Source organism: Rutidosis leptorrhynchoides, chromosome 9, assembly GCF_046630445.1.
Source record: "Rutidosis leptorrhynchoides isolate AG116_Rl617_1_P2 chromosome 9, CSIRO_AGI_Rlap_v1, whole genome shotgun sequence".
NCBI lineage: Eukaryota > Viridiplantae > Streptophyta > Magnoliopsida > Asterales > Asteraceae > Rutidosis > Rutidosis leptorrhynchoides.
This window is the reverse complement of record NC_092341.1, coordinates 343,494,727-343,566,815: the sequence shown is the minus strand read 5'-3', so window position 1 is coordinate 343,566,815 and position 72,089 is coordinate 343,494,727. Positions and strand designations below refer to the sequence as shown.

General features: G+C 33.4%; 2 protein-coding genes across 4 annotated transcripts; one reads left to right on the top strand and one right to left on the bottom strand.

The window, feature by feature from the left end:
* Positions 1–46,143: 46,143 nt before the first annotated feature.
* LOC139867421 (histone-lysine N-methyltransferase ATX4-like) lies at positions 46,144–54,684 on the top strand. The gene is made up of 22 exons (XM_071855785.1): positions 46,144–47,376; positions 47,482–47,537; positions 47,644–47,857; positions 47,961–48,086; positions 48,171–48,308; positions 48,393–48,484; positions 49,087–49,179; positions 50,209–50,344; positions 50,456–50,561; positions 50,655–50,754; positions 50,872–50,996; positions 51,189–51,334; positions 51,613–51,717; positions 51,860–51,924; positions 52,472–52,682; positions 53,007–53,093; positions 53,196–53,252; positions 53,396–53,485; positions 53,554–53,640; positions 53,724–53,798; positions 54,109–54,209; positions 54,295–54,684. The coding sequence occupies exons 1-22, from the start codon at positions 46,384–46,386 to the stop codon at positions 54,383–54,385; spliced, it is 3,294 nt and encodes a 1,097-aa protein (XP_071711886.1). The 5' UTR covers positions 46,144–46,383; the 3' UTR covers positions 54,386–54,684.
* Positions 54,685–55,346: 662 nt separating this feature from the next.
* Positions 55,347–60,092, bottom strand: LOC139866071 (splicing factor SF3a60 homolog). Of its 3 annotated transcripts, none has more exons than XR_011765225.1 (13): positions 59,842–60,092; positions 59,461–59,574; positions 58,921–59,025; positions 58,601–58,764; positions 58,063–58,159; positions 57,572–57,736; positions 57,334–57,405; positions 56,784–56,942; positions 56,607–56,678; positions 56,392–56,517; positions 56,062–56,208; positions 55,737–55,970; positions 55,347–55,649 (listed from the first exon to the last, which is right to left on the bottom strand). XR_011765225.1 is itself a non-coding variant. In XM_071854200.1 (13 exons), exons 1-12 carry the CDS (start codon positions 60,013–60,015, stop codon positions 55,824–55,826), a joined length of 1,542 nt encoding a protein of 513 aa, XP_071710301.1. In that variant the 5' UTR covers positions 60,016–60,092; the 3' UTR covers positions 55,347–55,649; positions 55,801–55,823. The 3 variants fall into 3 exon arrangements, 2 of the variants coding, with proteins under 2 accessions (XP_071710301.1, XP_071710300.1); XM_071854200.1 differs by having other exon boundaries at positions 55,801–55,970; XM_071854199.1 differs by having other exon boundaries at positions 55,347–55,970.
* Positions 60,093–72,089: the final 11,997 nt, after the last annotated feature.

The following is a 72,089-nucleotide window of genomic DNA, read 5'->3' as shown; positions in this document are numbered from 1 at the left end:
TTTCAAACGCGTAATGGTTTTGCGATAACGTTTTTCGTTGTTTATTTTGAGTGAAAATGAGAAGATCGGACAAAACCGCACCTTTCAAACGTGTTATAGTTTTGCAACAACGTTTTTCGTTGTTTATTTTGAGTGAAAACGAGAAGATCGGACAAAAATGGACCTTTTAAAAGCGTTATAGTTTTGCAACAACGTTTTTCTTTGTTTATTTTAGGTGAAAACGAGAAGATCGGACAAAACCGCCCCTTTCAAACGCGTTATAGTTTTGCAACAACGTTTTTTTTTTGTTTGTTTTGAGTGAAAACGAGAAGATCAGATAAAAAGGGACCTTTTAAACGCGTTATAGTTTTGCAACAACGTTTTTCGTTGTTTATTTTGAGTGAAAACGAAAATATCGAAAAAACCGCACCTTTCAAACGCGTTATAGTTTTGCAACAACGTTTTTCGTTCTTTATTTGAGTGAAAGCGAGAAGATCGGACAAAAAGGGACCTTTTAAACGCGTTATAGTTTTGCAACAATGTTTTTTCGTTGTTTATTTTGAGTGAAAATGAGAAGATCGGACAAAAAGGGACCTTTTAAACGCGTTATAGTTTTGTAACAACGTTTTTCGTTGTTTATTTTGAGTGAAAATGAGAAGATCGAACAAAAAGAGACCTTTCAAACGCGTTATAGTTTTGCAACAACGTTTTTCGTTATTTATTTTGAATGAAAACGAGTAGATCGGACAAAAAGGGACCTTTTAAAGGCGTTATAGTTTTGCAACAACGTTTTTCGTTGTTTATTTTGTGTGAAACGAGAAGATCGGACAAAAAGGAACCTTTTAAACGCGTTATAGTTTTGAAACAACGTTTTTCGTTGTTTATTTTGAGTAAAAACGAGAAGATCGGACAAAAAGGGACCTTTTAAACGCGTTATAGTTTTGCAAAAATGTTTTTCGTTGTTTATTTTGAGTGAATACGAGAAGATCGGACAAAAAGGGACCTTTTAAATGCGTTATAATTTTGCAACAACGTTTTTCGTTGTTTATTTTGAGTGAAAACGAGAAGATCGGACAAAAAGGGACCTTTTAAATGCGTTATAGTTTTGCAACAACGTTTTTCGTTGTTTATTTTGAGTGAAAACGAAAAGATCGGACAAAAAGGGACCTTTTAAACGCGTTATAGTTTTGCAACAACGTTTTTGGTTATTTATTTTAAGTTTAAACGAGAAGATCGGACAAAAAGGGAATGTGTACTTGGGTCAAGGGAAGTCAAAGCAGCACTATTAGCAAAATTACAAGTATCTTCAGTCATTCCATTCTTAGTGCAGTAATTATTGAACGCATACGACGCTGTTTTCCAAATATCAGTCGGATCATAGCAGGGCCCACCTTGTTGAATAGGTGTACAATCAGCACCACCAATTCCAGCCGGTAGTCGTGGTGGTGGTAGAGAAGGTGGCAGCGGCGGTGAATACGGGGGTAAATCACATAATTCATGCTTTCTAATTAGTAATTTTTCGTATCAAATAAGAATGTAATAATTGAAATATGTAATCGAATTTGTGTTTTATTGTCTTCAATTGACCAGGTGGAGGCGGATATCAAGGCGGTGGAGATCGAGGGCGCAGTGGCGGAGGTGGGATGGAAATATGCTGATTATAGTATATAACTTATAATTATAATGCCTGAATCATGTTTTGATCGTATTCAAAAAAGAATGGTTACTAAAAGCAATATTTTTCACAAGTCATAGTTGGTATTCTTGAACTCTGTCAGTTATCTAGTTTCAAAACCTAAAGTGTGTATCTTAGATCGGTGTTGAATTGTGTTTGTGTTAGTGATTTAATAAAAGGGTGTTGGTTAATTTATTTGGTTTCTTGATTAGAAATTAGGGTTTATATTTTATTAGGGATGAATTAGGGAGAAGTCAAGTAGATAAGGAAGGGGTAATGGGAACAAAGAGGAAAAAAGACTAAAATATCCTCACATGTTTTGCACATGCTTGACTTAACGACTGAAATAGACAGGAAGTGGACGGGAGGACGAGGGATATAGTGTTTTGATACATTAGGGACGAGGAATGCACAAAAGAAAGAAAAAGGACATTGAGTCAAATTTGATGTAAAGTTCAGGGACGAAGATTGGAATTTTGTCTTCTTTTTATTACAATATAGTCTTACATTTTCAACAATATTATGCTATTGACATGTGTTAAATTATTTTTTTCAATTGAATTTGAATTAACACTTTAATTAAAATTGGTAAGACACAAACAATTAGCTTTAAATAATAATTTGATCATTAACAAAATCATTATAAAGTAATTTTACCCTCCATAAAAATGGCTCATGATCCACCACTAAATAAAATCGATCAGAGTAACACGGATCAACATAAATCTGATCTGAATATGAATGAAAAAAAAATAAAAAACAGCGAGTGTAACATTCCTTTATTTAATATGGTTTGAAACCGGCACATGGCCGGTTTTGCTTACACTTAAGCCCAAGTACATGGCATTGTGCACACGTCACATATGTGTCACGTAAGTCGGGCATATCAACACTAAAAGACTTGGGCTCAATTCCTAATCTTGGTCTATCCATCATTGAATGCCACGTCATCATGGTCAGACCCATGAGAGTATAAACCCTTGTACTTGTCTATAAATAGCACCATGTTAGACACACACTGGTTCATTAATTCACACACTGATAGTCTTTTATTAGGATTAGTATTTTCTATGTCTAAGTACTCTCTCTCTCTAACTCGACTCAGTATTCACTCACTTGAGTTCATTCTGAGTTGAACCCACATAAATTGATTGTGAGCCACCATTTGGTGATCATCAGCTCTAACAAGTTTATTCGCGGTATTCGGACCAGAGAGGGAACAATCAACCTCCAAATATTTCTCCATTTTTCGCGCTTAAGTTCTAACCGGACACCGCAAGTCCTAACCGGTAACTAAATTGAGCTTGATCGGTACTATAAAAAGTTAATTACAAATGATTGGCGTAACAATATCGAGGTGTGCTTTCAACTATAACTTAAGTTCTAAGTCCAAATATATATAATATGTACATGTTTTGTGGGAAAAAAATATTATGTTACTTATTAAAAAGAACATAGTTATTAAAAAGGGTATTAAAACACTACAATAAGTTAAGCTATATATGATAATGAATATGACGCTTGAATATAGATCGTGTGATGTCATATTCGCATCTATATTTATAAATAAGAATATCAATTAACATCAATATCTACGACCATTTAGTTTCAATCCATCTAGCTATATCCATACTCGTTAAATTAAACGAATTAGTAGATATCCATTCATATCCATATTAGTTTATATTAATTATAAATGGTATCTTACCTAGTACTTGATGCGTATGGAAATATACACCAATTACCCTCAACTTTATACACCAACTAACGAGCAACTTAAGACCTGGTCATTATATCACTTTTCATGTAAGTATTTGTTTCAAGTTCGTCCCAAGAGAGCGGCCTAAGACGAATAATTAAAACTAATAATTGTCCTATGGTTTGTTAGATTGGGGGGGGGGGGGGTTTCATTGATTTGATTAACAACTAAAACTCGCATAAGTAAACAAAGTCTAAATTAACAATTATAACTAGTAACAAGTAGCAAGTAACGAAATAGAAAAGTTTAAATCAATTAATTAAGTAGTTTTCACTTATCTAATGCACTCTATGCTTGAATTGTCCCGTTTTACCCAAATTGCTATCGCATTAGTTGTTGAACTATTAGATGTTTAGCATTACTACCGAACCTTAATCAAATCACACTTTAAAAACTCACATAAGCATTGTATTATAAGATCAAGTTAATTATGAGTGGTCATTGAGATTATGCTTGGGTTGAAATCACTTAGAACCCTTCAACTATCAAAATCACTTAAGATAATCGAACACCACTATGTTGACTAAAGGCCAATTAAAAACCAACATATACTAAGAACACAATCACTTGAAATTTCCAATTTAGTTGTCTAGATCACTTTAAATGTTGAAGCACAAATTGTGTCACAAATCAAATCACTTAGAAAAGCTACACAATCTATGTAATTAAAGTAAAGCCTAAAACAAATGCACAACAATGGATCTATAGCTAACACAATAACACTTGCTTATGTATTTCATTCAAACAACATTTATTCAATGAATTGGGACAAAATCCTTACACTTGAGATTCATAGATAAGCAAACACAATCAAATTAGCCAAGCATGGCTAAGATTATACTAATCAAAAGCATTTAATCATAAATAAACTTCATGTTTAGCTATTACAAGTATTCAATTCAAACTAGAGAAATAAAGGTGGAGATTACAACCTAAATGAGAAAACTAAGTAGATATAATGATAAGATTGCTTGAGCTTTGCTTGATCCTCCAAATTAACCTTAATCTCCACTTGGATGATGAAATTGGGGTATTTGGAATGAAAATCGTGACAAAAACTGCAGCTCTCCTTCTTGAAACCATATCTTATGCCTTTTATACTTTACAAAATCTGCACCCACAAATAGCGAGGTGCGCCGCACCATGTAATGGTACGCCGCACCTTATAATGTGGGACCAGGTGCGCCGCACCCTGAGGCTGGTGTGCTGCACCTTTAAACTAAAATTATGTTCTTCAACTTCTGAATTTGAAATCTGGCTTTTTAGTGTTAAGGTGCGCCGCTTTTTGGATTTGGTGCGCCGCACCACTCTATTGCACTTCAAGAATTTTCATTTTTTCACTTGGAATTGCCCATTTTGCAACCCCTTTTCACTTTGGACCATGCCCTGCACTTTGGTTCACTAAAAAGGCTAGATTTTGGTAAATTTTACACCAATATGAGTTTTTTGCGTTGAACCGAAACTTTTGCACAAATATATAACTTTCGGGCTTAATGATCCTCAAAACCCAATGAAATGAGGTTGTTGGTCCCTTGATAAACAACATGAGCATTGTAGAGGGGGAGTGAATACAATTCTTTTTAATTAACTTAACAGTTAAACACGATTCAGTATTCAAGCAAGTAAATTTAGTAGAGTCACAGGTAATTTTCAATGGTTTATTCTTTATTGATTGAATCACAAAGAATTACAACTATCCTTGGCGGAATGATAGTTGATTGATACAGATTTACCTAGATTATAGCTATGAGGATAAACTTAAAGTTATTACACGTTTTGGACTCTAAATAATAAAACCCACACCACTAGTTGTTACAATAGTGGATACATCTATTTATACTAGTCCTATTATCCATGTAATTGTTCTATTGTTTACTGGTACATAGGATGTTTGTACTTGTGGGAACAATTGCATCAGAGAGCGTGCTCTCCTCTTTCCTCTTTGGTAGCTATTTGCAGGAACACCTCAATTCGGTTTGACACTACTATTTGTTTAAACAAATAGAATGTTGTGTTCCCTAGGCATTGACAAAGTATAACACATGTCTGCACATGCATTAAACTTCTGCATTCCCACCTGGTCTTGTAAGGTCACTTATCAGCCGCCGACGCGTGTCCTTTTCTATTCAACTTTGTCTTTGACTTCTGTTAAATAGTACAATTGATGTAGACCACTCAGGAAACTACTATGCTTGTAATGGAGCATAGCTGTCTTGTATAGTAAGCTGCATTCCAGCTATGCTGGTTCTTCATTGCTGAGTCACTTGATATTCTTGAATTGTTGAGTACACATCCTATGCTAACTGAAGAATACTGTCTACCTTGTGCTGGTAGACTAGGCAGCATACTTAACCACTCGACACAGCAATAATTGCTGTCTATACATAAACGAACTTGTGCTGACTGCACATTACATTTTAGTGTAAATAAATTCTGTTTTATCATAATTAAATCCTTAATTATTTTGGGGACTCAACAATCTCCCCCTATTTGATGATGACAAAACCTATGACATAAAGTGAAAATACTAAAGCCAGCACTAAGGGACTTAACGAAAATAGGCAGTAAATTTGTCCCTTTGAAGTTTGTTTTGGGATCTTTTACTGAGTTATCTATATCTTATAACTTGATATGATTGATAATGCTAAAAACGAACATATATTTCATCGCATTATCCCTCAAGAAAGACAAGCTTTTAGTTCCAGTTGTCCTATTTACAAGGAATATTTGTTTAAAAATTAAAAGGTAAAGACAAAAGACAGATTCGACGAATTGAAGACGCAAACGACCAAAAAGCTCAAAAGTACAAAGTACAATCAAAGTGGTTCAAATTATTGATGAGAAACGTCTCAAAATTACAAGATTACAAGACGCAAAACGCAAAGTACAAGATATTAAATTATACGAAAGGACGTTCGAAAATCCGGAACCGAGACATGAACCAGCTTTCAACGTACGACGCAACGGATCGGAAATTATAAATTAATTATGTATATAAATATAATATAATATATAATTAATTATATAAATTATATATTTATATTATATTTATAATAAAAACCGTCGGCAGCTTTGGATCCTGGTTTGGTGAGCTAAAATTGTGGGCTCCGCACTCGCGGAGCTCTGAAGAGTAAAATCCACCGCACTCGCGGAGCATAGAATTATATAAAAGCCCATGCAATTCGACGGTTTTGAGAGACCTTTTATATTTTATATATATTTTTCTTTCCCCATTTTTATTTATCAAGTATCACTCCAAATCGTAATCTCAATTTGTAATTTTAATTTTAAGTTAGTGATAATAATAAGGATCGATTAGTCGAATGTTTTAAGGTTTTGTAAGTCGAAACTCTGTCCGTGTACCACTACGCTAATAACACCCACTGTAAGTTATGTTTATGTTATTTTCATTAATGTCTCGTAGCTAAGTTATTATTATGCTTATTTAATGACGAAGTAATCGTGATGGTTGACTAAAAATATTAAAATTGGGTAATTGGGCTTTGTACCATAATTGGGGTTTGGACAAAAGAACGACACTTGTGGAAATTAGACTATGGGCTATTAATGGGCTTTATATTTGTTTAACTAAATGATAGTTTGTTAATTTTAATATAAAGATTTACAATTGGACGTCCCTATTTATAACCATATACACTCGATCGGACACGATGGGCGGGATATTTATATGTACGAATAATCGTTCATTTAACCGGACACGGGAATGGATTAATAGTCTATGGAATTATTAAAACATGGGTGAAATTATGTACAAGGACACTTGGAATAATTGATAACAAAGTATTAAAACCTTGGATTACACGCAGTCGATATCCTGGTGTAATTATTAAACAAAGTATTAAGACCTTGTTACAGTTTAAGTCCCCAATTAGTTAGAATATTTAACTTCGGGTATAAGGATAATTTGATGAGGACACTCGCACTTTATATTTATGACTGATGGACTGTTATGGACAAAAACCAGACGGACATATTGAATAATCCAGGACAAAGAACAATTAACCCATGGGAATAAACTAAAATCAACACGTCAAACATCATGATTACGGAAGTTTAAATAAGCATAATTCTTTTATTTCATATATAATTCCTTTATTTTCATATTTAATTGCACTTTTAATTATCGTACTATTTAATTATCGCAAGTTTATTTTATCGCAATTTTATTTATCGCAATTTCATTATCTTTATTTATTTTACGTTTTAAATTAAGTTATATTTATATATTTTACATTCGGTTTTAACTGCGACTAAAGTTTTAAAATCGACAAACCGGTCATTAAACGGTAAAAACCCACTTTTATAATAATAATATTACTTATATATATATTTGTATTTTTATAAATTAAAACTAATATAGCGTTAAGCTTTGTTTAAAAGATTTTCCTTTAAAACAAACCGGACTTACTAAAAACTACACTACTGTACGATTAGGTATACTGCCTATAAGTGTTGTAGCAAGGTTTAGGTATATCCATTCTATAAATAAATAAATATCTTGTGTAAACTTGTATCGTATTTAATAGTTTTTCCTAGTAAAATATAAGCTATTTCATATACGCCTCGCATAACATCAAGTATTTTTGGCGCCGCTGCCGGGGAGGTTAAACGCCGAAAGCGCAACGCTAAAAAAAAAAGATTTTTATAAAAGTTTTTATTAAGTTCTTTTTATAAAAATATAAGTTTTAAAAATAATAAAAATATAAAAATACAAAAAGAAAAAAAAAATATATTTATATTTTAAAGAGTTTATAATATTTATAAAGTAAATAAGTATTTTTATTTTAGTTTTAAAATTAAATTTTTATTTAAGTTATATTTATATTTTTTATATTTTATAAAACAGAAAAAAAAAAATTCTGAACCTGAACCCTCCGCTACTCGCAGAGCTTTTGAACTGGGACTAACCGCACTCGCGGAGGTCCTCTGACAGGTCAAACATCGTACAGCAATTAATACGATTAGGGTTTAAATTAATTATTAATTTTATTATTAACCCTAATTAAGTTTTATTATTTAATTAGTTATTAGTTTAAGTTTATTTTGTATTTTTAATTTATTTAGTTTTATAAATTATAAAATTAATACTTTTATAAAATAAATAATATAAAAATAATATTTTTTTTAAAAAAATTGTACTTTTTACAACTTTAAGTATATTTTTTATATTTTGTACTCCTTTTAATTGTTTTAGTGTAATTTTTGTATTTTTCGTTCATATTTAGTTTTAAGACATAGTTTTTGCCATAGTTATTTTTACTTCTAGATTTTTAGGCTTTGCCGTAAAATCCCTTAAGTGCTTTTTCTTTAGACTAAGATCTAGGTGCTTTAGAATTTTGCGACGCTGTTTTTTATATTTTTGTACCTTATTGAGATATTGCCATTTGGGATATAGTATTTCTTTTAAGCTTTAATATTTTTAGACGCAACTTTTAATTTTTAGTTTTTAGTGCCTTTTTAAGTTTAGACGCGCTACTTTCTTATTTTCATTTTTCGACGCCTATTATTTTTCGCCTTTTTATTTTTCGACGTTTTTCGACGCGCTCTTTTTCTTTCTTATTTCTCGACATTCTAGTTTTAGGACTTAGATTTTTTTTCCATTTCTTCCCTAAAATTTCTTTAAATTACGAAAAATTATTTTAAGTGGTTAAATTGATAGACATTAAAATTTTCTAGTTCGCAGTAATAGTTGGATTTGTATATGGACCGGGTTATTGGAGCCAAACAGTACTCAATTATATTGAGACCAAACGAATCCTGCCCCTCTGCTGCATCTTGTGGCTATTCGAAACGTGGGCAAAATCAGAAAAGTCTATAATTTGATAACTTATATAATTTTCCTTATTTTTATAACTAATAGGATATTCAGTAAATGCACCGAGCAAAACGTTCACCACCTTTTGTACGTTCACCACCTGTAACTCGATCAAGACATCTAGCAAATATTGTCGCCGTTGATTTTTCTTTAGAATCGTCATCCAGTCGACCAAGTACTCCAATTCAAATTTCCGATAATCCATTTTTTGAACCCGACCTCACAATTGAGAATTCGGAGAATATTCAGGGACAATTCATAGATCCTGAACCATTAATCTTTCGTCCGGAACCACCAATCATTCAAACAGAGATTGTTGAGGAACGAACCATTAAATCAGAATCCTCTAGTGATTCAGATTCAACAAATTCAATAATGGAGAATCTGGAACCTTTAAGTATGGAAGACCGAATGAGAGCTAAACGCATTGGCCAAGGTCACGCAATTACTCAACCAGACATTAATGCGCCAGATTATGAAATCAAAGGACAAATTCTACATATGGTGACTAATCAATGCCAATTTAGTGGTGCGCCGAAAGAAGATCCAAATGAACATCTTCATACCTTTAATAGGATCTACACTCTATTTAAAATAAGAGAAGTTGAAGATGAATAGATATATCTCATGTTATTTCCCTGGACTTTAAAGGGAGAAGCCAAAGATTGGTTAGAATCGTTACCTGAAGGGGCGATTGATACATGGGACGTTTTAGTTGAAAATTTTCTTAAACAATTCTTTCTGACGTCTAAAGCCGTAAGACTTCAAGGAGAAATTGTTACGTTCACATAGAAGCCAAATGAAACTCTATATGAGGCATGGACCAGATTTGGAAAGTTATTGAGAGGATGTCCGCAACATGGTTTAGACACCTGTCAAATAGTACAAATATTCTACCAAGGATGCGACATCACTACAAGGAAAGACATAGACATAGCAGCTGGTGGTTCCATTATGAAGAAAACAGAAACTGATGCTTACAAAATTATTGATAACACTGCTTCCCACTCACATGAGTGGCATCAAGAAAAAGATATCGTTAGATCATCTAAAGCAGCTAGAGCCGATTCTAGCCATGACTTAGATTTCATTTCTGCAAAGATAGATGCTGTCGAGAGACGAATGGAAAAGATGACTAAGGATATACACTCAATACGAATTAGTTGTGAGCAGTGTGGAGGACCACATTTGACAAAAGATTGTCTCAGTATTGAACTAACAATGGAACAAAGAGAGAATGTTTCATACATAAACCAAAGGCCTGGAAATAATTATCAGAATAATTATCAACCGCCAAGACCAATTTATAATCAAAACCAGAATTATAATCGAAATGTTCCATACAACAACCAACAAGGTCCTAGCAATCAACAAGTATCCAATAATACTTACAATCAACAAAGACCTAATTTTCAAAACAAACCACCACAAACCGATGATAAAAAAGCCAAATTTAGAAGATATGATGACGAAGCTAGTTGAATCTCAAACGCAGTTTTTCACATCTCAGAAACAAACCAATGAACAAAATGCTCAAGCATTTAGAAATCAACAAGCTTCTATTTAAAATTTGGAACAAGAAGTAAGTAACCTAGCAAGGTTAATAGGTGAAAGAAAATCGGAAAGTCTACCTAGTGATACAAATGCTAACCCCCGGAATGAAACAGCTAAAGCCATTACCACAAGAAGTGGTATTACACTTAAACCACCTAAAATACCTGTAATTTCTGATGAAGCTATTCCTACTCAACAAGAACCACAACCTGAACAAGATAAGGAAAAAGAACCGGTAGTTGAAAAGGTTAATGAAGATAACACAGTTAAGACTAAACCTTATGTTAAACCATACCAACCACCACTTCCTTACCCGAGTAAAATGAGAAAAGAGAGACTTGAAGCCGAGCAATCTAAATTCTTGGATATGTTTAAACAAATAAATGTCAATCTTCCTTTCATTGATGTGATTTCAGGAATGCCTAGATATGCTAAATTTCTGAAAGATCTAATCACGAATAGAAATAAAATGGAAGAACTCTCGGCTGTTACTATGAATGCTAATTGTTCTGCAGTGCTGTTGAATAAGATACCAGAAAAATTATCAGATCCAGGAAGTTTCACAATTCCATGTTTTCTGGGTAGTCTTAGTTCAATAGAAGCATTGGCAGACTTAGGAGCTAGTATAAATTTAATGCCGTATTCACTATACGCTAAACTAGACCTTGGAGAATTGAAACCAACAAGAATAAGTATACAACTAGCCGATAGATCAGTAAAATATCCTAGAGGGATAATGGAGAATATGCTAGTTAAAGTTGGTACTTTAGTATTTCCAATAGATTTTGTTATTCTGGACATGGAAGAAGATTCTCGAGTTCCTCTCATATTAGGAAGACCATTCTTAAACACGGCTAAAGCAATGATAGGCGTGTTCGGTAAGAAACTGACCCTAAGTATAGAGGACGAGAGTGTTACTTTTTCAGTTGATAGAGCCATGCAACAACCGCAATCTGCAGATGATACATGTTATTATATTCAAACTATAGATTCACATGCAGAATTGTTAGAAGAATTTCCAGAATTACAAGGAACAGGAGAATGTTCTTTAGGAGAAGGAACTGAACCAATTGATGAAACTGAAATGTTAGCTACACTTATGGCTAATGGATATGAACCAACAACAGAAGAAATTCAAATGCTAAAAGAAGAAGACAGATATCGATATAAATCATCGATAGAAGAACCACCGACATTAGAGTTAAAGCCACTTCCAAACTATTTGGAATATACTTATTTACATGATGAATCTGAATTACCTGTAATAATATCGTCTTCTCTTACTGAAAATGAAAAATCTCAACTCATTTCTGTGCTAAAAGCTCATAAACCAGCTATTGCAAGGAAATTCATGATATTAAAGGAATAAGTCCTTCGTATTGCACACATAAAATCCTTATGGAAGATGGTCATAAAACGTATGTGCAACGCCAACGAAGACTAAATCCTAATATGCAAGATGTTGTTAAGAAAGAAATTATTAAACTGCTAGATGCAGGTTTAATTTATCCAATTTCTGATAGTCCATGGGTAAGCCCATTCAATGCGTGCCTAAGAAAGGTGGCATGACTGTCATCACAAATGAGAAAAATGAGCTTATTCCTACTAGGACTGTAACAGGATGGCGTGTTTGTATTGATTATAGAAAATTAAATGACGCCACCAGAAAAGATCACTTTCCCTTACCTTTTATTGATCAAATGTTGGAAAGATTAGCCGGAAATAGTTACTATTGTTTTCTTGATGGTTTTTCCGGATATTTTCAAATTCCAATAGCACCCGAAGACCAAGAGAAAACCACATTCACGTGCCCTTATGGTACTTTTGCTTACAAACGCATGCCATTTGGACTTTGCAACGCCCCTGCAACCTTTCAAAGGTGCATGATGGCGATTTTTCACGATATGATAGAAGAATGCATGGAAGTTTTCATGGATGACTTTTCAGTCTTCGGTGATACATTTGAATCATGTCTAGTTAATCTTGAACGAATTCTTATTGGATGCGAACAATCAAATCTAGTTCTTAATTGGGAGAAATGCCATTTCATGGTTAAAGAAGGCATCGTTCTTGGACATAAAATTTCAAAGGAAGGAATTGAAGTAGATAGAGCTAAAGTAGATGTAATTGCTAAACTTCCATATCCCACCAATGTTAGAGGAGTTAGGAGTTTTCTAAGGCATGCCGGTTTTTACCGACGTTTCATAAAAGATTTTTTTAAAATTGCCAGTCCTATGAATAAACTCCTAGAAAAGGATGCTCTATTCATCTTTTCAGGTGAATGCATCAAATCTTTTAATATTCTTAAAGAGAAACTCACTAATGCGCCGATCATGATAACACCAAATTGGAATCTACCGTTTGAACTTATGTGCGATGCAAGTGATTTTGCAATGGGAGCCGTTTTAGGACAAAGGATTGAAAAACGATTTCAACCTATATATTATGCTAGTAAGACGTTACAAGGAGCACAAACGAATTATACAACTACTGAAAAAGAACTCCTTGCTATTGTCTTTGCTTTTGACAAATTTCGTTCATATCTCGTTCTAGCTAAAACGGTGGTCTATACCGACCATTCTGCTCTTAGATACCTATTTTCGAGGTACCAGCATCCAAAGTGGGTTCAGTAGAACCAGTGACATGTGCAGAATGGGCAAAATTTACTGCAATAAGCTCATCAGTAAGTACCGCATCATCCTGATCACCACTTGTAGTAATTTCCTCAGTAACAATAGCTGGAGGAGTAACAGTGGTAGAAGCAGCAACATCCAGATCAAGAACCTCCTTAACAATATTATCAATAACTTTTTCAAGAACAGGAGGAGGTTCCATTATCATCTCATCAACCACTTCAGAATCAGTGGTTGAAGCAGCAATACCGGATATAGCAGGAGGAGTAGCAGATATATCAGCAGAACTAACTCCTCATTAACAGTAAGTGCAGTGGACTCAGTAGCCACAACATCTCCAGTATTACCAGCAGCAGTAGAGGAAACAATACTAGCATCAGCACCACCAGTAGACAAATCAGTAGCACCAACACCAGTAGCAGAAATAGAGAGCTCATCAGTAGAAACATTAACAATCTTTTCTTGCTCCCCCTCTGCCTGTTCATTTACCCTGCTAAGAACTGAAACAAAAGAACATTTTATGTTAACAACTGTAGAACCAAATAAATTTGACTCAACAATTGCATATGTTGTTGGTCTCTAGGGACAGACTGGTGATTTAGTCAACCCTTTGATTGAGACAGAGTAAGGTGTCTGTAAGTGCAGCTGTGACTCTGCTGACTCATTGGCAACATATGTTGAGCCAGATTGTATAAGAGTTCTGGCTGGTAATGATTTAGGAGTGTGACTCTTAGCATGATCCAAGTAACATTTGGTTTTTGCAGTAGCCTGAGCTGATTCAACACGATGAGGAGCCAGCTCAAGTCTGCTTTGCGGGTTAGTTATGTTCTCTGCTGGTTGTACTATCAGCAGAGGATATTTCTTGAAGTATAATTTTGAAAAATGTGGAAGTGCCTGGTTAGAAGATGATGAGTTGCTACTCTTCTTAACACTAGTTTTAAAACCAGTCAGCTTGGGAGCCAAGGTTGTGCCTTTAACTCAACTTTCATTTTTCAAGTCAGCAGTTAAAATATTTTTAATTAAGTTAGAAATTTCTGCTGTTTGGTCTAGAGACGCACCAGGTTCCATAGCAGCCTTCTTTTCAGAAGCAGCAGTTGAGACTGGGGCAATCTCCCCTGTGGCATGCGTGGAGCCAGCTTTAGCTCATTTAAATATGCATGTTACCAAGAAATAGATAAGCAACGGATTCCAATACTAGAAGTGGGTAGTCAGTATATAAGACTAGGGCTGTTCTTTATTATCAGAGAGCACTAGATTCTAATACAACTACTGCTTTACCAGTATGTGAGACGGTGGATGTACTAGTTGAGGTAGCTAGTTTCTTCCTCTTAAAAGCTGGCTTACGCTGAGGTCCCTCCCCCTCAGCTGGTGCAACACCAGAGGCAGTCGGTTGGGCAACTCCACCTTGAGCAGTGAGATACTAAAGCATTGCTGGCATCAAGTCAGCATATGGAGCAGTAGATTTGTCCTTCGGCATCCCCCTTGCTTTGGAGGCAGGTCAAATGATTCATCAGCAATCTGCTGGTAAGCTTCACCCAGCTCATTTTCAAAAACACGGCTCAAGAACCTTGGAAAGGGGATTAAGTGTGTTCGTTTGGGTGCAAGCACCATTTCCCTTAACCTGAGGTAGATCTCAGCCGCATAATCAATGTTCCTGTTGAATAGCAAACCATGACCAATTTTGAGCTCAAAGTCTGAGCATTGATTGAAGCTACCGGACTTCTGGCTGATGCATTGAGTCAGAAGTTCGAAGAAGTAGTACCACAACGGTGGTATGTTCTTCCTCAATGGCGTATGAGTAATTGGACCACCATATCCAATCGTTTCCAGCACTTCCCTCCTAAAATCATCGCTCGTCGGTGAATTAACAAATGGACCACCGGGTAATTGAAGGGCACGTCGGATGGCATCAACGGTGATCGAGCAATTTAGGGTTTCAGTCACCATGCTATGAATACATGGAGCATTCTGTTGAGTGGTGGCCATGGTGGCAGTATACCAGAATCTGGCAAAGCAGGTTTGATATAGACGAGAAGGAAAACCGGTAATTGATCTTGCCAAGGGGCATCGCCTAATATACTCGATTAAAGCCTCATAACCTATGTTGGCTTTAGACTTGGGAATAGAGAGAGCGTGTGTTGCATTGCCTCTGGATAGGCGAATAAGTGCATGATCTGGTGAATTAGCAGCCCTGATCAGGTTTGGATGAAGATTGAACAGTGGACCCTGTATAATCTGTTCTTCTAGGACAGGTGGAGGTTGATGTTATTGTTGTTCTGGTTGTTGTTGCTGTTGTTGTTGTTCCTCTGGTTGGTTCTCAATAGGTGGTGATTGTTGTTGTTGTTCTGCCATTGATGAATTGTTGAAGATGAATGTATGAAAGATTTGAAGATTTGGGGATTTTAGAGAGAAGAGTGTGTTTTTGAAAGGTAAATCAAATATTTAATAACCGAAGGTTATTATGTGAAATGGATCGCCTTATTTAACCTTTCGGATTGGTGGAAAAAGTGTAGGAGAGAGAAAAAAATGGAAACTGTCACCTGCAGGCGCGTGGGCAGATGTGACAGAATGGCACGTTTTCGAGGGGACACAGACTGTTGACATGACGTATAATCGGCTTAAACACTCATACCTCCCATTAAGCATTAAATGCAGCAGGTTTTAATTCAAAAATGAAGTTAAAGACCGGAAAATAAAATTTGTATTAAATACAAAAATTCTTTGTTGCATTTAATATGTCACGAATTTAATTTTAAATCATTGGGAGTAAATGAGTTGTTGTTTTAAGGTATCATTAAATGTTGTGAGCTATTTATTATTTCATTTTAGTCATTGAATAACCATGATATAAAAGACCTTGTTGTGCTGCTTGGTTGACATGTAGGCAGTAAGTAAGGAATTTGTGACTTACTGGTTTGCCCTACATGTTGTAGAACCAGCACACCAACAAAATTGTCTTTTATTTTAGAGTTCAATCATACCCAGCTCAGAGATGAGATAGTTAAAACGTTTCTCATCTAAGGGCTTTGTGAAGAGATCTGCTAACTGCTGGAAATAGTGACCCGAACTTTTCCATGTTTATATATATTAATTGAGATTGATATTTACATGATTAAATGTTTCCAACATGTTAAGCAATCAAACTTGTTAAGACTTTATTAATTGAAATATGTTTCATATAGACAATTGACCACCCAAGTTGACCGGCGATTCACGAACGTTAAAACTTGTAAAAACGACATGACGATATATATATGGATATACATATGGTTAACATGAGATTATGATAAGTAAGTATCTCCATAAGTATATTAACAATAAGTTATATACATATAAACAAGACTACTAACTTAAGGATTTCGAAACGAGACATATATGTAACGATTATCGTTGTAACGACATTTAAATGTATATATATCATATTAAGATATATTAATATATCATAATATCATGATAATATAATAATTTAATATCTCATTAGATATAATAAACAATGGGTTAACAACATTAATTGAGATCGTTAACTTAAAGGTTTCAAAACAACACTTACATGTAACGACTAACGATGACTTAACGACTCAGTTAAAATGTATATACATGTAGTGTATTTAGATGTATTAAAATACTTTTGGAAGACTTCAAGACATATATCAAAACACTCATACTTAACAAAAATGATTACAGTTACTTTCTCATTTTTTTCTTTCATCAAGAATTCTAGTCGTATTCTTACCCGTATTATACACAGCTTCAAAACGTACTTACTATGGGTATATACCAATAGGAACTAGCATGGGATTCCACTCTTGATTATGTCATGTATGACTAATCAATTTTAACTTCTACCATGAGCTAGTCAACTAACTAGAACTCCTTTTAACCCCACTCACCACTCACCAATTACCACTCATCATTCACTCCATTTCACTTCCAATTCTCTTTCTAATTCTCTCTCAACACACACACACTATTATGAACGTATTTTTCCAGTAGTTAATCATCATCTTCATCAAAAATCACTTCAAGAATCAAGCTATAATCATCATAGGAAGAACACTTCAAGAACACTTCAAAAATCCCTTCAAGTTTACTAATTTACTTCCAAGCTTTCTAATCCATTCCAAGTAATCATCTAAGATCAAGAAACCTTTGTTATATACAGTAGGTTATCTTTCTTATTCAAGGTAATATTCTTATTCAAACTTTGATTCAATTTCTATAACTATAAACTATCTTAATTCGAGTAAAAATCTTACTTGAACTTGTTTTGTGTCATGATCCTACTTCAAGAACTTTCAAGCCATCCAAGATCCTTTGAAGCTAGATCATTTCTTGTCACTTCCAGTAGGTTTACCTACTAAACTTGAGGTAGTAATGATGTTCATACCATCATTCGATTCATATATATAAAACTATCTTATTCGAAGGTTTAAACTCGTAATCACTAGAACATAGTTTAGTTAATTCTAAACTTGTATGCAAACAAAAGTTAATCCTTCTAACTTGACTTTTAAAATTAACTAAACACATGTTCTATATCTATATGATATGCTAACTTAATGATTTAAAACCTGAAAACACGAAAAACACCGTAAAACCGGATTTACGCCGTCGTAGTAACACCGCGGGCTGTTTTGGGTTAGTTAATTAAAAACTATGATAAACTTTGATTTAAAAGTTGTTATTCTGAGAAAATGATTTTTATTATGAACATGAAACTATATCCAAAAATTATGGTTAAACTCAAAGTGGAAGTATGTTTTCTAAAATGGTCATCTAGACGTCGTTCTTTCGACTGAAATGACTACCTTTACAAAAACGACTTGTAACTTATTTTTCAGACTATAAACCTATACTTTTTCTGTTTAGATTCATAAAATAGAGTTCAATATGAAACCATAGCAATTTGATTCACTCAAAACGGATTTAAAATGAAGAAGTTATGGGTAAAACAAGATTGGATAATTTTTCTCATTTTAGCTACGTGAAAATTGGTAACAAATCTATTCCAACCATAACTTAATCAACTTGTATTGTATATTATGTAATCTTGAGATACCATAGACACGTATACAATGTTTTGACCTATCATGTCGACACATCTATATATATTTCGGAACAACCATAGACACTCTATATGTGAATGTTGGAGTTAGCTATACAGGGTTGAGGTTGATTCCAAAATATATATATAGTTTGAGTTGTGATCAATACTGAGATACGTATACACTGGGTCGTGGATTGATTCAAGATAATATTTATCGATTTATTTCTGTACATCTAACTGTGGACAACTAGTTGTAGGTTACTAACGAGGACAGCTGACTTAATAAACTTAAAACATCAAAATATATTAAAAGTGTTGTAAATATATTTTGAACATATTTTAATATATATGTATATATTGTTATAGGTTCGTGAATCAACAGTGGCCAAGTCTTACTTCTCGACGAAGTAAAAATCTGTGAAAGTGAGTTATAGTCCCACTTTTAAAATCTAATATTTTTGGGATGAGAATACATGCAGGTTTTATAAATGATTTACAGAATAGACACAAGTACGCGAAACTACATTCTATGGTTGAATTATCGAAATCGAATATGCCCCTTTTTATTAAGTTTGGTAATCTAAGAATTAGGGAACAGATACCCTAATTGACGAGAATCCTAAAGATAGATCTATTGGGCCTAACAAACCCCATCCAAAGTATCGGATGCTTTAGTACTTCGAAATTTATATCATATCCGAAGGGTGTCCCGGAATGATGGGGATATTCTTATATATGCATCTTGTTAATGTCGGTTACCAGGTGTTCACCATATGAATGATTTTTATCTCTATGTATGGGATGTATATTGAAATATGAAATCTTGTGGTCTATTGTTACAATTTGAAATATATAGGTTAAACCTATAACTCACCAACATTTTTGTTGACGTTTAAAGCATGTTTATTCTCAGGTGAATACTAAGAGCTTCCGCTGTTGCATACTAAAATAAGGACAAGATTTGGAGTCCATGTTTGTATGATACTGTGTAAAAACTGCATTCAAGAAACTGATTTCGATGTAACATATTTGTATTGTAAACCATTATGTAATGGTCGTGTGTAAACAGGATATTTTAGATTATCATTATTTGATAATCTAAGTAAAGCTTTTTAAACCTTTATTTATGAAATAAAGGTTATGGTTTGTTTTAAAAATGAATGCAGTCTTTGAAAAACGTCTCATATATAGGTCAAAACCTCGCAACGAAATCAATTAATATGGAACGTTTTTAATCAATGAGAACGGGACATTTCAGATGGTATCAGAGCCAGGCCCCGGATCAAACGTGCACAGCGAGGATGCTGTGTCCCATTAGGGGGGAGGATTGTAACATCCGTATTACATCCGTCCCACATCGGTTAGAGAGGGGAACGAAGCACGCCTTATAAGGATGTGGAGACCTTTCCTAGCATGACGCGTTTTGGGACCACAAGCGCAGCAGATCCCATGAGAACTCTGCAGTTAAGCGTGCTCAGGCGAGAGCACTACCAGGATGGGTGACCTCCTGGGAAAGTGCTCGTCGTGTTTGGTCGCCAAGAAAAATACGTGCGCCTACGGGCAAAGCGGACAATATCATGCTACGGGGAACGTTTACCTGGGATGTCACAGATGGTATCACCAAATCAGCACACTTCCTGCCAATAAGAGAAGATGACAAGATGGAGAAGTTAGCACGACTGTATTTGAAGGAAGTCATCTCCGGACATGGAATACCAATCTCTATTATCTCTGATAGGGATGGCAGATTTATTTCAAGATTCTGGCAGACATTACAGCAAGCATTAGGAACTCGTCTAGACATGAGTACTGCCTATCATCCACAAACTGATGGGCAGAGTGAAAGGACGATACAAACGCTTGAAGACATGCTACGAGCATGTGTTATTGATTTCGGAAACAGTTGGGATCGACATCTACCGTTAGCAGAATTTTCCTACAACAACAGCTACCATTCAAGCATTGAGATGGCACCGTTTGAAGCACTTTATGGTAGAAAGTGCAGGTCTCCGATTTGTTGGAGTGAAATGGGGGATAGACAGATTACGGGTCCGGAGATTATACAAGAAACTACCGAGAAGATCATCCAAATTCAACAACGGTTGAAAACCGCCCAAAGTCGACAAAAGAGCTACGCTGACATTAAAAGAAAAGATATAGAATTTGAAATTGGAGAGATGGTCATGCTTAAAGTTGCACCTTGGAAAGGCATTGTTCGATTTGGTAAACGAGGGAAATTAAATCCAAGGTATATTGGACCATTCAAGATTATTGATCGTGTCGGACCAGTAGCTTACCGACTTGAGTTACCTCAACAACTCGCAGCTGTACATAACACTTTCTACGTCTCGAATTTGAAGAAATGTTTTGCTAAAGAAGATCTCACTATCCCGTTAGATGAAATCCAAATCAACGAAAAACTCCAATTCATCGAAGAACCCGTTGAAATAATGGATCGTGAGGTTAAAAGACTTAAGCAAAACAAGATACCAATTGTTAAGGTTTGATGGAATGCTCGTAGAAGACCCGAGTTCACCTGGGAGCGTGAAGATCAGATGAAGAAGAAATACCCGCATCTATTTCCAGAAGATTCGTCAACACCTTCAACGGCTTAAAATTTTGGGACGAAATTTATTTAACGGGTAGGTACTGTAGTGACCCGAACTTTTCCATGTTTATATATATTAATTGAGATTAATATTTACATGATTAAATGTTTCCAACATGTTAAGCAATCAAACTTGTTAAGACTTGATTAATTGAAATATGTTTCATATAGACAATTGACCACCCAAGTTGACCGGCGATTCACGAACGTTAAAACTTGTAAAAACGACATGACGATATATATATGGATATACATATGGTTAACATGAGATTATGATAAGTAAGTATCTCTATAAGTATATTAACAATGAGTTATATACATATAAACAAGACTACTAACTTAAGGATTTCGAAACGAGACATATATGTAACGATTATCGTTGTAACGACATTTAAATGTATATATATCATATTAAGATATATTAATATATCATAATATCATGATAATATAATAATTTAATATCTCATTAGATATAATAAACAATGGGTTAACAACATTAATTGAGATCGTTAACTTAAAGGTTTCAAAACAACACTTACATGTAACGACTAACGATGACTTAACTACTCAGTTAAAATGTATATACATGTAGTGTATTTAGATGTATTAAAATACTTTTGGAAGACTTCAAGACATATATCAAAACACTCATACTTAACAAAAATGGTTACAGTTACTTTCCCATTCTTTTCTTTCATCAAGAATTCTAGTCGTATTCTTACCCGTATTATACACAGCTTCAAAACGTACTTACTATGGGTATATACCAATAGGAACTAGCATGGGATTCCACTCTTGATTATGTCATGTATGACTAATCAATTTTAACTTCTACCATGAGCTATTCAACTAACTAGAACTCCTTTTAACCCCACTCACCACTCACCAATTACCACTCATCATTCACTCCATTTCACTTCCAATTCTCTTTCTAATTCTCTCTCAACGCACACACACTATTATGAATGTATTTTTCCAGTATTTAATCATCATCTTCATCAAAAATCACTTCAAGAATCAAGCTATAATCATCATAGGAAGAACACTTCAAGAACACTTCAAAAATCCCTTCAAGTTTACTAATTTACTTCCAAGCTTTCTAATCCATTCCAAGTAATCATCTAAGATCAAGAAACCTTTGTTATATACAGTAGGTTATCTTTCTTATTCAAGGTAATATTCATATTCAAACTTTGATTCAATTTCTATAACTATAAACTATCTTAATTCGAGTAAAAATCTTACTTGAACTTGTTTTGTGTCATGATCTACTTCAAGAACTTTCAAGCCATCCAAGATCCTTTGAAGCTAGATCATTTCTTGTCACTTCCAGTAGGTTTACCTACTAAACTTGAGGTAGTAATGATGTTCATAACATCATTCGATTCATATATATAAAACTATCTTATTCGAAGGTTTAAACTCGTAATCACTAGAACATAGTTTAGTTAATTCTAAACTTGTTCGCAAACAAAAGTTAATCCTTCTAACTTGACTTTTAAAATTAACTAAACACATGTTCTATATCTATATGATATGCTAACTTAATGATTTAAAACCTGGAAACACGAAAAACACCGTAAAACCGGATTTACGCCGTCGTAGTAACACCGCGGGCTGTTTTGGGTTAGTTAATTAAAAACTATGATAAACTTTGATTTAAAAGTTGTTATTCTGAGAAAATGATTTTTATTATGAACATGAAACTATATCCAAAAATTATGGTTAAACTCAAAGTGGAAGTATGTTTTCTAAAATGGTCATCTAGACGTCGTTCTTTCGACTGAAATGACTACCTTTACAAAAACGACTTGTAACTTATTTTTCCGACTATAAACCTATACTTTTTCTATTTAGATTCATAAAATAGAGTTCAATATGAAACCATAGCAATTTGATTCACTCAAAACGGATTTAAAATGAAGAAGTTATGGGTAAAACAAGATTGGATAATTTTTCTCATTTTAGCTACGTGAAAATTGGTAACAAATCTATTCCAACCATAACTTAATCAACTTGTATTGTATATTATGTAATCTTGAGATACCATAGACACGTATACAATGTTTCGACCTATCATGTCGACACATCTATATATATTTCGGAACAACCATAGACACTCTATATGTGAATGTTGGAGTTAGCTATACAGGGTTGAGGTTGATTCCAAAAAATATATATAGTTTGAGTTGTGATCAATACTGAGATACGTATACACTAGGTCGTGGATTGATTCAAGATAATATTTATCGATTTATTTCTGTACATCTAACTGTGGACAACTAGTTGTAGGTTACTAACGAGGACAGCTGACTTAATAAACTTAAAACATCAAAATATATTAAAAGTGTTGTAAATATATTTTGAACATACTTTAATATATATGTATATATTGTTATAGGTTCGTGAATCAACAGTGGCCAAGTCTTACTTCTCGACGAAGTAAAAATCTGTGAAAGTGAGTTATAGTCCCACTTTTAAAATCTAATATTTTTGGGATGAGAATACATGCAGGTTTTATAAATGATTTACAGAATAGACACAAGTACGCGAAACTACATTCTATGGTTGAATTATCGAAATCGAATATGCCCCTTTTTATTAAGTCTGGTAATCTAAGAATTAGGGAACAGACACCCTAATTGACGCGAATCCTAAAGATAGATCTATTGGGCCTAACAAACCCCATCCAAAGTATCGGATGCTTTAGTACTTCGAAATTTATATCATATCCGAAGGGTGTCCCGGAATGATGGGGATATTCTTATATATGCATCTTGTTAATGTCGGTTACCAGGTGTTCACCATATGAATGATTTTTATCTCTATGTATGGGATGTATATTGAAATATGAAATCTTGTGGTCTATTGTTACAATTTGAAATATATAGGTTAAACCTATAACTCACCAACATTTTTGTTGACGTTTAAAGCATGTTTATTCTCAGGTGAATACTAAGAGCTTCCGCTGTTGCATACTAAAATAAGGACAAGATTTGGAGTCCATGTTTGTATGATACTGTGTAAAAACTGCATTCAAGAAACTGATTTCGATGTAACATATTTGTATTGTAAACCATTATGTAATGGTCGTGTGTAAACAGGATATTTTAGATTATCATTATTTGATAATCTACGTAAAGCTTTTTAAACCTTTATTTATGAAATAAAGGTTATGGTTTGTTTTAAAAATGAATGCAGTCTTTGAAAAACGTCTCATATAGAGGTCAAAACCTCGCAACGAAATCAATTAATATGGAACGTTTTTAATCAATAAGAACGGGACATTTCACTTGTGATCCTTCATAACCAGTAGACCTATGCTCAAGTTGTAAGACTTCAGTAGAGCCAGTAGGTCCACTTGGTTTAGACACAGATGGAACCGAGTGTTCCATTTCATCATCAGAGAACCCAACAACATGGATTGGAGAGGGATTTGCTACTGGTTCTTCTTCATCATCTAGAGCTTACTGAGTAGGCTCTTCAAACAATAACACTTCATCTTCTTGACCAGTAGATGATGTAGGGGCAGTTTCATCAAATGTAACATTAATGGATTCGTCAAAACAACCCCTTCTTTTATTGAAAACCCTATATGCCTTTGACATGTTGGAATATCCAAGAAATATACCTTCATCAGCCTTAGCATCAAACTTGTCTAGCTAATCCCTATTGTTTAAAATGAAACAGGGAGTGCCAAATACATGAAGAAATGAAATTGAGGGTCTTCTGCCTTTAAGAACTTCATAAGTAGTTTTCTGATGTCTTTTCACAATTAAAGATCTATTCTGGATAAAACAGGCAGTGTTCACAGCTTCTGCCCAGTATGAATTTTTCAACACAGACTCTGCCAACATAGATCTTGCTGCTTCAATGAGAGTTCTATTTCTTCTTTCTGCAACACCATTCTGTTGAGGTGTTCTCACAGCAGAAAAGTTATGTGAAATTCCTTTGTCAGCACAAAATTCTTCCAATGTTGCATTTTCGAATTCTGTACCATGATCACTTCTAAGTTGCTTCACCAGTTGTCCATTCAGTAGTTCCATTCTTTTGATAAAATTGATAATTTCATCAGCATCTTCACTCTTTTGCTTCAAAAAGAATACCCATGTGTATCTGAAATATTCATCAACAATCACCAGTGTATGCTTCTTCCCACTGCAGCTGGCTATGTTATCAGGACCAAAAAGATCCATATGAAGTAGATGAAATAGTTTCTCAATAGATGAAATCTATTTTGATTTGAAAGAGGCATGGTGATGCTTCCCTTTTTTCACATCCAGGACACAATCTGTCCTTCACATAAGACATTGTGGGTAGCCCAGACACCAAACTTTTACTAGATAATTTGTAAATATCTTTAAAGTTGAGATGTGAGAGTCTCTTATGCCATAACCACTTGAGGTTGTCTGCTGCTTTTGAATAGAAACAAGTATCTGTTGTTGTGACAGCTGTGTTCATGTCAATTTGATACATGTTCTCATGTCTTTTTGCTGTCAGCAGTGGCTTCCCTGTCTTATCAAAAATAGTGCCAATTTTCCTTCTGAATTGGACTATCTTACTTTTACTTGTCAGTTGGCTTATGTTGAGTAAATTATGTTTAAGCCCAACGACGTATGCTACATTTGTAAATGTAACATTCCCATTTGTTAAAGTACCAAAACCCTTTGTGTAACCCAACGAATTATCTCCATATGATACAACTGGACCATCCTTTTCTGGATAGTCCATCAGCAGGGACTTACATCCGGTCATATGTCTCGAACATCCACTATCGAGATACCAGATTTGCTTGTTTTGAATACCCTGTACAGTAGCTTAGAGATTAGTTCTTTTTAGGAACCCATCCAAGGATGAGTTCTGAAAGAGTCATCTTTGATGCTTTCTTCCTTGCTGCTTGGTTAGTTTGAGGGGTAGCACCATTGGGGTTCAAAACATGGGTACATTGATGGGACAAGTGAGCTTTGCTGCCACATTTGTAGCATTTTCTCACTTTTGGTCTCGGTAGCTGGTTTGCAGTAGAAGTACTCGGTGACTGGCTCTGCTGCTGGCTTTGGGTGACTGCCAGTAGTAGCTGGTCGAGCTTCACAGTCAGTAACTCAACAATGGATGTCTCAGTACCTGACTCTACTGTTTTAGCTTTTCCCTTATGGGCAGCTTTTGGCTTAGAACCAGTACCATTAACACGATCTGCTGCATTGCCTTTGGATTTTGACTTACCAGTGTGGGAAGTTACTGATTTATCTTCAGCTGCTGGTTGACTAGCAGGAGTCACTTTAGACTTCCCAGCATTTTGATTTGCTGGTTTGTCTTCAGTTGCTGGTTGGTTAGTATAACTTTCAGCAATAGGCTCAACAGTCGACAGCTAGAAGTTGTAACTGACTTAAGATTTCTCTTGTTATTCTCAGTTATTTCCTTCTTGATTTGTCTTTCCTTGGGAGTCATATAGTAAATGCTTGAGGGATCAGTAGTTTCATCAATTGAAGCACTGGTTTCCTTAGCTTTTACTTCACACTCCAAGATATCTTTCATGGACGGTGGCGGGGTCTCTATAGGTCTGACAAACTTATTTGTTAACACCTTTTTACCCTTAACAATCTTAGCAAAAGTATTTGGCAAGACAGCTTCAGGATTAGTTTCTAGAATGGGGTCCATAAAAGTAACTTCTGCTAGAGCAGCAGCAGCAGCATAATCAACAGCAAAGAAGGCTTCAACTTGGGCAGGCACCTGCTCATTTACACATTTAGATGTGCGTTGAGTAGATGTACACTATGAAGCAACAACCTTTTTGATGTCGTTTAGCTGGTTCTTAACATCTGTTGCCTCAACGTGAAGAGACTTTAAAGCAAAATTTTGTTTTTCAAGTTTTGAAATTTCATCCTTCAAGATTTTAATTTCATCAGTTTTGCCTTTAAGTTTTTCATTTAAAGATTTGTTATCATTTTTAAAAACTTCTTCACGTTTACTGCCTCTACATAAATCAACTCTTAGGATGTCAAACATTTCAGCTTTTTCATCATCAGTATAAGTTCGAAAATTATCAACCTTATACAGTATTTCAGATTTTCATTGAGGTGAATCCTTCTTCAGGCCAGCTTCCCTCATATCAGTCACAAATGTACTACCATTATCATCTTCATCAGACTCCTCGACCTCTTTGGCCATCAAACACAGCTTTCTACCATAAGCATAACCAGCACCATCATCATCAGTATCACTGTCAGACGATGAAGAAGAGCTGGTTTCATCCCAGTCATGATGCTCAGCAACTAGAACCTTTTCTGGCTTCTTTCCATTCTTATCAGCCTTTGTACTTTCCTTCATCTGAGTTTTCATAGCTTTGTACTTGTTCTTGTACTTGTCAGCTTTTGAGAAAGAGTTAGCATGTGAGATAGAAGGTTTCATGGACATGCATTCAGCTGCAAAATGTCCAACCTTCCCATAATTGTAACACTCGGATTTAGGACCCTTGACTGATTTGCTGCTATACCTAGCACTCGGTTTCTTACTCCCTTTGTATGACTTGCTGGTTCTATTACGATTGAACCTTTTGAACTGCCTAGCCAGCAAATCCATACCTTCAGCAAACCCTTCCACATCATCTTCATCATCACTGCTTTCTTCAGACTCAGTACCACTACCCACATCATCTTCATCGGACTCTTCTTCTGCTATCATCTTTTGAACCAGTAAAGCTTTTTGAGCTTTCTTTTTAGCAGCAGCAATAAGAGCAGTATCATCTGTTTTAGAGGATTTTGAAGTGGTGGGGGCAGACTTAAAGTTTTCTTTCAAATTCAGTTCAAGTTTGGGTTCTGCCTTCTCATGGTTCCAAAGTGTACCATAGAGAGAAGACATGTTAAAGTTCTTTAAAGTCTGGGTGGTTCTTAAAGGGTCAGTAACAGGTTTCCATTTAGCAGGCAGTGAGTCAATGAATTTGTTTACTTGTTCAAAATCAGTATATGTGATTTTTTAAAGTAATCAGGTCAGCAACTAAGGAGTTAAACCTAATGAAGGTTTACTTAAGGGTCTCACTCTTATAGGCAAAGAACATTTCATATTCTCTTTTCAAAGCAATGATCTTGTTCTGCCTAACCTCATCCATGCCCTCATAGGTAACATCTAGATAGTCTAACATAAGCTTAGCATTTAGCTTTCCCTTGATCAGTTTGAACAAGTGGTTAGGTAAAGTTATAGCTAACAAGGTTCTGATCTTAGGGTCAAGACTAACACGACGTTTATCCTCAGCATCCCATCTTGATGGAGTGAGAATAACTTCTCTGTCAGGAATGGAAGAAGTGTCAGCTGTAGCTGGAACACTATCAAGAGTCTCAGTTGGGACAAATTGACCATCTGTGGCAATACCAGGAATGAGTGGGTCAATAGACTCAAGGTGAAGCATGAACCTTGCCTTCCAAGTTTCATACTCATCTTCATCGAATTTGGGTGGTCTATTGGATGAGCCATTTTCAAGGTAAGTTGTATTTGAATATGCAGCCATGAGAGAATTCAGATCCAAGATATTAAATTATCAAGACTGAAGCTCTGATACCAGTTATTGGTCCCTTGATAAACAACAGGAGTATTGTAGAAGGGGGGGGGGGGTGAATACAATTCTTTTTAATTAACTTAATAATTAAACACGATTCAGTATTCAAGCAAGTAAATTAAGTAGAGTCACAGATAATTTTCAACGGTTTATTCTTTATTGATTGAATCACAAAGAATTACATGAGATGACCCGTCCTAATCCATAAGGATGAATACAATAACATATGATTACATCGCGAGGTACTTGACCTCTATATGATACATTTTACAAACATTGCATTCGTTTCTAAAAGACAAACTTTCATTTACATCGAAAGTTGACGGCATGCATACCATTTCATAATATATCCAACTATAATTGACTTAATAATAATCTTGATGAACTCAACGACTTGAATGCAACGTCTTTTGAAATATGTCATGAATTACTCCAAGTAATATCTCTAAAATGAGCAAATGCACAGCGGAAGGTTTCTTTAATACCTGAGAATAAACATGCTTTCAAGTGTCAACCAAAAGGTTGGTGAGTTCATTAGTTTATCATAAACATTTATTTCCATCATTTTAATAGACCACAAGATTTTTATTTTCAATTCTCATAAATATACGTCCCATGCATTGAGACAAAAATCATTCATATGGATTGAACACCTGGTAATCGACATTAACAAGATGCATATAAGAATATCCCCTATCATTCCGGGAAATCCTTCGGACATGATAAAAATGAATTCGAAGTACTAAAGCATCCGGTACTTTGGATGGGGTTCGTTAGGCCCAATAGATCTATCTTTAGGATTCGCGTCAATTAGTAGATCGGTTTACTAATTCTTAGGTTACCAAGCAAAAGGGGCATATTCGACTTCGATCATTCAACCATATAATGTAGTTTCGATTACTTGTGCCTATTTCGTAAAACATTTATAAAAAAAATTGCGCATGTATTCTCAGCCCAAAAATATAAAGGGTAAAAAGGCAAATGAAACTCACAATACTGTATTTTGTAGTAAAAATACATATGACTAAACTGAATAATGCAGGGTTGACCTCAGATTCACGAACCTATATCAAGTATGCATATTAACACATATAATAATATTCAAATAAATATATATTTTGATATTAGTAATATACTTGTGATATTAAATGTAATATTAATAGTTACTTAAATATTTCTATTTTATATATTTCATTAAATTATGATAATAATATTTTATATAATTATTGATATATTTTGAATAAATACATAGTTTTAATATTTTTACATATAAATTTTACTATGATAATATTTTTAATAAATTTGTGTGCATAGTTGACTTGTAATTTTCGTTCAGATGACTCGTACGTTGTCACTCGACTTATGTCCCGGTTCCGGTTTCTCGAACGCATTTTCGTACGCTTAGAAAACTCGCAATTTACGTTTTGTGACTCGTACCTTTGTCAAAATATAGTCTTAAATTATCAATAAACTATATCATTCAAAGTGTATCTTAAACTTTCGAGTGTTTTGGTCATTTACTTCTATAAATCATTGTCTCGCTATTTGTTAATATATATATATATATATATATATATATATATATATATATATTTATAATAACAAATCGTTTTATGACCAAGTTAATATATATTTTCAACATTCATAAACACGTTTTAAATATACGTCGCAAGTTATTCATATAATTAATATTCCAACTTATCATATATATTCAAATAAATATTTAAACCAATAAGTTTAATGTACGGTATCAAACAATTAATACATTGTTACGTTTTCAAGTTATAGTATATATATATATACATATAATTGTTCGCGAATCGTCAAGAACAACCGAAAGGTATTTGAATATATGAAAGTAGTTCAAAAATTTTGAGATTCAGTTTTACAGACTTTGCTTATCGTGTCGGAAATGTTAATCATACAAAGATTAAGTTTAAATTTGGTCAGAAATTTTCGGGTCATCACAGTAAAGTTTCACCATTTCTTTTGATGTAGATAGAGGTGTTTTTCGGAGTTCAAGGGATTCAATGAAAATCTTCGAAATCTTAAAGATTTGTTTCTTCAGCGGATAAAGAAATTAAGATCTCTATAATTAAATACGGTGATATGCCTTGATTACTCTGTCTGATATTCCCATTATAATTTAATTTTTTTTTTCCGTTCCATTATTTTCACCAATCCTATACTATCTTTCTTAGTTCATACATCTAAAAGATTATGAAAATGCTTAATCCAGTTCTAATCCTTCATATTTTCCTAACTATCATTTCTGTCATCCTTCTTTTCAATCTTCCACCAGAAAAATCTGTTTATTTCCACTATTACCTTGGGGTGATACTATTCTTAATTCTACCGTGTCTTTATATTGCTATTCTTATTAATATCTATGGTTTGTAATCCACGTGTTGTTATTGGGCTTTATATTTTCTCTTATATTTTGGAGCTCTTTGCCTTTTTATTCTCTTCTCGACCTCTAATAAAGCGAGTAATGGTCCAGAATTCATAAGTATGAAGTTTCTAATGAACTTAATGTCTTAACAAGAAAGAACGTAATCGCACGATTTGATTTGTCAAATTACCATAATCACTGAGAATGGAACTATCAAGAATATATTTTCTTGATATGTTCAGAAGTTAAGCAGAATGAAAGAGTTATGTAACATGGCACATGATGACGTTATGATCTGTGAATCATCACGTTCCATTAGAAACTCAGCATGACTTACTGTAATATAATCACGTTGATCAAGTGTCATTATATTGTACTAACTCATGCATCAGTTCCCAACATTACTTCAATAACATTCATATTTAAGCTCAAAAGTTTACAGAATATAGAAACTAACAGTTTCTATATGATGTAACACTGATAGCACGAAGAGATTAATGATTTCAGATAAGAATATTTATGAAAATATCTTCAGAAATATGGAGGATATTTATAATGAAAGATACGATGATATCTTAGAATTTCTAATATCGAAGGATGGTGGAGAAAATTTGTCCGCCAGAGTTTGGAGTCAGAAGCAAGGTATTCGCTAAAGATTTCATCAGAAATAGAATCATCAGGATTCTTAATGTACAAGTTTAGTCCTTGTGATTTGTTTAGAGACTCCTTCATAGTTTGCTCAATCAGTTTCAGTTTCAAATTTTTTTTTTCTTCTGAGCTTTACCAACATACTATTCTATATCATCAAACTTCTGATGGTTAAGGTCGTTTACAATTTTTGCTACTTCATTCAGCTTTTTCAACATTACGAGTATTGATTCGCATACTGGTGTTTTTCAGAGTTTCAGAATGGAATATCGTAATTCTAGGAGATAATTGTTATATGTATACATATAACTATTGATGTAGAAATGCTACTAGATTCGAAATACTGATTGCTGATTCTCGGTAATTGGTATGGCAATTATTGTTGCAGGGTATAGATGAATACACGATGGGGTTTCAAAGAATATAATAATTTTTCGGAAAGTCCAATTTCATTGAAGTTGCTGGTACGTTTACTGCTAATGTGGTGGAATATATACGGTTCCTCGGTAACGATGACGAAAAGACCACGTATATATCAAGGTTATAATAAGGCTAGTCCGACTGAAAGTCGAAGTTGACTCGCTGGAGCTGTGACAGAATTGGCTAATTTGGAAAGGAATTGCAAAGTTATTTTCAGTAATAACAATGTCAAAGGAGCTAGCACAGATACGTGTTAAATGTTTACTCAGGTTCCGAGTGTTTTCAGGTGCATGGCTATATGCATCAATCTTTTCTTCTGTAGATGAAATGTGGTTGGTTCATCCTCTCGATTGAGGTGTTTTCAAGAATCATGAAAGGTTTGAATGCAGATCGTAATCGTCAAGACACAAATGAGGTTTAAGATGAAATCAAATGGCAAACTTGAAGAGATGTTTAGTTTCATATGTTATAATCAATATTTTAATTCATTTTAATTGTCCAATGTCATTAGTCCACAATCGATAGTCCACAGTTAACAGTCCAATAATTCATATATAGTTTAATATATTATATTCGAATTAATTAATACGTATCGTGACCCGTGTACATGTCTCAGACTCGATCACAACTCAAAGTATATATATTATTATAGAATCAATCTCAACCCTGTATAGCGAACTTTAGCATTACAGCATATAGAGTGTCTATGGTGATTCCAAATAATATATATAGTTGCGTCGATATGATATGTTAAAACCTTGTATACATGTCCCGATATTTAAAGTTCGTAAAATAAATAACAGAAATTAAATGACGATAAATAAAATTGCGAGAATTAAAATTGCGATAAAATAAATTGCGATAATTAAATTGCGATAAATAAATTGCGATAATTAAAATGTAATATGGAATTAACAGTTAGCTAGGAACAGTTAGCGTGGATTCTTAATAAAATTTCTCATAGTTAATTTGTTTGTTTCTAACAAATTTTATCTTGTACAATGTTTTCTTCATTATGCCACTTGTTGAATTCTGATAGATCAAAATCCAAATATGAAATTGAATGGAAATGGTTATTTTGCGATGAACGAATACGTATATCGGTGGTTGTAAGTAGGATAGTGAATGACTGTTGAATCAGCTTCAAATAATGTACAGTGTAATTTATTAATGTGAAATCTAAGTATTCCTCAGGTATTACCTACCTGTTAAAATATTTTTACCATTAACAGTTTGTACAAAAGAATTTCTAATTACAATCTTTATGAAAACATATATACATATATATTTTCTTCAGATGTAATTATGGATTTAATGAGTTAATATAACATTAAACTCATTTGCTTTTCGGTTAGGATTGGAGTACATAATCTCTAAAACATTAGAGATTATATAATCAGCATGTAGAACGAAGATAATTGATGTGGAACGATACATAGAACGATGATTATACTCGAGGTACAGAATGAGATATTGAGGCATGGATTGTTGATGGTACTAGTGTTGTTACTGATGGTACTATTAGTGCCGGTGATGTTGCTGGAGCTAGTAAATTTTGCACCATATTCTCCAAATTGATTACTCGAGTGCGAAGTTCGTTGACTTCTTCTATTAATCCGGGATGATTGTCGGTCGGAACGAGCGAATGAATAAGATCTAGGATTTGAGATAGTATATAGTCGTGACGAGATACTCTGGAAATGAGGCTGAAAATGGTGTTTCGGATGGGTTCACCGGTAAGTGCTTCAGGTTCTTCGCCAAGAGTGCAGGTTGGTGGGTGGAAAGGATCGCCTTCCTCTCGTCTCCATCGGTTAAGTCGTCTACAAACCCATCAGATGAATTGGGGATGGCTGATTGGTTGATTCATTCTGGTGACACTGCTTTCGGAGCTCGAGTGAAACTCCATATCGGAATAGCTGTCAGAATCCGAGGAATTCGAACTGGTTGAGGGGTTCATCTCGTATGATCAGATGAAGGATTTTCGATAAGAAATAGATTATAGGATGTAGATTAGTACCCTGCAATACATAATTTACATATGCATATATAATATTAAAATCCCATAAGTTACGGAGGAATCTACGGAAGCTGTCAGGCAAAGGTAACAATAACAGATACGCTAAGATATGAATTTATCTATACATTGTCTATGCAATAGAGGCAGTAAGACGTGTCTAGACTTTAAGGATGATAAGCAAATAATTTTTGACACTAAATGATACGCAAAACTTTTGACATGCAGACACGGTCGAAGTCCAGACTCACTAATGCATCTTAACAACTATCAGTTAGACACACTAATGCAAGACCTGATTCGCTAAGACCACCTCTCTGATACCACATGAGACATCATGTGGGGACAACTACCATCCCACCTAGTGCCTTCCCAGCTAACCGCCTAGTGACCACTGAGTAAACCTCAAATACTGATTTTAGGGCCTGCCTCTCGGCTACTGTCAACCCTCGTAAGGGATCGCAAGGAGTAAGAGCCAATGCTTCGTCACAGGTAACACTGTGAGAACCTCCTTTATGACTAACCCGCCACACATGGACAGTGTTATACCAGCTTTGATGCCACATGAGATGACCCGTCCTAATCCATAAGGACAAATATAATAACATATGATTACATAGCGAGGTACTTGACCTCTATATGATACATTTTACAAACATTGCATTCTTTTCTAAAAGACAAACTTTCATTTACATCGAAAGTTGACGGCATGCATACCATTTTATAATATATCCAACTATAATTGACTTAATAATAATCTTGATGAACTCAACGACTTGAATGCATCGTCTTTTGAAATATGTCATGAATGACTCCAAGTAATATCTCTAGAATGAGCAAATGCACAGCGGAAGGTTTCTTTAATACCTGAGAATAAACATGCTTTCAATTGTCAACCAAAAGGTTGGTGAGTTCATTAGTTTATCATAAACATTTATTTTCATCATTTTAATAGACCACAAGATTTTTATTTTCAATTCTCATAAATATACGTCCCATGCATTGAGACAAAAATCATTCATATGGATTGAAAACCTGGTAACCGACATTAACAAGATGCATATAAGAATATCCCCTGTCATTCCGGAAAATCCTTCGGACATGATAAAAACGAATTCGAAGTACTAAAGCATCCGGTACTTTGGATGGGGTTCGTTAGGCCCAATAGATCTATCTTTAGGATTCGCGTCAATTAGTAGATCTGTTTACTAATTCTTAGTTTACCAAGCAAAAGGGGCATATTCGGCTTCGATCATTCAACCATATAATGTAGTTTCGATTACTTGTGTCTATTTCGTAAAATATTTATAAAAAAATTGCGCATGTATTCTCAGCCCAAAAATATAAAGGGTAAAAAGGCAAATGAAACTCACAATACTGTATTTTGTAGTAAAAATACATATGACGAAACTGAACAATGCAGGGTTGACCTCGGATTCACGAACCTATATCAAGTATGCATATTAACACATATAATAATATTCAAATAAATATATATATTTTGATATTAGTAATATACTTGTGATATTAAATGTAATATTAATAGTTACTTAAATATTTCTATTTTATATATTTCATTAAATTATGATAATAATATTTTATATAATTTATTGATATATTTTGAATAAATACATATTTTTAATATTTTTACATATAACTTTTACTATGATAATATTTTTACATATAACTTTTACTATGATAATATTTTTAATAAATTCGGGTTACGTTAAAACGTAAATAAACAAAAAGTATTTTATTAGTAAAAGTAATATACTTGTTATATATACTTCTATATATCTACTATTTGCATCTAACTTCTAATATCTCTCTTATTAGTTTAAAATTCATAAAAATATAGTTATATTTTATATACAATATACATTTAAAACTAAAGTTATATTTAGTAATAATAATAGTAGTAAATAATGATAATGATAATAATATTGATTTTAGTAATAATAATACTTATATTAATAATAATAATAATAATAATAATAATAATAATAATAATAATAATAATAATAATAATAATAATAATAATAATAATAATATGAATAATAAGTATACTACCTTACAGAAATAGCTTCAGAAAAATAATGTCGCAGCCGAGGCTTGAACCCACGACCTCTTGCTTAACATCCACACTCCCAACCAATGGATCGTTCACTTGTTTATGTTTTAACTCGTTTACTACAAATTTACTATGCACGAAATACAGTTTATATTCACCATATTTCTTTTATCATCATCATTTAATTATCATCATAGCTATAACCATATCATCATCATATTCGTGTTTTACCCTCATCATAACTAATGATCGTCATCATCATCTTAATACAACCCGTTCCTCATTATCGTCCTAATAACCCTCATAATCACCTTATGGCTATAATATTATTGTTATCCCTAATATACGTACACAATCATTATCGAAATCGGTTTTTCTCAGCTTAATACATCACCTTCATGATCATCTTCATCACTAATAATATCATTATCATAATCATAACCCTAATCATTCTCTATACCCGATCATAGTAAAAATCATGGTTTAGCATCTTATCGATCCTTTGTTATATCTATATCATCATCTTAATTTATTACATCAACTATGATTATTATAGTATTAGGAACAAACGACTCGTAGCAATAAAATAGAAGTAGAGACGAGGGTGTCTGATGTTGTTATACCTCGACTCAGAAATAGAAACGGCTATATGCCAGCCCAACAACAACAACCTTAACGGCTCTCGGCTCAGTAGAATACAAGATTTCTGGTCCAACTGTTGAATTGGATTTCAGTCCATCGTGGCCCAAAAAACAGATTAGTCCAACAATTTTCTCAGCCCATATCTATTTACTGTCCAGCTCACAATTTAAATAAGTTGAACGAAAAAAGAATATAAGCGGGGTCTTTGATTTCTTTATAGAAACGGACAAGTAGCAGGAAAACAAAAAGAAAAGTATTGTGTCTAACACTATCATACCGGTCATGATCTCGTTTCCATCATTATCATCACTTTCTTTTCTTCTATCATCTTTAAAAAAAATAGTGATGGTTTTTATTGGGTAGTTGTGGAAACATATAAAAAAAACAGCTTTGTATAGTAACAACAAGGAAGTTTCGGTCTTGATGGTATTCGAGTGCAAGCAGGAAAAAAATATAGAAGAAGATGATCTTCATGGGTTTCGATTTGAAACAGATATGGACGAATCAGCTGTAGCAGTAGCTGTGAAAACAAATGGACAGCAGGTGACGTTTTGCGAGTTGTTTTGGGTTGCTTTCGTTGCAGGTACATCAGAAAATTTGGTGGTTGTTTGGTTTTGTTCCTGACAGAAACGAAACAATATAAATGGTGCAAGAAGTGGTTCAATGAAGGAGGTGATTACAAGGGTGGTTCATGGTGGTAACGATGGTTTTGAGATGGTGATCGTGGTTGTTTGTGTTGACAGAAGTAAAGCAGAAACAGAAGTTGCTGCAGTAACAGTATGCAGTAGCCGTATGCATTAGTAATCACAAAAAAATATGGTTCACTATGGTAGTGATACGGGTGGCCTGTGGAGCTGAAGGGTGGCGGTTTTGAAGGTGGTGGCAAGGGTAGGGTGGTGAGTCTAAGGTGGTGACTATGGTGATGGTTAAATATAGTGGTGTTTGGTTGTAATAGAAACCGAGTTAGCAGCAACAATAAGAAAGGTGAACGAGAGTGGTGTTTGTGAAGGTGTTTGAGGTTATAATCGGTTAGAAACAGAAACATAAGTATTGCAACTGGGTTATGGTTGTAGCCGGAGGTGAGGTGGTGCTCCGGTGGTGTGAGGATAGTGGCAGAAACAAGTAAAGTGAAGGGTGGCACTGGAGTTTTATGGGGATCAAGCATATGTAAAATGGAAATATATATCTATAGCTTCTCTCTCTGTCAATTTGATTATGTATATTTTATGTATATAATATATAACAAAGGTAAATATAATATATATATATATATATATATATATATATATATATATATATATATATATATATATATATATATATATATATATATATATATATATATATATATATATATATATAATGTTATGTTAGTCAAAAGTCACACATGAATTTGTTATTGAAACAGTAATAAGAATCATGCAAGCAATCAGCTGAACTTTAAAAATAGTATAGCAGCCAAGTGAAATGGAATTATGTGCCGACAGTTTATCACGGATGACTATATCGTGTCCATTGCTAAACAGTTAAAGTATAAAAGTGTTTCTAAAGATCACTACATTCATGAATTATATTCATTCGTATTCTATGATGAATTATCATGTTAAACCACCGAACTTACCATTCCTTACTTTTGAAAATCATAAACATTTCTTCATCAACTGTTAGATCCATTGATGGATGCATCTTACGCTTAAACACTTCAAATTCAAAATTTTTGAAAACATCCTTTGAATCTTGACGATCACAATCAGCGTTCAATCATCTAAAAACGAAATTTCTTGAAACCATATCAGATTGATAACCGACGATTCAAATATGCTTGCATTAAATGCAGAGGAAACAGCAAAATTGTAGATGGCCTAAATGGCCAGGAGTTTGATGATAAAGAATGGGGTATTGGAAACGCTCGATAGAAAATTTGGTGATGAAAAACGGATTGAGCAAACCATGAAGGAGACCGTAGACAAATCACAAGGACTAAACATGTAATCAAAGAATCTAGATGATTCGATTTCTGATGAAAATCACAAAAGATCTCCTTACGCATTCTAAATCCTTACAGAAGAATTTTCCTCGTTATCATTTGATCTTAGAAAATTCTAAAATATCATCGTATCTTTCGTTATAAATATCCTCCATATTTCTGAAGATACATTCATAACTATTCTTGTCCAAAATTATTTATCACTTCGCACTATCTGTGTTACATAATAAAGGAAACTGTTTTAGTTTCTATATTTCTGTAACATACAAGTTTAAATTTTGAATGATTTGAAGTAGTGTTGGGAATTGAAGTATGAGTTAGTATAATGTAATGACGTCAGGCCAACGTGATTATATTACAGTAAGTCATGCTAAATTTTTAATGGAAGATGATGATTCATAGACTTTATAATCATCATTTGCCATGTTAAATGACTTTTACATTCTACTTAACCTCTGAACATATCAAGAACATATATTCTTGATAGTTCTATCCTTAGTAATTCTGGTAATTTGACAAATAAAATCGTGCTATTATCTTTCCTTCTGCTTTATATATTATGATCATTCGAAACTTCATACCTACAAATTCTGGACCATTATTCGCTTGACTTGAAGTCGGGAAGGAAAAACAAGAGCATAGAGCTCCGACATATAAGGGAAAATATAAAGCCCGATAACAACACGAAAATTACAAACCGTGTATATCAGTGCGTATAGCAACATAAAGACACGGGAGAATTAAAAACACTATAACCTCAAGGTAATTGTAGAAGTAAATAGATTCCTCTGGGGGTAAATGAAAAAGAAGAATGACAGAAACGATAGTCAGAAAAATATCCAGGATAAGAACTGGATGAAGCATTTTCACAATCTTTGGAAGTATGAATCGAGAAAGAAAGTACAGAAGTGGTGAAGATAATGAAACAGAAGAAGCTAATTTATAGCAAAATTCCAGACACAACAATCAAGGCAATTTTAATTTCCTTAATTACCGGATAATCAAATCTTATACAGATTATAAAGATTTTCTTTAAATCCCTTGAATTCCGGAAATCAACTTTAATTACGTTAAGAGATAAAACAAATCTTTATTTTCCTCATTTCATTTTTTTTTACGATAGCTTCACTCATACTCTTCACGTAATTGAATTGTTTTATTACTCAATAGTGATAAAACTCTATTTTCTAACTCATATCCGTCATGAAAACATACTTATTATCAACCATGACGATCTCTGTCAAATTTCGGGACGGAATTTCTTTAACGGGTAGGTACTATAACAACCCTCATATTTCCATACTTGAATTGACTAATTTGCCCCTAGGGTTGTTATCCATACTTAATATATGATTAAATTCGATGTTGATTAAATATTTTTTTTATCGACACGTTTTGTTAACTAAAGTTTATACTAATTATATAAAATAACTTTAGTTAATATTAATATTAATGTGTATTATATATAAAACTATATGTAACATAATTATTAATTAAATGATAAGTTATTTTAATCATTATTTATATTTTTAGCTTATAAAAAAAATAAGATTTTTTTTATAAATTAAATAATGAGCCTATGAATTTTGACTAAATATTTTCAAAAACAAAAAAACTTATTAAAAATATTTTTAACATGTTTTTATTATTTTATCAAAATTGGCACCTTTATTTTATTATATTTTTTTTTCTTTTCACCAACCATTTTTACCTATAAATACCAACCTAAAACTCATATATTTTTTCACACAACTCCTAAATATTTCTCTCCAAATTTTGAAGAAATTTGAGGTACTTTCTTTTCCTTCTTTTTATTTCATTTTTTTCTTTCGGTTTACATAAAATAATATATAAATCGGATTAAATAGTTATAAATCATTAGAATTAGTAAAAATAATTTTTACAGATTCTATTAATCACATATAAGTTATTAAATTCAAAATATTAATTTATATATTGTTCTATATATTTATTTTTATTTTTGTTTCGGTTAGTATATATATATATACTATAAATCAATAAAAATTAGTATATGTACTTAAAAACTGGAAAAAAATATTTTCATAACTTTAAATTAACATAAAAAGAATATTATAATTGAAATCAAAATTTATTTACTATTTTATGTATATTCTATATTTTAATCAAAACCACTATATATATATATATATATATATATATATATATATATATATATATATATATATATATATATATATATATATATATATATATATATATATATATATATATATATATATATATATATATATATATATATATATATATATATATAATAGATATAAATGATATAAAATATTAAGATCAGTAATAATTGTATAAAAATTAGTTAGAACTATTAAGGAACATGTGAAAATGATTTTTAGAATTTTTGGAATATTATTTATATTTAATTACGAATTACTTATTAATTAAACATGAAAACTATGAAAAATTCGTAATAAAATATTAAACAGTAATAAAAATCATTATAATTTTTTTTTGAGATTACTATATTTTTATAAACAAGTTAAAATTATAAAAATTAAATAAATGGGTCGATTAGTATTTAAATAGAATTTACTTTTGCATTATTCTAAACCGAGAGAAATAACAAAGAAAATACAAAATAAATACAAAAATGTATTAAATCTATTTTTATAAACATTTTATATGATTAGTAGCATCACTAGATACTGTAAAAAAATATAAAAATTAATTTTAAATTGTTTTTCCTATTTATTTAATTATAGGCCGATTAGAATGGTTAAATAATTAGAAAACGTTAAATAAATAATATTTTGATATAAATTTGATTTAATAATTTTTATAACATTTTTATAGAATATAGAACCTGTAAAAAATATAAAATTATTTATTTAGGTCGATTTGATATTTATTACCTAATTAACTTTGATTTAATCTAAACCGAGAACATATGCAAAGAAAAATGGAAATAAATATAAAAACTTGAAAAAATTATTTTTGTAAACGTTTCTACTGATTCATATACCTAACTAGAGTTATAAAAATTATGAACATAATTTTTAGGTGACTAATAGAATTAATCAACAAATTAAATCGTATATGTATATAATTCGGCTAAACTAATTAAATACATTAATATTATATTGTTACTATTATTATAAAACATCAAAATAATACTTATAATAACTAATTAATTCCTTTCCCTATTATACATACATACACTTTATTAATTCCTAAAATACAATAATATATATAATAATAAACATAAACTTATATACACTTAAATAAATAATAAAGATAATCGAATTATTAATACGATAACAATAAACTTATTAATATCATATTATTAATAGATAAACATGTCGTATTTCTATACTCACATAATGGGTGAAGGTTATGATCAAAAGATAACGTATGACTTATACGAACTCACCGCTATTTACGGTAAAGTGGATGATGTCTAGGTTGCCATAATGGGAATAAGGTTTTGGATTAAACGAAAGGTTGTAGACTTATAATCCAACTGAAATTTCCTGACCCCCGGTTACATCTGGTCATCCCGACTTACTTAATAGCAACGAAGTTTGGACTAAGTTGTACAACGTCTTAATGTGGAGGATTATAACCCAAACGTTCTAAAACTATAAACCTGCTTTAAATGGAAACTTTTCAAAAGTAGAAACTCTTACTATAAATTGTCACTATTAATATAATCCTTATATTAATAAACATACTTTTTGTCTGTTAGAACATAACTGACTAAACGTTATATCTCTAGGTTGAGATCTCCGTTACTTACTTCCGTCATTTCTTTTCTTTGTGGATTATCTTCAACTGCTATTTAAGGTGAACTTCATAGCCCCACTTTTTACTGTTTCATAACTGTTTTACAACTTTTGGGGTGAGACACATGCTTGCTTTATAACTGTTTTACGCTTAGACACAAGTACTAAATTGTTAACTATGCTGTCATGCTTTGATTCATGCTAAATCCCTACCGTAATATCGTTAATTGCTACGTTTAAATGCAAACTTAATTATTGTGAGTAGGCCTATTGAGAGTAACGTCTCTAACTATTCGACCGTTGGTCTTTGGTTACATAATAATGATTCCACGACACTGACAGTACAAGGTGTCATAGGGTAAATTGTTTAGTAGCGATATTACAAACTACAGCAACACTTTTAGATTGATATATCTATATTGATCAACTTTAAACTAAATCTTGTGGTCTAAAACTTTGGATATTATTTATAAACATATGAATTTCACTCAACCTTTTTGGTTGACACTTTAAGCATGTTTTGTCTCAGGTGATGATTGAGCTAGCTGCTACTTGCTTCTAGATGATTGATGTATGCTTTGCTGCTTGCATGGAGTCCATCATTCATATTTATCATGTTATTTAGACATTTCCCATTTACTGTACTCTTATGATGTAAAACTTTGAATAATGCTTCCGCTGTTTATTTAATAAATAAAACGTCTCATTTAGAGTCGTTCTCGTTTGTACAACTGTGATTTGATATAATTAGTCACAAATACCCTAGGCCCTATTTGGGGGTATGACACGTTCCACTTTATAAGAGGTTTAACAGATTATTTTACTTAGATTCGGATCGAAATTGCACCGTTTTAGATAGAAGGGAGGCGACTGGTTGGAGGTGGCAGTGGACACGAAATAATCTGGGTAGCCGCAATGAATCAATGGTTAATGATCTGATCGATGTTCTCAATCAGGCTTCTTTTTCGCAGGATATTTATTCGACCTACTGTATTTTCTGTAGCAGGTACTCGAAGGTCAATATTTTCCTTTGACGTTTGGTTATTGATAGGCTTCCAACAAGAATTAATCTATGGCTTCGTGATGTTTACGTGGAAAGTTTATCATGTCCTTTGTGGTATCAAAAGAGGTCTGGAAGAAAATAAAAGTGTGGTCCGCTATTGATTTTCCTATGTTTGAGAATTGGGACAATTGCATTTCGTGGGTGTTACAGTGGGCTGCATCGGCCCAATTGAAGATTAGACTTCAAGTTGTGGTTGTTGCAGTGGTTTGGGTTTTATGGCGTTTCATGAATGATGTGATTTTTTTGAATAAAAGGGTGAAGAAGAAGGATATTTTTGATTCCATTAGTATATTTTCTTTTTCTTGGTTAGCTAGTAGAACTAAAGATATTATCTCGTGGAACTCTTGGCTTGTAAAGCCTATGTAATTGTGTTGGTGGTTCTTTTGTTGCTTCTAGTTTCTAGCTAGAAGCTTAATAAAATTTGCCGTTAAGAAAAGAAAAAAAAACAATAATGATCTAGGGTGTGTTTGGTAGAAGAGCTTATGGGAGCTTATGAGAGCTTATAGGAGTTTGAGCTTTATGATTTTAATAAGCTCCAAGTAATAAGCTTCGTTTGGGAGACATAAAAAGTAGAGCTTATGAAAAACATAAGCTCTAGAAAAATAAGCTACTTCTAGTAGCTTATGAAAAAAAGTAGAGCTTATGAACTAGAAAATAAGCTCCAGTTAGTTTACCAAACACTTATAAAAAATAATAAGCTCCAGCTACCAACTTTAAAAATAAGCTCCAGCTCTAGTCCATAAGCTCTAACTCCAGCTATAAGCTCCAGCTAGTTTCATCCAAACACACCCCTAATATACACCTTCATATCAATATTCAGAATTCATCCATTCCATATCAAACAATAATTGGATGAGTTCAGTAATTATAGTTGTTGTTTTTTTTTTTTTTTTTTTTTTTTTTTAGTACGTTGTATCGGATGTCAACATAATCCTAAAAAAGTAAATGAACAACACCCAGTTGATTTTTCTTTGTCTATAATCTTTAAGACTAACTATAAGTTGACCAATTGAAACATAAATCAATAGTCATATAATAATTATTATTAAAATTATAATTATATTTATAATGTTTATTCAACTGAAGTTAAAACCCATCACAAATCTAACGTCGATTATTCCGATTCCGATCATTATTATGACGACCAGTTTATTTATAACTGACCAACCACACAAGGTACCTTTGTTAGCTACCAAACCCCACTTGTATCCTTGTTCCTTTTTCTTTTCTTAAACAAATATCTTGCCTTCATCTTTTAAAAAACTCCGACTACCATAAAAACAAACTACAAAAACCTTACCAACATCATCATCTACTAGTAGTACACTAATACACCAAAAATAAATAAAATATAACTTTATAAAACATAAATATATCCACACCACCATAAATGACACCTTGTAACAAAAGCACACATTTGATTTCACTTTCGTAACCAACTTCACATACCTTATAAAAAAGTTTTTTGGGCATCTCTTTCAACCTAATGATCTGCAGTCCGCGGTTCCGGCGAACCTCCACCTAAACTCCGATCGTTGTTTCATCGGAAAATCTCAAGAAAGATAAAAAAGAAAAAAGAAAAAAAAAGTGGTGTTGGACACAACATCAAGTCATTGTACAACCAATCTACTTTATGATGTCCGAATACTTGATCAAAAAGACACAATTTTTATCAAAAACCTTAATCAAAACATTGTATTTTATCATAACAAAGAACCCAAACACGACACTTATACAAACTTTTCGAGTAACCAAAAGCACAATCACATCCATGAACCAAGATCAACTTCATCTCTTTTATGATATATTGTGAAATCCCAACTTTGCCCATTAAAAAAAAAATATTTTTCTTAAAATAAAAATAACTATGGCTATTTATATTTATATTTTTAAAAATAATAAATTAATATTAATAATAATATCATTTGAACTAAAATTACACTAACGAAACTTGGCGGGACAATGAAACCAAAGTTAAAAACTGTACTATCTTTGAAACTTCATAAAAGTGAATCACATAACAAATGTACTTGAACCTTCAACATGATATCAACTAATTAAAGAACAACATATGAGTCTATACATATAGTAACACAAACACATATGGATATATGTGTGTGTATGTATGTGTATATATGATCTCAAAACAATTAGTTGATGTTGAACAACATATGACTTTTATACAAATAGAACACAGACAAACATGTATATATAGGTGATCTCAAAACAAGTACGGAGTACTAGTTGTTGATGTTTGAAACACAAAAAGTGGGTAAAACATAACTTTTTCTCTCTTCTTTCAGTCTACCTATACATACACCACATTGTATCTATATATTCAAAAACAAAAATTATATCCAGTAATATATAAACCTTTCTTTCTCTATATTTTAATTAAAATATTACTAAAATCTCTTATCTCTCGCATGAATCCGATTTTAAGTTTCTTTATAAACGCTTATTTCACGAAATTAAAATTAATAAATTATATATTTTAAGCACCAGCTTGAAATTAACTCTTATATATTTTATCAGTGACTTCGAGAAAACAGAGAGAGAAATGAAGATCCCCTAAATTATCAAATTTCGTTGAATTCAATCAAATTATTCAAATTGTTTAATAAATTGATCTATCAGAGTGATTAATCGAACGTTCGTTTCGTTAATTCGTTCGATTAACTTTGTATTTTCGTTAATTTTAAAGATTAGGTTTTTGTCAAGCTAGGGTTTCGAAGGATGATAATTAAGCGGAAGTTAAAATCGCCAATGCCGAATTTGAAGCGGTGTCGAGTTATCGAGTCCGGCAGCGGTGAAGACGACGGCGAGTGCTGGTCGTCGAGAAAATCACGGAAGAAACGGAAAAATTACGCCGGTAACCGGAGCAATGGTTATTATCCGTTACATCTGCTTGGTGAAGTTGCTACAGGGATGATTACGTTGAGTGAATTAGGATTTCACTTTGCTGACGGTGTTATTCCGAGCTTCTGTACGGATACCGGAACGGTGGTGATCGTTGACTCGAAACCGAGACCGAAACTGGAGGTTGAAGATGATGATAGTAATGTGGTTAGTAATGATATTGTTAAACCAACACCTGCAAAGCCACCATTGGTTCGGACGTCACGAGGACGTGTTCAGGTACTTCCATCTCGGTTTAATGATTCGATACTTGATAATTGGAAGAAAGAAAAAAATAAAATTGATGTTAGTAATAGTCAAGATGATTTGAGTTTTGACCCTGAGTTTGCACCTAATAATAAAGAGAAGCCTAGTAGTGTTAAGAATTCAAAGGCTAGAGATCATGTTATAACCAAGAAACCTAATGTAGATAAAGGTTGTTGTAATAATAATAAGTATCGTAAATCATTACCGAAGTTTGAGAAATTCGATGATGATGTGGAGGAAGAGGAGGTTGATGATGATGAGGAGTATGAGATTATTGAGACGAAGAAATACTCGAGGTTTAATAAGAAACATGTTGATGATGTTAAGTCTGTCACGAATGATGGAAAAAGGAACGGTTTTTCGAATAAAAATCAGATTTTTAAAGTACCCGATGAGTTTTCACCTGGTGATATTGTATGGGCTAAATCTGGAAAGCATTATCCTGCTTGGCCTGCTATTGTTCTTGACCCGGTAATACATGCTCCTCAACAAGTTCTTGGCTTTCGGGTCGATGGTGCTTTTTGTGTCATGTTCTTTGGTTACTCGGGTAATGGTACACAAAGGGTAAGATTACTTCAGTTTATTTTCTTGTAATTCTTTTTTTATTCTTTTTCATATATGAACTGCAATGGTTGATGTAATTTAGTGATAATTATGGTTATGATACAGGACTATGCATGGATTAAAAGTGGAATGATATTTTCGTTTGTAGATAATGTTGACAGGTTTGTTGTATTCCAGTTTCTATTTACTTTTTGAGTTTATTGTTATTTTCTATCATTAATTAATAAAAAGAAAATAATGATAAGATGAGCATGTGTCATTTTTTAGGTTTCAGGGTCAGACTGACTTGCATGACAGTGAACCGAGTGTGCTTCGTTCAGCCATAGAGGAAGCATTTCTAGCTGAACACGGATTTACAGAAATGCTAATGGTTGAAATTAATGCGGCAGCTGGTAATTTGGATTATCTCGAGTCTATCCCTAAAGTGATTAATGAGACCCGAGGTTCAAATCATGAACGCGAACTTGTTTCTCGAAAGATGGTAAGTTTGTGTTAATGATTACTCTAAAGCTTTAAACTTTGACTTTTGTTAACGTTAGTTGTTTGTGTGTGTGTGTGTGTGTGTTTTTTTTTTTTTTTTGCAGGAAATTAATAGAAGGCGGCACATTCAATCATGTGAAGGCTGCGGCTCGACTATTACACTTAAAATGTTACAGAAAATGAATGATGCGTCTCCTAATAGTCGTCTTCTTTGTACTACATGCACTAAGGTTTGTGTAACATTTGTGACTTTAGGTTTACTTTCTTGCGTTGTTTATATTTGCGAATGATGATGGTATGCTTTTTTATTTCAGTTGACAAAACTAAAACATTATTGTGGCATTTGCAAAAAGATATGGAATCGTTCGGATACCGTTAGATGGGTTAGATGTGATGGGTGTAAAGTGTGGGTGCATGCAGAATGTGATAAAATATCGGGTCATCATTTTAAGGTTCTCTTCAATCCTTCAGTTTCATGCAAATCGTTGTGTTTTATGATATCTTTTGTACTATATGAATTCAAACTTCATCTGTAGGATCTCGGGTCAAGTGATTACTACTGTCCCGATTGCAAAGCGAAGTTTAATTTTGAGTTATCAGATTCAGAAACTTGTCAACCTAAAAACAGGTGAGTAAGTCTGTGACAGACATGTTAGATTTGCAATATTTAGTTTTCGTTTGTTTTCGGTCTGCAGACCTTATCATGTCTTATGTCTGCGCGCTCGAAAAGACTGTTTGTTTTTCTCAAGACATAAGATAAAATAATGTCTTATTCTGTTTGCAAGTTAGAAATGTGCTTCTAAGTGATGCAGACATGATTAAGTTATTTTGCAGACATAAAAACCAACAGTCTTCATTATTCAGCATACAGACCTTCAGACCACATCCTTTTTACAGACGTGGTCCCCAAATCTTCAGACAAAAACATCTTAAAAACAAACAACACCTAGAATAAGCAACAATGGTATTTCCATAATTTAAATGGTAAATGATAACTTATATATTAATACAATTAACAATATTATCTATATAAGCATCTCACTTAATAGGGATCAAGAGATGTTCAGTACTATCTTTAATTTGATTAAATAAATTAGGCTATAATCGAGCATGCTGACATTATGTATGGAGCATGCTGAAATTTGTACCGTGAATTGATCAAACCTTTTATTTCATTAACAGTATCCTATGAACAATGTGTCGTGAATTGATCAACTTCTTGTATTTCAGATATAATAAAAAGCAGGAGGATATGGTGCAGGCTGACAAGGTTACTGTTATTTGCACTGGGGTTGAAGGCATATACTATCCAAGCCTGCATTTGTAAGCATATATATACATATACATATACATACACATATACATATCTATTATGACACGATTGATTTATCCATGTGTAATTAGTGCCAAACACAATATTTTCTCTATATTATTGTCAATTTATTTTTATTTTTTTCGTATCTACCATATATATAGCCGTCGTATGTGTTAGTACACTGTCTATCTCTTAATAACGCACCATCTTTTATCCAATAAAAAAGGAAAACCTTTAACCTTTTTTTCTTATTACTCATCCATCTCAAAACAATTCATAAAATAACTTTCCTACATGGCCATTACTATTATTGAAATGTGTTGCTCTAGTTAAAAATTGTTTTCTATAGTGGTATATAATATCTATATATGATTGGGTCGAATAAAGTGTGCCCAAAAGCCGCCCGTGTAGGTGAGATGTAGGGATGGCAGTGGCCACCCGATCCGGTGGATATCCACCCGATCCACCCGCTTCATAATGGATATGGATGAACCTAAATGGATATGGATACGGATATGGATGAACCTAAATGGATATGGATATGGACATGGATGAACTGTTTCATCCATGGATATATCCATCACCACCCGAAATACATATACATATACATAAATATAGATATATGCTTACATATTTACTGTTACAAGCTCATTTACCGCTAAATTTACATTTTGCTTTCAACCCTATAATGAAATAACTATAACTATATAACTATAATATATTACAATAAAACATGTATATCTAACAAAATAAACTTACAAATTTCATATTTAATTTTTCATAATCAATAATCAATGTTTTATGTGGATATGGATATGGCATCACCCGATCCATATCCGATCCATTGCCATCACTGAGATGTAATAATAGTGGCAACATTTTCATTAAAGATTCACAAAGCTTTGATCTTTTTTATGAAATTGGGTAGTTACAATGTCTACTCTGGATACAACGACATGTTAATAGATATTGTGCTGTTTTTTTCTGTCAAATAGAATCCACACTTTAGCATTAGTATATGTTGTCCTTTTTTGAAGGGTCATGTGCAAGTGCGGATCTTGTGGGACCCAAAAGTTGGCACTTAGTGAATGGGAGCGGCATACGGGTTCAAAACTGAAAAACTGGAAAAGTACCGTTAAAGTGAAGGGTTCCTTGCTGCCCCTCGAACAATGGGTATGTACTATGTACACAACCTGTTTTTTCTATATTCTGTTTTCTATGTAATAATGCCATCTATTGTATTTCATTTGGTAGCTTCTGACCTAAAATTTTGTTATTTTACAGATGCTGCAGGTTGCAGAGTATCATGCACGTACTGTTGAACCCGTCAATAATGTTAAACGCCCTTCTATAAAAGCACGGAAACAGAAATTGCTTAGCTTTCTTCGAGGTGTTTTCTGATCTCTAACACATGAGATTAAAGTTAATAACATGTATATGTCATGCTTTTGCATATTTGCTGATGTGTTTCGTTGTTTTGTAGAAAAATATGAACCTGTATATGCCAAGTGGACAACCGAACGTTGCGCTGTATGTCGTTGGATTGAAGATTGGGACTACAACAAAATCATTATATGCATCAGGTCTTTTCATCATCCCATCTTATTCTTCATGTCATTCTCTCTTTGTGTTCCCATTTCAATAACATGAAAAAAAAATAATAAATAAATAAAAAAACTTGTTTGAATTGTACACGACAGATGTCAAATAGCTGTGCATCAAGAATGCTATGGTGCAAGAAACGTTCAAGATTTTACGTCATGGGTTTGCCGGACCTGTGAGACACCAGATATTGAACGAGAATGTTGCCTATGTCCCGTAAAAGGTATTAACTTTACACATTAACTGACTTACATTTTCACATGTAATTTGTTTATATATATTTAAATGCATGTATAGTATCTGAATATAGTAGTACCATTTAATGGTTCATAAAATGGAAAGTAAACTGATTGGTTTAGTAATTTTTGGCTTTTGCAATTATTGACTTTTTTTTATTTGTTGAAATCTTTTTTAGGAGGTGCTCTGAAGCCTACTGATGTTTCTCCGTTGTGGGTCCATGTGACATGTGCTTGGTTTCGACCCGAGGTTTGTTTTGCAAGCGACGAAAAGATGGAACCTGCACTTGGAATATTAAGTATCCCATCAAACTCTTTTGTGAAGGTACACTTTTTTACCTTAATTATTAAAACGTGTACTTACTCGTTTCTTTACATATTTATTGATGTTTGATTTGCAATACAATTATACGTGATTGTTTCTTATTTGGTCATTTCACGGTATTTGTCAAATATATAAAGCTTTTGGCTAACTTATGCCCTAAGGGCATAAGATAAGAGTATATAATGAACATTACTTCTAATGTAGAATAACATAAACATTCCAGATTGTAATTAATATTGTAATTTTCAGTAATTGACAAATGGTTTATCTTGTTTCAGATATGCGTTGTGTGTAAGCAAATTCATGGTTCTTGTACACAATGCTCCAAGTGCTCCACTTATTACCATGCAACATGTGCGTCAAGAGCTGGTTATCGTATGGAGGTGAGGCTATTGTTTTCTAATGATCTTTTAATATATTTTTTAGTCTTACTTAGGGTTCCATTTTTATTACTCGCAACAAAATATTAGGTCTTTACCTTGAATGGAAACGACAATGACCCTAACATATTTTTTTCCTTCACAGCTGCATTCCCTACAAAAGAACGGGAAGCAGATTACAAGGATGGTGTCATATTGCGCTTATCACAGGTACTAGTTTATAACAAGTCAACTATGTTAAGGATTTCGAGTTCTTATAAATCTATCTTATATAAGTTTCATAGACTCGTATGTACTAAATGATTTTAAAATATGTATGAAAACACATTTAAACCTTGGAATCGGACCAAATCATTAGCAATATATAATAATAAGGTTTTCATTGTTTGGTTCAGTGTGATTTCAAAAGGTTGTAATCGAGTAAGAATGAATCAGTTCACGGTTTCAACCCAAACCTAACCATAGCTTGATATATTTTAGCAGTGGAAGTTTTTACATATTTACTTATGAATGGGTCGATTTGGGTCAAGCAGATAAACTATTAAGTGCTTGCTATATGTTAAATGTATCAGGCATCCCGAAGTGTATTTCTTGCAATAATAAAACATTTGTATTAATATTTAAGACACTAATGCTTTATACTAATATATATGGACAAAAAGTGTTATGGTTAACTCAGCCTAGTTTGACCTGTCACCCAGCGTTCCAAACACCTCTGGATTTTGTTGTGTTCCTAAATGTTTGTGCTTTCTTTCAGGGCTCCAAATCCAGATACCGTCCTCATAATACAGACACCAGGTGGGGTGATTTCTACTAAAAACTTAGGTGTGAACAGTAACAAAACTGGTTCGAGATTGATTACACCAAGACGATTACAACTTCAAGAAGCTCCAACCTCTGAAACTTATACAGAGGCCGAGCCGTTTTCTGCAGCAAGATGCAGGGTGCACCAAAGATCACACAACAAGGTAGTTTAACAGTGTCAAACTGAGTGGATTGGATAATGGCCTAACGGGTCAATACGTGGTCAGATCAGAAACGGGGTGGGTTCGGGTTGAATCAAAAACATTTTGATTCCCTTTTAAAGAGGTTTAACTAATTTTAAGGTGTTAAATCTAATAACAGACATTATATTATTACAACAGTAATAACTAACAATCTAGGTCTGTGATTAAGATTAAGATACTATATGAAAGTGTATGTGTTATAAACACATTTTGGACAACTTTCGTCTCATCATTTGACCCGTTAATTGTTAGCTCATTTGACCTGTTTTGAATTTTGTTTGACAGGATATGGTAGACAGGCTAATCATGCACCGAGTCACCAGACCATGTCATCACTCTTTGACAAAAATACAACGATTAAACAGCCTTAGGGTATCCTATCAGTTTTTTCTTTTTTCTTTTTAAATCTAATATTTTTAACTTTGATTTCTGTAAAAGCCTGACGATCACGCACTTGGTTCGTTTTTTCTACAGGAAACGCAAGAACCTCGAAGTTTTTCTACCTTCAGAGAAAGATTACGCCATTTACAGGCAAAGTTTCAACCTTTTTTCAAACCAACATGTTTTCTTTAATAAAATTGTCTAACCATTGACAATTTTGCATGAAATAAATAAGCGCTAACTATCATTATCAATACGAGTTTGTAAAGGTCCTGCTTTCATTACAAATGCAGAGAACTGAAAATGACAGGGTTTGCTTTGGTAGATCGGGAATTCATGGTTGGGGACTTTTTGCACGTCGAAACATCATGGAGGGCGAAATGGTGAATTCTAACACTTGATCTGTTACATTTATGAATATATATGAACCATTTATGTGCACATTATCCAGGTACTGGAATATCGTGGTGAGCAAGTGAGAGGAAGTGTTGCTGATTTAAGAGAAGCACAATATCGAAGACAGGGAAAAGACTGTTATGTTAGATTCCGACCCGTCTATATAATTTACAACGTTAAACCACAAATAATGCTGTGTTGACTTGGTCAAAATCTTGTTTGCAGCTGTTTAAAATCAGTGAAGAAGTCGTCGTAGATGCAACAGATAAGGGAAACGTAGCACGCCTAATTAATCACTCTGTAAGTTCCCTAATTACCGTTTAACCTTGCATTTCTAATGGGTCAAGTGGTTAAAGTTAATAATCTGGAACGGGTCAAACAGGTGAAAGTTACCTGAAGCGTGTTCTAAATGCATACGTGACTGCATAGTTATTTTAATATCAGTTCTATAAATGGAAAATTCAATCCCTGTGGTCAAACGCAATCGTCTTCAAACAATACTAAATGTTATCAGTTTTGAGTTTTGACCCATTACCATACCGATCCATTTTGACACCTCTATTTTGTCTAACATAATTTCTTTTGCAATTATTCTTGTTTTTGTCTCTAGTGTAATCCAAACTGCTATGCAAGGATCATGAGTGTCGGTGGTGATGAAAGTCGAATCGTGCTTATTGCGAGAACTAATGTGACCACTGGTGATGAACTAACGTAAGTTATCTAAATAATTAAACCAATAACCGAAGCGTATCTCGCGTATACTTTTCATTATTTATATTGTTTTGTGGTTGTGTAGGTATGATTACTTATTTGATCAAGACGAGAGCGATGACTGCAAAGTCCCGTGTTTATGCAAGGCGCCGAATTGCCGAAAATATATGAATTAGAGAAGTAGTGATAACGAAAAAGAATACAGAAACGGTGTCTCCAACAAATCAGGAACGCCTCTGCTAACTTGTAATTTTAAATTCTTTTTTTTTTTGGATTTGGGAAGGTAATAATTAATGTTAGATATAGAAAAAGACCAGTAGCAGGGTATCAGGGAAGTGTAGTAAGATCAGATCATACATTTATATAGTCACCTCATTTATTTCTTAATCATAGTTTTGGAATTTTCTTTTTGTGTTTATGAAATTATGCTGGAGTAAAGATGTAATTGTGGTGTATAAAATTTCTTTATTTTGAACTCGCTTGGGCTGTGTAGGACTGGTTAGTCAACAAAACCAAGGGTTGTTTACCTTTTTTTTTTTTTTTTTAATTTAGCTCTGTTTCTATTTGCCTTTGATTGGGAAGTGGTGTTGATTTTATCTCTCTTAGAAACTGACTAGAAACCGACTACGGAGTAATTTTTAGATTGTGACAAATTAAGTGACAATGAAATAATAATTTTACTAATTCAATTAAGAGTTGTACAGAAAGATCATTAATTGAAAAGTAACAAGCCCAGAAATTGTAATTGTAGATATATGATAAATATTCCATTCCGTATAGGAAATAAATGAAAAATGTTACCAAAAAGATTTTCAACATGAAATCAATTAGTTTTAGAAGTTCATTAATTTTAACTAAAGACGTTATGAAATTTCTTAACGACAGCTCTAAAAATTGTTGTTGAAGTGCCTTTTATATGTATCGATTAGATAGTTACTTTAATGTGGTGGTCACAAAATTGTACATTACTTGTACGCATTTAGGATTGTCATTAAAAAAAAAATCTAACTTATATATGCCCTTATCTTACATCTGAATACTTGTTACTACTAAATACCAAGAACCAAAAAGTTGTAGTCAGAAAGATACTGCAAATAGTACAACTATCCCAAAACTCATTCGAGGTTGATGAACCAGTTACTTTAAGATAGAACTTTATTCATTTAAAGCAGTGTAGCTTTTAACTTCAACTTCATATACTTTTGTTCCCAAAATGAAGAACCGTGATTACCCTTAAAAACATTAACATCCATTTTAAATCCAAAAAAAAAAAAAAAAAAAATACTCATACATTTGTTGCAACAAAGTACTGGCGACATGCGCCCCAAAAAAGTACAGGACTACTACAATGAAACCCACATACAGTCAATTTTGACAGAACTTGATCTTTCAGTTTGTGATTGCAGGCTCACTTCATTACAAAAGTAACACATGATGTCCCTGCCAGAAATTGTAAGTTGAAGCAGTTTTAAACGATTGATGAGAACAAAAAAATAACAAAAGTATTAGCATTACAAAAATTCATACAGCATCAATAACTAGCTTTTTATGTTATTCGCAATAGTAGATGACTACTAAACGATAAACTTGCTTGTGATAAGAAGACGACATCCATTATATCAAGCCTTGGCGTTGAAGATCGGTGTAAGTCTTTTTGTTGTAAATGTTGCCTTCCCTGTCTTCGTATTCTTCCTCGAGTTCTGGTCGCCATTTGTTCACCCCTTGCTTCGCTTTTATTCTCTCCCATAGTTTTTGTGCTTCCTGTGTCGTGATAATCAAAGTTAGCACAGATACAAACACTTAAAATATGAAAATGATCGCACAAATTATTAAATGAAAGAAAGAGGTATACCTCAATTGATGTGATCTCGTTAAAATTCTTGGTATTTGGAATACCAAGTCGACGCATACCGTACTGATGCCTAAATTCCTTGAAATGACGCTCGTAAGCTCTTCGTCCCCAGTAGCTATAGTTTCCACATATCTCACACTTAAACTCCTGAAAAGATAATTAAATGCATTAGAATTGATTTTTGCATAGCGAGTTGGATCACTCGGGCCCGAAAGGGAACCAAAGAATAAAAAAAATATGTAATAATAATGAATATATATATATATATATATATATATATATATATATATATATATATATATATATATATGTTAAAAAAAGTAACATTACCTGCCCAAGGCCATGAAGCTTGTACAGCCAGTAAGGAATAGGTTTACCATCCCAACCCATTGGCAACTTCAAAGGATTATAAATCTGTTGGTCCTCATCGTCACTCTCAACTTCAGGTACTTCCTCCTGAAAAAAAGATTAAAAAAAAAAGAATAAAGGTGACCGTGGTAGACATACACAAAATAATAATAACAGAATAATGTAACGGATCTTACGTCGTCCCTTCCCATTTCCTCGTAATTCTGACCGTGTTTATTGATAACCTTATCTTTAGTTCTCGTTATTGTCTTGGAAAAGAAAACAAAATGTCAGTTTTATGATTGTATCCAAATAGAAAAAGACAATAATATTAAAAAAAAATAAAAAAATAAATACAACTTTGGCAAGCTTACATCTGACAGCAGCTCACATAGCTTCTCTAATTTGGCCTCCATGAGAGCGATTTCTTTCGAATCCTCATCTTGGTGCGGAGTAGCAACCGAACCGTTCTGTTGAGGTCTTTGTGCACCTTTTGCAAAATGCTTTTTATCCAGCTTTTCAAGAGGTGTGTGCTGCAGGGACAAAAACAATCTGTAATCAGATCTGATATACTCACTAACGAAAAGACACATAGTGCATGTGACATGGAATAACTCACATTGAGGTTACACCGGCATTGAAACCTGAAATAAGGTCTCAGTGTAAATGGAAATTCATTTGGATATCCTTAATATTAGTAAATATAAAAAATAATTTTCCCATTGCAAAACATTCGACTATTTAAAATAAATCATCATGATACAAGAACGTCCCAGTTTATCACTAACAGTTATCCTTCTATTTTACTAACCACTTTTTAAAAACATACATATATTTACTACCAAAAACTGGCATACTTGAGTACTTAGCAATGCTTTAATGTAATAGAAGCAGTAAATAAAGAGGGAAACACGGAGCAAATACCTTAGTAAGAAAAAGCCTTTCTGCACGCTGTTGAACAGTACCTCCAGTCTTCAATCCGAGTGCAGCCAACGCCTGCCATATAATATTGCATTAGATTCAGGATTTAATGTTAATTTGTTTACGTTCTCACTTCAGTATTTCCAAAATTAGTGTTACTGAGCTATATTGATTATTGAGTGATTGAGTCAAATTAGAAATAGACTAAGTTACCAAATAATATGACCAATACGCCCCTTACCTCCTTCAACCTTTGGGGTCCAAGTGCAACCAGTTCCTCTACTGTACTATAGTAGTCGAGATCAACTGCAGTATTGTTCTCAAGATCATGCCCATTTTCTTGAGCCTCGTCCTTCCAGCCCTCTACTTTGCCATCAGCCCATTGCTCTTCAAACTCTGATACCACCTGAAATCAAGATTATGAACAGATATCTCACTACTTTCTATAAACGGAAGCTGCAATAAAATCAGTATATACCGACGACACATAGCACTATAAAAAGGACCCAAGCATGACTTTATAAAAGCTCAAGTTATTCAAGTAATAAGCACACACTTTCTCTAAGTTTCAGTTCATTGGGTAGTAATCTGCATAAGAGGCTACAATCTTAGATTTGGAACAGGTTTGTTATAAACGAGTAGAGAAACAAATAGATACAGATAGTTAGAAAGGGGCAACCAATGAGAATTATCAGGAAACAAAAATAATATAGAAGAATTATGAGCTAATACCTTGGAAAATAACCTATCAAGATCTTGAAGGGGCTCTGTGCGCTCAATGAAATACACCAGATATTCAATTACTTTGCTCAAATACTCCCTGTACTGCCTGCAAAGCAAAATACTATCAGGCCTATAGATTTCTTCTTATGCATAAATAATCTACAAACATATCATCATGAAATAAAAAACAATTACATTATATCGAGAAACTGTTTTGTAGTTTCCTTTAGACCAGTCACAGTCTAACTCACAGATACAATAACCCAAAGAAGCATATAGACACTAACATGCAACCGCTATTGAGTCTATAATCATAGATTTAATCTTAAAAAGGATACAAATTGGAACAAAAATGAATATATAATTCATCATTAACAAAAAAAAAAAAAAAAAATTACAGAGCAAAACTGATATCGAAAATAAAAACTGTGTAACGTGAAACTTGAAAAAAAAAACAGTAGTTACATATCGCAAACACCGGTAAATATGAATAATAAATGCAGATAAGAGAAAAGAGTCAGAAACTGAAGGATGTGTTAACTGTTACCTTGACATTTTCAGCTTCCGAGCGATTTTATGTGGCTGTGAAAACACTTCTAGATAAGCAATATAATCATATTTTTCACCAGTATCAGGATTGATTGAGCCAAACTTAGAATTGATAAATTCGTTGTACAATTCATGCATATCTAGGTAACGTCCATAGGCTTCCTGCAAAAAACAAGTCCGATTAGAATAAACAACAGTAAAACAAAGAACATACTTGACATACAACAGATATATGCAGCTCACAAACCACAGACAGAAATTTAGACAATAATATGTAAACACACACACACACATGCACATATGGATAGAGTGACTAACCTCCCCACTAAACTCAATTTGCGGTTCTTCTTCAAGTAACTGCTCGTATTCATCAGTGGTGTCAATAACTCGTGCGGATGGATGACGCCTATGATACTCTCGAATCTGTGAAACACGTTATTTCTGTTATATTTAAGTAGTAACAACAAAAGTTCATATAGACCAGGCTATTTTAGACAAAATCCAACTCCTCTTAAAGCTTTTGGTTTAAGTAATTTATATCAAGTTATTTTTCATACAAAGCTGGCAACCAAATAGCAAAAAAGACCCACGCAGAGCTCATACTGTCAAAAATGACTTTAATCTCGAAGCTCCAGATTAATAAATAGCTAAACTAAAATTGACAGTTACATGAGAGAGACAAAATGACAGGTAATATATGTTTCGTAATTTACCGGAATGCAACATTTAAAAAGTTTGAAACTAGAAAGCCAAAAAACAATAAAAATAATAGGTCCCCCAGAAGCTACTTACAAAGTTTAAACAGATATCGACACATATACATAGCATATATTACAACAATAGGCCGAAACCACTAACCTCTTTCAATCGGTCATAAAACGCACTGAAAACATTCGTCCCAGTTGCAGTTTGTCCACCAAGAGCTGCGATTTCGTCCTTCCTAGCATTGTCTTTATCTTCATATATTTCGACCTAACATCATAAAACCAGTTAACTAACCATATCTAGTACGAATCAAAAGCATAATTGATACCTAAGTTTGTGTATATAAGTATTTACACATGTATATAAGTGTGTATATATAGAAATATAAGTATATACTTGTTCAATTACAAAAAAAAACCTAGAGTTAAGGCAAAATTTCACCAATTGAATGCAAATTCTATTCAAACCAATGGAGTATAGCATACAATCGCATTCAAAACACAAATAATAACATGAATAAGACGCAGAGCTTACCAGTTTATGAGTAGTGGATGTAATTTGATCAATCATATGACGAACACGATGACTCTGTGAGAGACGGTCCTTACTGGTAGCCGGTTCGTTCTGTAGATCTTTAACAATTAGTCGCTCGAACCGCTCGGTGTCCTCGTGAGCCGCACGTGTCAGCTCTAACACCGTTGATGACATTTTCGTGCGCTTTCTCGATTTCAATCAAGCGCTGCTGAAATCTAGGGTTTCAGAAGAAACGAGGGTTTTAGATTTATCAAAGGGGGTGATGGTGTGTTTGGGTGACAATTTTAGTTTAGGGGACCTCACAAACCAATTTAAAGTTTTAAAGAAATGGAATATTATCGGAAGAGTAAAAGTTTAAAATATGTGTGTGAGGATTAAAAAGGGTGCGTTAGAATCATCCCCTTTTAATTTATATTTTATAATTTGATTTTTTATTTTTATTTTATATATATTTATATTTATATTTTATATATTATATATTATATACTCGTAATTATTTAGTAATTATTTAAGGTCTGGTACTCGGTTTTAGTAAAAGAAATGAGAAGAAGAGAAGAGAAACGGAAGTAACGTGAATTCTTTCAATTTGGAAGGAAAAGGTTAAAAGAAAAGGGAAAATTATTTGAAAATGCATTGAACTTTCCCCGTATTCCTATTGTATGCATCTAACTTTCAAATCTTCTATTGTATGCATTCAATTTTCTAATTTGTTCTATTGTATATATTAAGTAACTTGTATAGCAGGTATCCGGTTAATATGTATAAATAAGTACAAAAGTAGTCCTTGTGGTTTGTATTATTTTTTTATTCCGTCCTTAAACTTCAACTTCATAACAAATTCACCCCCCTTCCTAAATTCAATCATCTTCTTCATCTTCCTTCAAATATAAAAATCTAATGTCCATATACAATCCAAAACTTAATTTTATGTGTAAATCACTAAATCAAATTTCAGTTCAAAAGAAGAGACGACAATTGCAATTTCTCCAAACATCATCATCTTCATCATCATTATCATCATTATATTATATACATTAGAATTTCGATTCCCAAATTAAAAATCATTTTGATTGCCAAATTAAACCCATAACAATAACAATGGAACATTTAGACTGAAAGACCACAATTAACATTTTCTCCAAGAGTTTGGATTAGGTAAATCATATTTAAGCCTGAAATCAGAGCTGTGAAGCACTCTGTACATTTGTATATTATGAAATCTTGTATGCTTTTCACTTTTTTTTTGTTCTTTATTATACAAGTACTTTTACTACGTGGTTTCAAAAGTCGCTATATATGGGTGTGCCCTCCTTTAAAGTGTGAAGATGATTATATTTTGACTCTTGTGTTGCCATCTCGAGAATTCAGAAGACACCAAGGTCTGATTATGGTGAGATTTTTTAAAGGGGGTGTTTGGCTATGACTTACGTAACTAATTGTCTTACTATGCTGACAATAAATACACTAATCGATTTCTAGTATTTGGTTGAAGTGAGTATAGTTTTTAATTTATAATCCAAGGATTAAAATTAAATACTGTATTAAATATTAAATATTAAATAATCAGTCTAAACATCATCATCATCATCAACTGTAACACCACAATTAACTCCATTTTCAACTCTGTGTAAATATTTTCTAAACCCTCACCCTCCAACAAATTTCATCTTCGTCTAGATCTCCATGGTTGCTCCTTCCATCCCAAACTCCGTTCCACTAATCGTCGTTGTCTCCGTCGTCACCAGTATCGCCGGAACCGGAAACGTTTGTTCGGCCAGTTTTAGATCTGTGATGATGGTGATTGTGATTGTGAGGTTCATACATGATTTTTAATTAGTTTTGAAGTAAGAATTTTAAGTGATTATAAAATGAGAAAATAGATGGAGAAAGTGTGTAGATTGTTGAACTGTGTTTTTGTCTTCACTTTTTTCATCCCTATATTCACATCTTTATTGTTTTTAATAATTTCATTGGTTTTATAAAAAATTAACCGTATTCTGACAAAGATTGGAATGGAGGAAAGAGGTGTGAGTGATGGGTGGTAATATATGAAACATAAGGGATCAGGGGCGTCAAAAATAACTGTAAATGACTAATATGCAATATTTTACGAACACCAGGAATTAATAATGTAATTTTGTCTTAAAATGAAATTGAAATGACTTGTACTTTACCTATTATAGCAGGTTAAGTACACACAATAAAACAAATTAGAAAGTTGAATGCATACAATAGGAGATCTTAAAGTTTGATGCATACAATAGAATTATGATGAAAGTTCGATCCATTTTCAAACAATTTTCCCAAAAGAAAACTACACTGAAATCTTTCACCTCCTCTCTTCTCTTTCCTTTTTATGCAATCTTTCCATTTCTCTCTGAACCATTTCCTTTCCCTTAAAAATTGAACTCGATAACAGACACAAACTTGACTTGATTTTATCACATCTGCTTTTAAATTTAAATTCTTCTAAAACATTAAGCAAAAATATAAATAATACAAATATCTTAGGTACAAATTAATATGTAAACCAAGCACGACTCTAATCGACATTGCACTAATACTATAATAAACGTGCGTGTAGCATTTGACACTGACACGAAAACAGTCGTTTACGTACTTCACAAATCCAGAACTTTATCAAATAATTATTCGCCTAACTGTATTCAATGGCAATGAGTCTTCAACCATCTATATTGAACGTGAAAAAGACCGGAGCAATGCTAAACAAACGAATAAGTTCATGTGAGATTGAATAACCAAGCTAATTGAAATGTATGAATCACCTGACGCCATTAACACGCCGACCAAACAACATCGAAAATTCTAAATCAATTTGGATTATTAGAAGACCGTCGACGGATAGTACCGCAAACCACAATCTAAACCCAAATGATAAATCAATTAAACCACATTTAATCCCTCGGACCCAATAACACAATCAAAAAAACAAATCATAACCACGTAAGTTTCTCTTAACCAAAGCTAGTTCTGGAGTTGTTCAATGAAGGTGACATTGTGCAGACCAACCCACCAAAATCAGATCGCGAGTGAAATGAAACGCCGACAAAAGTATAGCGAATAACTAAAAGATAAAGGAAGCGTGAAAATTAAGAACGTGGTCACGCACAAGTAGCAAATTCAGTACGATTTCAGTTTTTTTTATCACTTTATCAGTTTTTATTTCCGTGTTTTTTTAACAACAATATTTTATAAATGAACGCTTCTAGCAAAGAGACAGAAAGTAAAAAAGAGTTACAACATATTTACAAACCAATTGTTCCAACGGCAACTACTTTTAGATCTATATTTTAGCAATCTAGATGAATACTAACAAATGAAATCAAATATAAATACGCCTTTCTAATCGATGAGGTCAGATGGATGACCCCATTCTTATGCTTCCAAATCATCCACATGGACGAAGCAATAATCGTGTAGAACATGTCTTTTCTAGCCTTCAAAGCCCGCCAACTGTTGAAACTAGAAAGTCTATTGGGCCCAAGATTGGACCACGAGTATGTCCATGTCGCACCGTCTTTTAACATTTCTTCAAGATTCATTCACCATATTGCAAGTGACAAAAATATGGTTGAAGAATTCAATATTGTACTTGCAAACAGGATAAGATATATCATGAATCTCGATCCCTCTTTATAATTTTTTGTTTTATTAGTTTCAGAACTAGGACGAAACTCTATAGATTTTCAACTTAATACGCTTCCATTCCAATTACAAACAACATAACTTACAAAAATATGTTGTCTTTCATTATGTAAATTTAAGATCATTCCAAAGTGTTAGAAATAATTACGGAGATGAAATCAGCTTCACATCATTTCCATATTCAAAAAAATCATTCAACTACGATACAATTTATCATCTACTTACCATGTCTAGGGATGACAATGGATCGGATATGGATCGGGTGATGTCATATCCACATCCATATCCATTTAATTTTTGCTCATCCATATCCATATCCATATCCATTTAATTTCAGTTCATCCGTCCATATCCATATCCGATGGATTAAGCGGGTTAATGGATATCTGTTGGATATCAAATGAAATATTAATTTAACAACGATTTTATCCATTTAATACAGATTATGACAAATGTAAAATATTTAATTTTTATGTTTTTGATTTGTTACACATGTTTTGATTGTAATTTGTTGCCGATTGTGAATTTAATTGAGTAAAATAAGTTATAATATAAATAAATATACGTCGAAACTAATCTAAATATGTAACTTTGAATATTTTTAGTAACAATTTAATAATTGTGACTATCACAAACCTTATTTTCATTAATAGTTTAAGAATTTTGGAGGTTATATGTAAATGCATATCGATATGTAGATGTATATGCATATATTTTAGTATGTATATGTATATATAGATGTATTTCGGGTGATAATGGATATATCCATGGATGATAAATTGTCATCCATATCCGATCCACAAAATATTTAGATCATCCATATCCATATCCATATCCGTTAATCGTCCATTTACATCATCCATATCCATTATAAATGGATCGGATCGGGTGGATGTCCATGGATGGAACATCCATTGCCATCCCTAGTCCATGTCTCATTAAAAACTGATTCTTACCATTATTAAGTTTTGCTGCTCGTCTAAAATAAGCATATAGTCGTTTGTAACTCGTATATAAATAGTACAGTAGTTCTTTCTTAGTGTATTTTATCAATATCAATTTGAGTTGACTAATTCAAGCTTATCAAAATAGTAAACGATCAAAGTACTTTCAATTGTTTTCAAATTACCTTATTATTATTATTACCCTATATACTAAAAGACAACCAAAAAATTTGTAATTTTGGGTGCTTTTCTGACACACCAAACGACATCAACAAAAACAAAACCATTTCACCCCCAAGTTTGGCCATCTTACACAGGGCCGATCCTATGGAATCTGGTGCCCTGTGCGAATCGAGAAAAAAAGCCCCTTCCTAAACAAGTACTCTGTAATACATTACTCATATATTTTAGAAGTTTGGCACCTAATCAAGTTAGACAGCTCATCTTTCATATGGAATCTAGCATCCTTAAAGACTCCAAATATTTAATCACTCGTACACGTGTATATATGTACTGCGTATTATATAACGGAAACATACAGACTAAGTTTTGATTTTGGCCATAAAAAAAGAAAAGAAATACTCTGTAACTCCCAAAAGGCAACGTCGTCGTATATGGAATAGCACACATCTACGTATTTAAACTTATACAATTTGTTATGACTGTAAAACGAGAACATGTGTAAACAAGTTGGATGCTACTAAAATAACTAGAGAGCTAAATTTAATGTTTAAAAAAGTGCATGTGGGTGAACAATGCTAAAAGCCTCGATTGGGCTTAACTTCTATTTAGAAATTGTAATATATATTTTGTGTCCCACATCGGTAGCTTTATAAAGATAATTACTTTATAAATTTAAAAGCCCCGACTGGTAAGATGTATAAAATATTATATGTTCTCCATTAGTTGAATTTATCTTCCCACTAATTTTCTTTAAAAATATATACCCCGTAGTAATTTTTGTGATAAAAACAATATATATACCCCGTAGTAATTTTTGTGATAAAAACAATGGGCCCTCAAAATTATTGGGGCCCTAAATTTACTGTGCCCTGTACAGATGTACATCTTGCACACCCTTTGAGCCGGGCCTGATCTTACAATTTCAACCCTCAGAATAAGGGGTAAAAATTAAATTCATTCTTTTAATAAAAAATCTTTAACGAACTCCGCACAACTTTTTAACGGGGCATATTTTCTCGCTCGCCGCAAGTTAAATTTTTCCGACATCACCGTTCAACTCAAAATAATTTTACGAACACAATGCAACTAACTATACGCGAAATGTATGTTTTTCAAAAAAATTAATCATTTCGGTCTATATTTCGTACACATATATACACGTAAAATAAACAACTCAAACTAACTACGTCATATCGACGTTTTCGTTCCCCTTTCTTACGCAATCTTGCTGGCGTTAAAAGACAACCAAGATTTTGTAGTTTTAGGTGCTTTTGTGAGACACCAAACGACAACAACAAAAACAAAACCATTTCACTCCCAAAGTTTGGCCATCTTACAATTTCAATCCTCGGAATAATGGGGTAAAAAGTAAACTCATGCTTTTAATAAAAAAATCTTTAACGAACTCCACACAAATTTTTAACGGGGCATATCTTATCGCTTGCCGCGAGTTAAATTTTTCCGACTCCACCGTTCAACTCGAAATAATTTTACAAACATAATGCAACTAACTATACGCGAAACGTACGTTTTTTTAAAAAAAAAATAACTATTTCGGGCTATCTTTCATACACGTGCATACACGTAAAATAAACAACCTAAACTAACTACATCATATCGATGGTTCTGTTCCCCTTTCTTACGCAATCTTGCTGGCGTTAAAAAAGCGCAGACCATTAGGTACAATAGGTATTAACCATGTGTATCCAAACACACCCGTAGAAAATCGTTTTTAATTATGTAAATACATAACGCTACGTAACCTATGAATATGCAACCCGAAAGACCCCGCAGCATCGCGCGGCTCACTTTTGCTACTTGTTTTCACAAAGGACAAACTTTTCCTGTAGATGTTTATATACTTAAGTTCATCTTATTTACTTTTTTTTGAACGGCTGTTAGAATCACCCAAGGAGACTTAACCACCCACGCGTTCATCTCCTACACTCGCCCCCTAACTACGTGCCTAGGAGAAAATCCGCACGAATCTCATACGGAGCATGGACGGTAAAACCCCCCTCCCTTTTACCCCCCACCCCCCCAACGCGATGTGGGAAAGGTGTCATGGGTGGAACTTCATGGCAGGGATGAAATTTTGGGTTAATATGTAGCTAACGGGGGTCGAACTCCTGACCTCCCCTAAAGGAGGCAGACCACCAGCCGCTGGACCACATCACAACTTCAGTTCATCTTATATACTAAAAGTTTAAAACACAACTTTTGTCTTTAATGGAGCTTACAATAATAAGTGTTCAATCAAAAATGAGGATTTTTTCTACCAAAACAAAAGGCAAGTATGCTACGCTATCTTCAAATTATACCGAAAATGCAACAGTGGACATTCCAAAATGTAACTTTTTTTTTTTGGGAAAGTCAAGGCCCTAGAGTGCAGTGTTTGAGAATTGAACTTGAATTTCTACTACGTTTCTACATGAAACTTATTTATTTACTAGAACAAGTTATTATGCCTTGACTGGCTCTTTGTAGTCACTCTTTGTACTATATATGCTTACTTTAATCAATTTTTTTGTTGCTTTGCAGCACAACTTTTCTTATGGGTACACGACAACTACAAATGATGTTTGATCCAACTCGTATTTATGACACATGTTTATATTGGATGTGTTGTTCTATCTCTCATTTTTGCTCTTCTGGTAAGTAATTGAGTTAGCAAAATTACCCCTTTAACGAGAAACATTTCTAACAATAGTTGACTAAGAAGTCGGAGTTAATAACTTCATATGCATATTCATGACAAGTTAATAACTATCATCACTACAACATGTGAGATATGCGCCCTAATTTGGTGAGTATGTCATATTTATATAGAAAACATGTCAGTTCCGATTGTTTAGTGATTACGGGTCAAATGTGAAATGTTATGCTAGAAAATTGAAAGTATGAAACTAATCTGATGTATCAAACGGATTGAACGGGTCAAAGTGTTGGTTTATTTTGGCTAGTAGAAGATATGTTTATCCCACATTGGTGGGAGGAAGATGTGAGGGGTGAGTGACTTGGTTATATAAGAGGGGCTAAGTCTTCATTCCAAATCGCACCAATCAATACACTCTAAGTATTTGATTATTTCTTTCTTTCTTACCCTTGTTTGAGAGTTGTATTAGTTAAATATTTTGGAGAGTGTAGTTGGCTTAAGAGAGTCGTCTATATCATTGTAACAATTTGTGATATAGTGTATTTTCTCTCTTTGGGGGCCGGTAGTTTTTCTCCTGTTTTGGAGTTTCCACGTTAAATCTTGTGTTGTGTATTGTTCTTATTTCTTTACTATTATTGTTGGGCTGGGTGGTGGGAATTAGTGAGACCATAATTTCCCAACAACTGGTATCAGAGCGTCAGGTTTGACGGGGGTCTCGGTTATAGGAGTCGGAGTATGCTCTGTGGTTGCCACGGGAGTGGATCGTCCACATCAGAAACGAGTTCTATTGATCGTATAGGGTATCTGGTTAGACAATATTTTTTCTGATTCGTAGTAATAGTTGGATTTATTAGTGGCCTAGTTGTGGATTTCCGATTTAAAGGGTCCTGGCTACCTGCTACATCTTTTGGCTATTCGAAACGTGAGCAAAATCAGAGAAAGTGTTGTTTATAGGATACGGATACGATGTCGAAGTTCAGTCCAATGAGGTTTGATGTTGAGAAATTTGATGGGATGATCAATTTTGGCTTATGGCAGGTTCAAGTCAAGGATGTGTTGATTCAGTTCGGGTTACACAAGGCATTGAAAGGTAAACCCACCTTTGTTCCCGGCAGTGATTCTAGCAGTAAGTTCGATGAAGAAGAATGGGATGATATGGATTTGAGGGCAGCAAGTGCGATTCGTTTGTGTCTTGCAAAGAACGTGCTTGCAAATGTGCACGGGTTATCAACGGCAAAGGAGCTTTAGGTTAAACTAGAGCAGTTGTACCAGGGCAAGGGCATCTCAAATCGGTTGTGTCTTAAAGAACAATTTCATACTCTGCGTATGGATGGGGGTTCAAAGATTTCAGATCATCTAAGTATTCTTAACGGTATTGTTTCAGAACTGGAGGCTATTGGAGTTAAAACGGATGATGAAGATAAAGCTTTGAGGTTGATATTATCTTTATCATCGTCTTATGAACACATGAAACCTATTTTGATGTATGGGAAGAAAACTCTGAAGTTTGAAGACGTTACTAGCAAGCTCCTATCCGAGGAGAAAAGACTGGAAGGTAACGGGGTCTCGTCATCAGGAGATACGATAGTGTTGTGTTCGGATAGGCAGAAGAAAAACTCTAGAAAGAATCTGACATGCTGGAAGTGCGGGAAGACTGGGCATGTAAGGGTTAATTGTCCAGGTGGAGCTAATCCGGCAAATGGCTCCAAAGACGCTAACATTGTCTCCGTTGTTACGGAGAGTGACGAATTCCTCTGAAGTCACGTCATCCTCATGGTGTGTCCGCGCCACCGTGGAAAGGGATGTTCGTTAGCGGTTCCACAATTACACATGGGCATTGGTTTGGCATTTATGCAGGTTGTGTGGTGAAAACTGATGTTGTAGCTGATGGGACTTTCGGAAAAGCCAAACAGGGAAGTTGCACCATAAAGTTTCAGCTGGTTGTTCAACAACATGTGCCGAGGTGAAATGCTTGGAATGTGATATTCTAAGTGCTATACTCTTAATGGTGGAGTATGATAATTCTTGTTAAGAGTTATGATTGTCTGTGATGACAATGATTGTCGGTTTAGACAATGTTCGATGAAGATGCAAGTTTTGTCTCTTGGGAGATAATGTCAACGGCATGAAGATGAGGATCTTGAAGTTGTCGTCGAGGAAGCGTCTACATCGGTTATCCTTGCAATGTGGAAGCATGGTTATCTTCTTCTATCCAAAAGGTGGAGATTTGTTGGTTTATTTTGGCTAGTAGAAGATATGTTTATCCCACATTGGTGGGAGGAAGATGTGAGGGGTGAGTGACTTGGTTATATAAGAGGGGCTAAGTCTTCATTCCAAATCGCACCAATCAATACACTCTAAGTATTTGATTATTTCTTTCTTTCTTACCCTTGTTTGAGAGTTGTATTAGTTAAATATTTTGGAGAGTGTAGTTGGCTTAAGAGAGTCGTCTATATCATTGTAACAATTTGTGATATAGTGTATTTTCTCTCTTTGGGGGCCGGTGGTTTTTCTCCTGTTTTGGAGTTTCCACGTTAAATCTTGTGTTGTGTATTGTTCTTATTTCTTTACTATTATTGTTGGGCTGGGTGGTGGAAATTAGTGAGACCGTAATTTCCCAACACAAAGTTCACCTAATGTGTATTCAAATGTTTACAACTAGAAAAAATTCGATCGCGCGTTGCTGCGGTTGTATTCGACGCGCGGTCGAATTTGGATATACGTTGTTTGGTACCTAATATATCTAGTATGTTGGGTTGTTTGTTGAACGTGTATGTATATGTATGTAAAGCTTTTTTAACGATGTCTGTTTCGCGTATAGTTAGTTGCGTTGTGTTCGTAAAATTATTTCGAGTTGAACGGTGGTCTCGGAAAAATTTAACTCGCACCGAGCGAGAATATAGGGCCCGTTATTTAGTGTTTTTTTAACGATATCCGTTTCGCGTGTAGTTAGTCCCGTTGGATTCTTGAGATTTTTTAGAGCTGAACGGTGATCTCGGAAAAATTTAACTCGCACCGAGCGGGAAGATATGACTCTCTGAAAAATCGGGTGGAGTTTATTAATTAAAATAAAGAATTGACATTTTGTACCCCTGTTTTGGGGGGTGAAGTTGCATATTGCTAAAATTTTTGGGGGTGAAATTGTTTTTTTCCATTTGTGGTTTTATTTGTCGTTTGGTTTAGTCTTTTGTGGCCAAGCGGCCATTTTTTTTGTGTCAATTAGTATGTATTGAAATGAAATGTCCTGAATCACTTATCAGAATATGTAATAATTACTTAACAATACACATTTGATCATATCATATATTCACATATCATATATCATATATAATATCATATCATATATATCATATAATACACGATACATAAATCGTATATGAAACATTGTTGGAAATACATAACTAAGATTTAGTTATGTATTTGTACATGTTTCTGCTAGCTGATTAGGGATGCAATCTTTGCATCATCATTGTATAGTTTACACTTAGCTTATTTCGTGTTTGTTTAGTGTCTGTTTATTTATTTCTTTGTTTGCTTCAGCGATGATGTATGTTGTGCTTGCTAATAGCATAGTTGCTATATCTCGTGTACTTTTATTTTAGTAATGGAATCGTTGCTTGGCCTTTAAAAAAAAAACATAACTAAGATTTAGTACCACATAATTTAGAAGTTATTTGGTGGTCGTGGTTTCACTTAATTAATGTAGGTTTTTATAAATGAAACTTATACTATACTATTGATTAATTGACTATTCAGTCATTAATCTTGTGATCAATAAGCTATGGAGATATTTCAAGTGTTAGAATTTTCACTTTGTGTGGCCCTATAAATATAATCTCCATCACCATGTTGAGTTAAGTAAAAAAAGGGAATTCACACGTAAACTAGTTGAGAGAAAACTAAAAGTGTTGTTCTATTAGTACGAAGCAAACACGTTGAAGGAATAGTAGGTTATGAAAAACAAAAGTTTTCCGTTTGTGACTGATTTTCCCAATCGGTGATATAAACATCGATCTTATTCGCTTCCAGTGACACAATGACACGTAGATTAGTAAAAGCTATAGTTCACATTTATTTCATAGATTCTAGTGTGTTGTGATTCTCATCATCAACTACCTTTGTTGATTGTGATTTTGTTTGCCAACTATATTAGTGTTATAAATCATTTTGTTTTAAGGGTTTGAATAATTGTAATTTTGTTTTGTGATTTTGTTAGCGCAATTTCATGTTTGGACAAAAAAGAGTGTTTCGGTTCAACTAAACCATACGGCTTGTTTCAACCCACACTAAAAAATTACCTTTTTAATGAACCTATTTAGCCGCGTTATCCAACTGGCCTACTAGCCCATCTCTTGAAGATTCATTCAGGCCCATTAAAAAGCAAGAAAACACAACAAATTACTTTTATGTTTGATAGATAAATTTAGGTACCTTGTGGTGGTGAAATATCTTTTTCCATGCTTTGGATTTTAATGCAAATCTTAATCACGGATTTTACTGCAAATCTTAATCTTAATCCATGGCTATAAGGTAGGTTAAGTTGGTAGGATATAGACTAGAATTTCATATTTCAGGTGAAAAAGTAAAACAAAAAAACAAAAAAACAAAAATGTAAACATACGACAGAATGACCCAAAAAAAGTTAGTGGCTTGGGTGGCTGCATCGCCTGAATGATCATGATTGAATCCTAGTTGACTATGTTAAAAACCAGTCTACGGATATATGGCTGAACTATACACTTTTGTGTTCGACGGCAAACTGGTGACAACCATTTAGTTCTCTAATAATATGGCATTGA

Bases quoted from the DNA above. Each gene is read 5' to 3' on its own strand.
- LOC139867421 (XM_071855785.1), top strand. From the start codon at position 46,384: ATGATAATTAAGCGGAAGTTAAAATCGCCAATGCCGAATTTGAAGCGG. The intron at 52,683-53,006 runs GTAGTTTAACAG...TTTGTTTGACAG, and splicing joins ACCAAAGATCACACAACAAG to GATATGGTAGACAGGCTAAT. The intron at 53,641-53,723 runs GTTAGATTCCGA...TCTTGTTTGCAG, and splicing joins GACAGGGAAAAGACTGTTAT to CTGTTTAAAATCAGTGAAGA.
- LOC139866071 (XM_071854199.1), bottom strand. From the start codon at position 60,015: ATGTCATCAACGGTGTTAGAGCTGACACGTGCGGCTCACGAGGACACC. The intron at 59,575-59,841 runs GTAAGCTCTGCG...TTATGATGTTAG, and splicing joins CATCCACTACTCATAAACTG to GTCGAAATATATGAAGATAA. The intron at 57,406-57,571 runs GTAAGGGGCGTA...ATTATATGGCAG, and splicing joins GACCCCAAAGGTTGAAGGAG to GCGTTGGCTGCACTCGGATT.